We start from the raw sequence: 72,089 nt of genomic DNA, 5'->3' as shown, positions 1-72,089 counted from the left end.
AATGATTTTGGTTATATCACTGTTATGTGATCCAGATAATGTAATAACACAAGTAAAACATGCCTCTTTATCATCATAAAACATTGTATTTGTTTCTAAAATGAACATAAAACTGATAATTACCACCAGGCCTACCCCTTAGGACCTTAGCTACTGCTGGCAAATAATTGTGGTTAAACAAAGAAACAGCAATACTTACAAAACATTGCGGTTAGACAGTTATGCAATTACAGAACCTACTGTACAGCACATATGAAGCTACAGCCAGCAGCAGGTTAACATAGCTTAGCAAAGTGACTTTGGTAAACAACCCTACGTAAAATCCCAAATTCTTGGTTTTTACCCATGGTTGTTGTACAGATTAAACAACCAAGATATCAGATGAAAAGAAAAGATATAAATGTTGATTAGTGAGCTGTAGAGGTGCTGGTAGGCAGATTTTGTTTCCTTTGGACAGAGCAAGTCTAACGGTTTCCCCTTGTTTCCTGTCTTTGTGCTGAGCTAAGCTAACTGGCTCCTGGCTGTAGATTCATATTTAGCTAATGCACAGACATGAGAGTGGTATCAAACATCTTCAGGAAGTTAAGAAACTCATTATTAGTTTTCTTGCTGAGAGTTCGATGAGAAGATCAATACCACCCTCATGTTTATGCGTTAGCTAAATATGAAGCCATGCAGAAAGTTAGTTTAGCCTATTATAGGCTAAAGATAGGTAAAAAGCTAGCTTGACTCGGTCTAAAGTAATAAAATACACCTACCAGCAACTCTGAGGCAATGATTAACACTTTATATCTTGTTCTGCACAAAAACGGTGGTTTTACCGGTGGCTAAGCTAACTGGCTTCTGGCTGTAGCTTGATATTTAGCTAGCTAACACACAAACTCCAGGAAGATTAACTGTGAACAGCTAATGTTGATCATATAATAAACTAAACTAAACAAAGATATGAAAGCGGTAATAATGTTCTCATCCAACCACTCTGCAAGATAGTGAATAAGCGTATTGCCCAAAATGTCTATTTTTTTTAAATGATGCATTAGTCATTCAGGATATAGTATCTTTTTACTTCATGTATGTGGCCTAAAAATACATGGTTCTAATATTTGAATATTTTGGTTGTTGGTGTTGGAACAAGAAGTCATAGGATATGTAGATGTTTTTTTTTTAGGGATCTTAAGATACCAAACAGCATTGCCATGTTTCCTTTATAAAAACACATTCCTTAACCTTAACTGAATGAACTAATGATCTAAAAGTGTATTAACACCAAGGTTAGACAATTTTAGCCATGATGATTTAAGTAGCTTACAAGCATGTAAAATGTGTTTTTTAAGTGAACTTTGATCTCAACACACATCACGCTCTTTCTTCTTTCCATTCAAGGCCATTCAGGAAACAAAAATCACCACTATATCTGCAAGTTCAAAGGTGAATCCTTGCTCCATATCCACAAACAGTGAATGATAAAACCACTCTTCGGCACTTATTTCGGTTTTAGCTGGCATTAGTTCAGATTAAGGCAACATGGTAACCCTAATTTATCTTTATTTGGAGCCTTTTAAGGTCCTGAATGAGGCTTTTTGGGATATATGGATGGGGCCACATTTACATGCTCTACAATAGATGGAAACAGCCCAGTCAATCATGTCTACAAATGTTGGAAACCAAATTACTGGGCTGTGTTAAAACAGAAGTTAATGGTTAGACTGATTTCTATTAAAGTCTGTGCACTCTCATTTGAATAATGGTGCTTCCAACAATATATTTTTTTTCCAGTACTTGACCCAGGAGGGAAATAAATGGCATTCCGCTTTAACACCTCCATTAATATTCAAGTGGCTTTAATACTCCAGGTTTATTTCTGACTCACCATAATTAGCATGACAGTCTGGTGCTAGTTTATAATAAATCATGTTCTGATTGTGTGTTTGGATGTCGATGGAATAGACTATGGGTCTCATTACAAAAAATACATAGCTTTTGTGAGAAAAGAATAGCTATGTCAGTATTATGAAAAACAAAAATGATTTTGTCATCAAATACATAATAATTTTGTTCACTTCATTTCAGGATCATTGTAGCACAAAATTGGATTTTCTTGCATGTGAGTTGTCATTTTGAGTATGTTTCAATTTCGAAGTGTATCTCACTTTGGATGAAACTGTGTTGGTTTAATTTGACATTTGTTTTCTTCTTTTATGGCTATGACAAAAGACAACTACTCTGCAGCTGTAGCTTTATAGATCAGTGCAAAAAGACACTTACTTTGTCTTTTTAGCAATCTCTTTAACTCATAAAATAGACTAATTCGACAACTTTATACAGTATGTTCATATTAATAAGTTGTTAGTGGATTTTGGTTTAGATGTGGTCAAACAGTCCATTTGAGTGGACTTCCTGATGATAATTTTTTTTATATTACAGTAACTTTAATAATTACTTTTCTGCAGAGGTCCCCGCTCAGGAAATAGTAGGCAAAGGCCGAAGCAGCGTCTGGTGTAGTGGATAGGTAGGTATGTGCATGATCGTGGCTGTAAAGGTCAAAGCTGGTCCCTCGAGGGTGAGGATTTATATTTAACCTGATGGACCATGAGGAGATCCAGATCTGCCCCACCTCGGCCACTTCCCGGCGGGTACATTTAGATAACGTTAGCCTTTCAGAATTAGATAGTCGACCAGCCATGGTCTCACACAGGCCCTCTGGAATCTGTACCCAAAATAGTTGAAGTGCAAGGCAGGGTCACAAAAGCACAACATTTTCCTGCTGGGGTAAAGAGGTGGTCAGATGTGTGCAAGAACAGAAGCTTAAAATTCAGCTTATCTTGAAAGTAGCGTCGACTGTTGATGTGTAAAATGAGGAAATCATAGTTTTTAAATAAAGAAAAAAATAATAATAATAACTGGCATTTTTGTGCGTTTTGTGTATTACTGCCTCGCCCCTCCCTGCCAACCCCTTCCCGAGGAGGGAGGGGAGAAAGAGCGAGGAAGAGGAGACGATGCTGCAGATGATGAATCCCCCTCTGGATTGCATCCTTTTCGGCTGAGTGCGTCCAGTGGGCCAGAGCCAGGTCCTGGAATCTAGCTAATGAGACACACCCCCTCGGGGGCTCTGTGTCATCCTATTGGCTGAGTGGCTGAGTGGCTGGCGACGGCCAAAACGATCGGCTAATCAAGTCCTGTGCAAGCAGCTCTCAGAGTGTGTTACAAATCAAAACTCAGTGTTCTTATCTAGTACGGCACACAGCAAAGAAGCTAAATGAGCTGAGTGAAATGAATACTCAAACTAACGTTTCCAAAATTATAAAAAAAAATAATATTTAAAATAAATATGAAGATTTAATCTCTTTACCACATATTTGATATGATCACGTGCAGATTATTACATATTTATATTTCTGTGAATGTGGCTTATTTCCAAGTGCTGTTTTTAACTACTTTAAAACAAGACTTTTCAGTGGCTACATTTTTACTCATACTGTATCTAAAGCAATTTCATACACCACATTTAACTCTATCTAAAGCAGTTTTAATGTATTTTATTTTTTTTATATGTTAAGCTTCCGTTTTATAGCTGAATGAGTTACGATGCCTTCACAGTCAGTCTTTTTCAGGGTTGTAATTCATTCTGTTTTCAAGGTTCAATTGAACTGAAACACACCAAAGATCCTCCAGATATGATGGCTTATTTCCACCCACTGAAAGAAATAAATACATATAGATTTTATTTATTCAGTGAGATATCTGAGGGGCAATGAAAGCGACATGTCGTGTATCTTGCAGCATGAATAAAATATTGTATTTTTTACCCAGAGCAAAAGGCAGAACCTCTCATCTGTAATGTCCTACAAATATTTTCAGTTGCACTTTTGACTGTGATAAACACAATCTGGACATTTAGTGCAAAGAGGAACATCTTTATGAGCATTAACCAATGTTAAACATGTAAACATAAAAGGGAAACTATTTTGCCAATAAGAGGTGCAAGACAAGTTCAAGACATTAGAAAAGTACTACAGTCCAGCAAAGGATGTGAAAAAGTTGGACCTGCCGCCTTTTCACCTCATCTTTGACATTTTGTGTCTCAATGGCCTACTTGGAGCTGTGAGGCGAGTTCAGCTAAAGGTCAGGATGCAAGAGGAGAGGATGATGAACATTTCTGGTTATATGTAAGCATCCTCTGATTAGCTCATGGTGGCAGATGCCTCAAGGCTGAGAAATGGGAAAAAAGAGAGCAGCAGGAGGATGAAGAGGGAATGGCTACAATTAGGAGGGAAATCGAAGATGTGACTTTGGAAAGTGGCCACCCCTCCTATATAGGCGCAAGACACCCAGAGTGAAAACTCCCAGAGTGAAAGAGACCTAGTTGTTCTGCATCTCTTTAAATAATCCATCCATGGTAGAAAGTGGTAAATAACGAAAAGATTGACGCAGCAGACTGCAGGATAGATGTACAGACCAGGGGGCAGCTGTTAGAGATAGAAAGCTGCTGTGTATTTTAATCCACGCTGTCAGAGTCAGAGTGTCGTTGAGTGTCGAACTGCATTGAGCAGGACACATTTGTATCTATGACCACTCCTGTCAGCTCATCTCTTCCTTCTCCTCCCACATTCCCATCTCTCTCTTTCTCCTCGCTTTCATAGATTGTCAATTTGCATCACTTCACGCTCTCTGTTTGCTTTGCCCATTTAATTGTCCGGCGTTGGCTCTGTCCTCATTTGGACAGTCATAGAGTCAGTGTGTATCATCATATTTGCCTATTTAATCAAAGTGAGATCACGTTATAACAGATGTGCTATTGTCTGAATGCCCAGCAGCAGGGGTCATAGTTAACAGAAGATGAGCGCTCTTTGGTGAACACAGTGTCCCATCGGTACAGTAGGCCTATGTACTCTATGCTGTGTTTTGATCATTATTTAATGTATGCAGATGTAAACACTGTACAGATACAGGCATGCAAGAATTCACACCCTTGGGCAATGTTTATTTTTCTGTATTTGCATCATGCCTTGATGTTTTGTCCACGTAATTTGTTTTTCCTGCTCTCTACACAGTCTTATTCTGTGTGTACACACACACACACACACACACACACACACACACACACACACACACACACACACACACACACACACACACACACACACACACACACACACACACACACACACACACACACACACACACACACACACACACACACACTTAATGTCCGTGCAGCTTTGGGAGGACAAAGCTAATTCAGAGTCGTCTGGCACCTTGTAGCACCTTGAAAACATTTTCTTTTACCTTTCCTCTGGGACTATATGGAAGGAACGTTTATACCATTTCGGATTCATCTCAATTACACTTATGAAAGTTTGATGGGCCGTCCGAGAGCAGGAGTCACAGCTCTGGATGAAGGTGAGGAGCAGATTAAAGTTTAATTGCGTGAGTATGAGGAAGTCAACCTAGGAAGGACTATATTTCTTCTACTTAGGTCAAAAGCGTGTTGTGTGTGTACAAATGTTTGAAAGGGAATGTTTGCGGTCTGCATGCTGTCTGGAGAAATAAATACATACAAGGGGTAGCCAAAATAACCAGAACACAATATGATGTTGGACTTTAGGAAGGAAATAAGGAACGACGGAATAATAGAAAGAAAACAGGAAAGAAAGAAAAATAGGAGAAAGGAAGGAAGGAAGGCAAGAAATTAGGAAGGAAGGAAATAATGATGTAAGGAAAGCAGGAAGGAAAGAAGGAAAAGAATGAAAGAAAGAAAGAAAGAAAGAAGAAAAAAAGGGAGGAATGAAGGAAGAAAAGAAAGGATGAAAGATGGAAGGAAGGAAGGAAAGAGGAAAAAAGGGAGGAAATTAGGAAGGAAGGAAATACGGACATAAAGCAGGGAGGAAAGGGTGAGAGAAATAAGGTAGCTCTGTATTGGAAAAATGACTTACTTATTACTTACTGCAAAACAGGATCTGTACCAAACTAAGTGCATGAAACAACAATCACAAGTTGACACACCCATCCTACCTCCAACCACATGAATGCAGCATTTAAAACTTGCATATTAGCAATTCACTTAAAGTGATGGTTCGGAGTAATTCACCCTAGGGTCCTTTGCACCATGACCTCGAGCCAAACACCCCCCCAGAAGCTTTTTTCACCTGGGTCTAACATTGGGAGAGTTAGCTAGAGTAGCGTCATCAGCTTAGCTTAATAGAATAGCGCGCGCGACTAACCATCGTTTGTATCTTGTAAGTTACCCCACTAATAATGCCCGAAATGATACCAAACGTCTACAAAGTAGTACAAATAGGTTATGCTCTCATAAAACGATGGATTGGAAAGTTTGTAAGTACACCAGAAGTTTATGAACACTTGCCTGCTCTCCTCAGCTGTCTGTTGTTGTTGCTGCTGCTGCTGCTGCTGCTACATGCAGTTAGATGAGCTTAGGGCCGTCTACAAATTACTACACCGAAAAGAGTTACAACAAAAATATTTATTAATTCAATGATTAAATAAGGTAATGTCTCCAAACTTACCTCAATTATTAATTGTCTCCTGCTAGTTATACTACAGCACTTACTTTAAAAAAAAAAGTTAAATTAATAAATATATTTGTTGTATCTCTTTTCGGTGTTGTAATTTGTAGACGTCCCTAAGCACTCGTCTTACTGCAGCAGCAACAACAGCAGAGAGCAGAAGCCAGCAGGCAAGTGTTATTTACATAAACTTCTGGTGTACTTACAAACTTTCCAATCCATCGTTTTATGAGAGCATAACCTATTTGTACTACTTGTAGACGTTTGGTATCATTTCGGGCATTATTAGTGGGGTAATTTACGAGATACAAACGTGGGTCCGTTAGCCGCTATTCCGCTACTCTACGCTAACTCTCCCAATGTTAGACCCAGGTGAAAAAAGCTTCTGGGGGGTATTTGGCTCGAGGTCATGGTGCAAAGGACCCTAGGGTGAATTACTCCGAACCATCACTTTAAGCTCAGTTTAATTCTGGTCATATGAATCTTATACTTCTATATCTTACGTGTTTAAGTAGCTGTCAATATTCCACCGTTTGTTAATTACCCCTCTGTGGATGATTTATTATTAAAAGTGATGCTGCAAATTCAGCCACGCCTCTCTCAAAGAAGAGATTTCAACAATAGACCATCCTAGTTTAAGTAATAAAATATAAAAAACAACATGCTGGGTACCAAGGATAAAGTGCTACATGACAGAATACAATGTTGACATTCTGCAAAAACAGTGACATGCAGTAAACCACACTAGACAGTGGTGCAAGAACAGCTGGTCAAGTAGGTCTTATGTAAAGCTTTAAAGGTGATATCGATTATATAGCATGTTCAGGTTCATACTTGTATTTTGTGTTTGTACCAGAACATGTTTACATGCTTTAATGTTCAAAAAACACTTGATCTTTCTCATACTGCCCCTGGCTGCTAGGCAAGGCAAGGCAGCTTTATTTGTATAGCACATTTCAGCAACAGGGCAATTCAAAGTGCTTTACATAAAACATTAAAGAGCAGTTAAAAACAATTTAAAACAATTTAAAAACATTAATAAACAAATTAAAAACATTAAAAGACAAGAATAAAATTGATAGTGCAGTATAAGAATAAAAGTTACAGTGCAGTATAAGAAATTAAAGTTAATAGATTATTTAAAGAAAAGCAACATCAAAAGATAGGTCTTTAGCTTAGATTTAAAAGAACTGAGAGTTGCAGCGGACCTACAGTTTTCTGGAAGTTTGTTCCAAATATGTGGAGCATAAAAACTGAACGCTGCTTCCCCCTGTTTAGTTCTGACTCTGGGGACAACAAGTAGACCTGTCCCAGACAACCTGTGAGGTCTGGGTGGGTCATAATGTAGTAGCAGATCAGAAATGTATTTTGGCCCTAAACCGTTTAGTGATTTATAAACCAGTAAAAGTATTTTGAAATCAATTCTTTGAGGCACTGGAAGCCAGTGTAGAGACTTCAGTACTGGAGTGATGTGATCCAGTTTCTTGGTTTTAGTGAGGACTCGAGCAGCAGCGTTCTGAATCAGCTGCAGCTGTCTGATTGATTTTTTGGGGAGACCTGTAAAGACACCGTTACAGTAGTCAAGTCTACTGAAGATAAAAGCATGGACAAGTTTTTCCAGATCCTGCTGAGACATAAGTCCTTTAACCCTTGATATATTTTTAAGGTGATAATAGGCTGATTTTTTAATTATGTTAATGTGGCTTTTAAAATTCAGGTCTGAGTCCATGACTACACCAAGATTTCTGGCTTTGTCTGTTGTTTTTAACATTCGTTTGAAGCAGAGCGCTGACTTTCAATCGTTCCTCTTTTGCTCCAAAAACAACCACCTCCGTTTTTTCTTCATTTAATTTAAGAAAGTTCTGGCACATCCAATCATTAATCTTTTCAATGCACATATTTAATTGTTGTACCTGTATTCACCCTCTGTCTGAGATGCTCTGTAGGAATGCCTGTCTCAGATTGCTCAAATAAATCCCTTAAGACTCTCCAGTTGATCAAGAATGCTGCAGCGCGTGTTCTGACAAGAACTAAGAAAAGAGATCATATTTCTCCTGTATTAGCTTCTCTGCATTGGCTTCCTGTAAAATAAAGGATTGAATTTAAAATCCTTCTTCTGACGTACAAATGGTCAAGCACCATCATATGTAGAAGAGCTCTTAGTACCTTATTGCCCCACTAGAGCACTGCGCTCCCAGAATGCAGAGTTACTTGTGGTTCCTAGAGTCTCTAAAAGTAGACTGGGGGCCAGAGCCTTTAGATATCAGGCTCCTCTCCTGTGGAACCAGCTCCCAGTTTGGGTCCGGGAGGCAGACACCGTCACCACATTTAAAGGGGTGATAGAATGATTATATAGGGTATTTCACACTGTTCCTTATGGTCTCCTAATGGGGTATGTAACATTAGTTGGGGTGAAAATGGCCTGGTTGATATTTTATTGGCCCTTATGCATCCCTGTGTTTTGGCCCTATTTGTAACAAGAGCTTTTCTTCCAAATATGGTATGGTCATGAATATTTAGATGAGCTGCGCGCTGCTTGGTTGAGCCTTAGCCCCGTACACACACATAGAGACGCGCGCTGATTGGTTGAGCGACTCGCCATACACACGCATTAGAGGTTGTATGCTGATTGGTTGAGCGAATCCCCAATACACAGACATTAGAAACGCGACAGAATCTCATATTCCAGACACTGCAATGTTTCCTTACCAAATTCACTTCTGAGACTTTTTTATGCGAGAAATCAACTATATAAAGCTCAAATATGGGCCGTTTTACGAAAATGGATGGCTAATTGCAAATTTGGTAAAACTGTGTGTCGGAGTTCAGCTGCCTGTGTTGCTGCCTCGCCGCCCGGTCTGCCTTCCTCCACAGACCCCGGCCTGCTGTGAGCTCGATTGAGCTCCGGCAGCCCACAGCACCTCATACCCGCGCAAAGTCACCGTTTGGGCTAATTGACAACTACCAAACGCCGCTGCCCTGACAGAGCTCCAGGGCCTGTATCTCCTCTCTTCCTGCTAGCTAAATGGCCCGTGTGTGAGAACGCGGTCAGCGAGCTTGTTACACCAGCAATCTCTTACCACATGTTACACACATGTCACGCCACTTAGCTATACAACATACCTAAATGTCTTATAAAGCTAACAACGGTGTCCGATTTCAAGTTAATGAATATTTGTGAAGTTTAGGTGTTGTTAGCTGCGACTGTCCCTTCAAGCCTATGGGAGAGGGGAGTTGCAGGCCCTGGAGCTCTGTCAGAGCAGCGGCGTTTGGTAGTAGTCCAATAGCCCAAACGGTGACTCTGCGCGGGTATGAGGTGCTGTGGGCTGCAGCAGCCGTGCCGGAGCTCAATTGAGCTCACAGCAAGCCGGGGTCTGTGGAGGAAGGCAGGCCATGCGGCGAGGCAGCAACACAGGCAGCACCAGCCTCTGAAGTCCGACACACAGTCGGACAAAATTTGCAATTAGACATCAATTTTCGTAAAACGGCCCATATTTGACCTCTAAGTAGTTGATTTCTCGCATAAAAAAGTCTCAGAAGTGAATTTAATGGTAAAATAGCATATGAACAATGTATAAATTTTCTGAGATCTGCACGACCTAGATTCAGAAGACTAACTGATCTCAGGTCAGTTGTGTAGCCTATGTAAATGTTGGGGCGTGACCGTTCTCTTAATACACCCATGACAAAGGTTCCGGATTTTGAGATGCTTACGCAAGCAACTAGCTTTGTTGAGATTCGCCCGTTTTCAGCAGCAGTTTCAAAATATGAGATTTTCATAGTAAAGGGGTGTCAATGGGATTTTGAGCTTATATGTATGTCCTATTTACCCACCGAACTGTCGTTATTCAACTATGACAGGGTAAAATCGGTTTTGCATTCTATCACCCCTTTAAGAGTAAGCTTAAAACTTTCCTCTTCGATAAAGCTTATATTTAGGGAGTGAGGAGTTGCAGCGTTAAGCCAGACCGGCGGGGGAGGGTGTATGTCTGCAGCTGCGGCACCCCTTCTCTTCTCTGCTTCTCTTCATAGTCGTCAGACTCATCTACCATATAATCAATGATATAATCAAAGTAGAGGGAGACAGGCCAGTACAGCCCGATCTGGCTGGGGAGAGTTCTAGCCTGACCAGGCTCCTCTCCTTACCCTGTCTCTCTTAATTATGCTGTTATAGTTTTAGATTGCCGGGGGACATCCTTTGACACACTGAGCTCCTCTCTCGTCTCTCTTTCCATCTGTGTGCATCGTTGTCCCAGAAATGCTTGTTACTAACTCAGCTCTGGGGCGCTTATTCCCCGGAGTCCTTATGTTTTTTTTTTTGCCCAGCATGTTTTCTTGGATTAGGGTGGCACCTAAATCATAGTTGCAGCTGTCCTGGTGGTCCTTCCCCGCACCCTGATGTGCCCTGCTACGTCCTGCTATGTCCTGCTACGCCCTGCTGTGCCACGAACTACTACAACTACTATTTCTACTAATTGTTCCATTATCTTTATTGTGACTATTGTTGCCACTGTTCATCCTACCCCCAACCGGCACCGCCAGACACCGCCTACCAAGAGCCTGGGTTTGTCCGAGGTTTCTCCCTAAAAGGGAGTTTATCCTCGCCACTGTCGCACTAAATGCTACTCTTGGGGGAATTACTGGAATTGTTGGGTCTTTGTAAATTATAGAGTGTGGTCTAGACCTACTCTATCTGTAAAGTGTCTTGAGATAACTCTTGTTATGATTTGATACTATAAATAAAATTGAATTGAAAAGCCTAATAGTTCACCTTTAAAGCCTGCAAGTTGTAGCCTGTGGAAAGCATGCAGAAGTAGGCCCTTGTGGTTACTGTAGCATTGCTGTGACTTAAATTGTGCCTGAAGCCATTAATGCATATGTGTATCCTAGTCTGTCAAATTAGGTCTCCAGCTGGTTCAGCGGTGTGTGAGTCACATGTAGCAGATTAGGTCATTTTTTTACATTCACAGTAAGACTGCGCTGCAGTTTATTCTTTTCTAATAAACTTACATTTCTTCTATCAATCCCTGTCTGAGTGAGATTTGTTTTGGTTGTAGAACCTGTTGCTTATAAAAGATGCACTGCTGCCTTCGTCATCCCATGTATATACAGAGGAGGTAAAGATGCAGTTCATACTGTGTAGTTCCAACATACAATGTGTGTGTACTGCTGCAAAGCCCCTGGAGCCCGTGAACAAAGTAAATCGTTCAGACTCTGCTAGTAAGTAAGCCCACATCATAAAAAATTCAGACAGTGGCATATGGTGTGCCAAGCTGCGTGAAAGGCAATGTAGCTGCAGCTCATACCCTCATAAATCCATATCCATTACTGCCATTTCAATTTTTTTTAAAGACCGAGGTCAATAGTTCACATCCTATCACAGAGGAGAAACATCTGCTTCTGTTGCCATGGCAACTGGCTGCTGCTGCCACTGTTACCTCACAAGCCATGTTCCCATCTAATTGCCAAGCGAATTTTAAGCGACCTTTTAAAATGTCGTAAAAAAGAAAATGTGAATTAGAAGCATTTCCATCAAACGGTTTTGAGCGAATAAACTAGACACAAGTTGACGTTACGCATGGTTGTAGATTGCAAACCGGCTTGCTAAATCAAAGAGTTTTGAAGTTCTTTGGCTAAATGGAGAGAGATAGCAATGTACAAGTTGACCACTTGTGCAGAATACAGGGCTGCGGCAGAGACGTTTGGTGTCAACGAGACAATCGTTCAGCGCTGAGTATATGCGATGTGCAGGGCCATACAATTCAAACTGTTGAACCAATTCGTCAATTTACCCAATGTGGTTGAGGCACAGGCAATAGCGCACCACAACTCCACTATGCACCTTGTGCCACAAGTGTACAGCGCACTGAATGGGACCAAAATCCCGATCCTTCCCCCATCCGATGGATACCAGGACTATAGTCATGTGAGTTACATGTTCGCTACATCACAACTTATTCGGCAAAGCTGTTTCCATCTCCAATTTTGCGCATTAATTCTTTTGTAAGTGTAAAAACTTTTTTTGCGAATTTGAGGACGTTTTATTTCAGAATTTTGCCGTTTCCATCAACATTTTCTAATGCAATACTTCAAAGCTACAGATAGAGAGAGAAGGAAAAAGAGAAAGAGAGTTTTTTATTGCTGCAGGTGCATTTTAATGCATTTTGACGCAAACTGAAGAGCAGTGACGCCCGCTTTTTCAGGAGCCCTGCAGGTCTTGGTCCTCAATCCTCTCACACACCTGGACTATTACAAGTGTTTTTCCAACACATCGGAACACATTTTATTCACCTGTTCCTGAGGAACTGAGTCCAGAGGTGGCCTCTGTGCAGCACTGTACATAAAGGAACCACAGCAATGTAGAGTAGTCACGTATATCAAAGCTCGAGTAATGTATTAAATTAATTTGAATTCCCTAATTTGCTACAGTTTAAAGCTAAAATATATTATATATATATATATATATATATATATATATATATATATATATATATATATATATATAGTACTGCGCAAAAGTTTAGGCAGGTATGAAAAAATGCTTTAAACTAAGAATTCTTTCAAATATGGAATTGTTAATAGTTTATTTTCATCAACTAACAAAATACAGTGAATGAACAGAAGAGAAATCTAAATCAAATCAATATTTGGTGTGACCACCCTTTGCCTTCAAGACAGCATCAATTCTTCTAGGTACACTTGTTCAAAGTTTTTGGGCTGGTAGGGTGTTCCAAACATCTTGGAGAATTAACCACAGATCTTCTGTGGATGTAAGCTTCCTCAAATCCTTCTGTCTCTTCATGTGATCCCAGACAGATTTGATGATGCTGGGATCAGGGCTCTGTGGGGGCCATGCCATCACTTCCAGGACTTCTTGTTCTTCTTTACGCTGAAGATAGTTCTTAATGACCTTGGCTGTGTGTTTGGGGTCGTTGTCCTGCTGCAGAATAAATTTGGGGCCAATCATACGCCTCCCTGTTGGTACTGCATGATGGATAAGTATCTGCCTGTATTTCTCAGCATTGAGGACACCATTAATCCTGACCAAATCTCCAACTCCATTTGCAGAAATGCAGCCCCAAACTTGCAAGGAACCTCCACCATGCTTCACTGTTGCCTGCAGACACTCATTATTGTACCACTCTACAGCCCTTCAGCGAACAACCTGCCTTATGCTACAGCCAAATATTTCAACTGACTCCTCAGTCCAGAGTACCTGCTGCCATTTTTCTGCACCCCATTTCCTATGTTTTCGTGCATAGTTGAGTCGCTTGGCCTTGTTTCAGTGTCGGAAGTATGGCTTTTTGGCTGCAACTCTTCCATGAAGACCACTTCTGGCCAGACTTCTCTGGACAGTAGATGGGTGTACCTGGGTCCCACTGGTTTCTGCCAGTTCTGAGCTGATGGTACTGCTGGCCATCTTCCGATTTCGAAGGGAAATAAGCTTGATGTGTTGTTCATCTGCTGCACTAAGTTTCCTTGGCCGACCACTGCGTCTACGATCCTCAACGTTCCCTGACTTTTTGCAAGTGTACCTATAAGAATGGATGCTGGTTTGAAGGCAAAGGGTAGTAACACCAAATATTGATGTGATTTAGTTTTTTGGTCGCTCACTTTGCATTTTGTAAATTGATAAAAATAAACAATCATTATTTATATTTTTGAAAGCATTCTTAGTTTACAGCATTTTTTCCACACCTGCCTAAGACTTTTGCACAGTACTGTATATATATATATATATATATATATATATATATATATATATATATATATATATATATATATATATATATATATATATATGTATATATATATATATATGCTGCACAATTAATCGTTTATTAATCACGTTTAGGGTTTTGTCTTTCCACAATTTAAATGAACATGATCGACTGTGATATTGACGTTTAAAATGCGTGCTGCAATCATTAAAAACTATGCTACATATGAAGTCAAAATTATCGTGATTTTCATTTTGGCCATAATTATGCAGCCCTACCTTTGAGTTTACATTGATTTGTTACACAGAATATTCTAGAATATAATTGTCCAATTGATGAGTTCTGAGGTATGTTTGACATCTAATAACTTCTAAATGTGTATTTAGATGATGCAGTACAGGACCATTTATTTATTTATAATAAAAATAGAGGCTTCATTAATGAAAAATAAGAAACTCACAGCATATCTGTAACATACTAAGGGATTCATGTAGCAAGTGTGTAGCTTATCTGTGCATGCATGAGGAAAAGGTAGTAAACTAGTGGGCCTTTAGCATGACGTAGTAAGTGTAGTTGTTACATCAATTTTAAATGTAACTTCAAAGTGTATTTTTATTGCAACAACCTTGGCCTCGGGTCAAAGCTTGCACACCAAATGACATCTCAGAAATATAAAAGAAGGGGAAAACAGATTCCGGAAATATATTTACTCAGTCATGAACTTAATGCGACCTCATAATGTTTGTATTCTGCCTCAACACGTGTTAGCCTCCATTTAACTGATTTACTGTAAGGCACACACTCACCTTCTGGCTGTTTTAAAAGCGACACGCACGCGCACGCGCACACACACACACACACACACACACACACACACACACACACACACACACACACACACACACACACACACACACACTTAATGCAGCCAAAAGTGTACGCACCACTGGAAAGCCAATTTAAATAAAAAATAACCACTGGACATGAAATTTTAATAAGAATAAAGAGGGGATACAATGACAACACTGCTATAGGCCTGATGTGACTATTGTAGAAAAAACATCTCTGGCTTTTTTCTTTAACAGAGTAGTACACATCATGATGTGGATCTGTTTTCAATATTTAGTTTTATTCATGTTTTATTTAAACCTCTGCTCTTCTCCCCTCAGCTTGTTTGAAAAGAAATATTAGCATATCTCCACTGGCAAACAAATTGAGCTATTACACAAATGAATACTTAAATTAGCTGGAGTTTTTTTCCTTCACAAACTGCGTTCAAATTTAAAATTAATTCCCTAAATCTGTTTTCAAATTAACAAGAGGGTTAATGCAGGGCTATTAGAAAAATATTTTTCTCACCATCACATTAATTTAATTTCATGTTTAATTGTACGCACCGGATATTGGAATAATAACAATAATAATGATGATGATAAAAAAGGCACCCATTAGCGTGCTCATTTATGGTTCAGATTGTGTGATGAATTATTCATAAAATCACAGTTAACAAGAAGGAGAATGATGGGATCGGTTGCCCACTGAGGAGGGCTCGGTATAAAGACAGGAGTCACTGCTGCCTTTTCTTAGATGACACACAGTCAGTCTGCTGCTGCTTGGTGGATACAGCTGCACAAATCAGGTACTTTTTACTCTTACAAATATAGTAATTTATTCTGATACTATTACAATTGTGTATTTTTTGTTTTTTTAAATACAATTTTAATAATAGCCTATTTTTTCACAAATGACAATTTATAGTCCTATTATCCCATTTTTATATATCAAAATGGCATCTTGAAAAATACCTTATATTTACAAATACTACCTTTTGTGGTTAAACCCTATTTGCTTTGAAAGAAATTGTAGCAATTGAATAAAAAAAAATTGAAGATCAAATTAGTCAAATTCATGTATTTCATTGCAAGCTACAGTTTGTTAATATTTTATTAATTGCAAAAAAAACGTAGACCTTTTTAGAAGCTATTTAGTCAAGTGGGATTTCAAAGTTGATTGCATTAAATTTCCCTTCACATGCAAAAAAAGAAAGAAAGAAAATGCAAAGATAAAAACAAATACCTTCATTAGTCATACAGACAAACTTACTAAATTACTAACAACACCCTAAAGATGGGGATATCCTGCCTTAACCCGACAGACTCTAGGACCCAGAAGCCTCAGCTTGGCCGGGTCCCTGTGCGCGGTGCATTCACAGTTCACAGGCATCTCGACCTAAATGCGATGTGACGGGAGAACCTTTACTGAAACAAACGGGAACATAGTATCAGAGAAGGCTGACCGAGCTGTGAACCGAGGCCCTAACACAGAGCAAATTAACATCAGCAAAAATAGCTCAGAGTTTTCAGATCACTTATGTGCCAGGCAGCAAATGCATCAAGCACTGTCAGGTCATTTTAGCCCGCAGATGTCTCACAAAACAGGACAATTTTAGGGGGCTCCTTTAGTCGGGTGTCGTCCTTGAACTCTGACTACCGAGCTGGACCAGCTGCTGAGGAGCTGCTGTTTGGTGTCCTGCGGACAAACAAGCTTTCAGCCCTATCATCCATCATGAGATCTCTTTCGAGACTCTTCGTCTGAGCTGAGCAGTCTAATGATGCCACTCTGCCTAGCCAGCTGAAAACGTAGAGGGGAAAGGCTGCCTTCTATGAATGCAGTTTGATTTTAAGGCCACCCTGCAACCCTGTTAACCAGAAGCCAGTTTATGGATTCTGGTTGGTCGTGTAAGGTCAACTCCTCAAACCCATGACAGTGATGTACAGCTGTCGTATCAAAGCTTCTGTTTCTGACTTACTGACAGTCCATCATAGAGCACCAGTCTGGACAAGTTTAAGTCAGATGCCAGTGGTGGACTATACAGAAACTAGGCCTACATGTATAGCGGCAACATGGCTGAGCTGCGTAAGACCACATTAATAAGGTTAAAATAACTTTAAACACACACACAAACACACAATCTGGACTTTAAAGTGAAGTCAAAGCTTGAAGACCAGTGCAAATTGAGTCTTATTTAAGATTAAAGTAGTTAATAATCATTGTGTGTACGATCAACGGGGAGTTTGTAAGCATGAGCAGATACTGTATGTGGTTCTATGCAAGCCTGTTTTGAACCACACATCTGTCTTCCTAAAGTACCCCCTAATCAGCAGACAGAAAATAGCAAATCATTGCCTATAAGTTGCCAAAAACCATCATGCATGCAAACATGTTTGCTTGTTAGGCCATACAATCCTTTTTACAGCATAGAGAACAGTACTGCCGCCACCCAGTTGTGGGCAAGACTAAGACTGATCCAAGTCAGTGAGATGTCAAAAAACTAAAACAAAACTCTTGACTGAAATCGCGGTCTATGTGTGTATTACTACACCCACACAAAAATCAGAAAGGCAAATTCCTTATACACTCTGGATTCAGGAGTCAAACAATCTTTCCAAAGTCCAGTTACACCTAGTTTCAATTTCAGACATGCAGCGGAATAATTAAGTCCTGGGGATCAGTAGAAGGGCAGGGAATCAGATAAAAAAGAACTATTGAGACTGAAACTGTAGTTGATTAAGCCAATATTACCTCTAGGGTAGTATTAAAGAACAGGGACAAAATAACAAGTAGTGGATTAATGAAACAGGGTAACTGAATCCTTCTTCTACTCCCTTGTCTTTATAATCTTTCAGCTTTCTTCCTCTCTCGCTGCTCTCCCCAGCTCTCTCCCTCCATCACCCTTGGGCAGACCTCAGTCTGTTTTTGAGCACTTTTGAGCAAACAGCTGGATATGAGCTGCAAACATAAACCTTCACTCCAGTGTGTGTGTATGTGTAAATCTTGATTTAATCTGAAACTGGCTGCTGTAACATAGGTAGAAATTAAATCTCGATATTTCAAAATTGTATGCTCCCTGTGCCTACTATGATTTAGGGCCCAAAGCTCTAGAGCCCTGGAATAAGCATCTATATGTAAAGTCAGTTTCCAGGTTCTGTATTTAGACCAGCAAATTCAACAACAACAAAATACTGCAGAGGTAGAGCTAAATCCCAGATCTAGCACTAAAAGGGATACGTTTTTGGTGTTTTTAGAGAATGAACTACAGTAATCAAACGAAAAATAGGGAAAGACACACATGCGGAGGAAGAAAAGGACAGATAGAGGTGAGAGATAGTCACCCCCCTCCCTCCCTTCACTGCTTCACAGCCCATTAGGTCAGAGCAGAGCAGGGAGCGTGGCTCTTAGGCTGGTGGTGTATAATAGGTGAGGACACAGCTGAGGGAAGGACCGCAGAGGTTTTTAAAAGCCTGTGTTGGCTGTGTGGGTGAGGGGAGATGTCATTTCCTCTCACTGCCTAAGAGCACCATCGCAGTGATATAAAAGCATGCAGTTCCTCGGCAGCTGCTGACGGGTAGCAGGTAGACGATGAGGAGGAAGGTACTACCAGCTGTATGCATTATCCAAATGTGTGCATATAGAGCCATTATTGATGAGAACTTTATAGCACCAACAATATTTTAAATACCAGTTCTCAAGCAATTCATTACGTCTTTTTGTTGGCAATTAATAATGGCTTTAGGAATAAAGATTTGTGATTTTTCCTGTGACCCCTAAAACGAAACAATCGTCACCGATTGAATATGTTGTATTATAATCATAAAGAGCAACTGAAGAGGGATTGTTCTTTCCCTTGTTTTATCCGAATAAAAATTTTAACTCCTGAAAACATAAAAATTATCCAATAATTCACAAGTGAAAAAGAAAAGATTAGAGGAACTTTTTTTTTTTTTCTTAGCACCATAACTTTCAAGGACTGCTAGTTGTACAAATACAAACATGTAATATAAATAGTTACACATTAGACTCTTATCTTTGTGATTATTGTGGTCATTTTTTTAAATAAAAAAAAGAATCCAGGTGCAAGGCAGAGTAAAACTGAAAAACTTTAAAGAGCAATTTATTGGCAGCTAAAAGTGTTGTTTTTGCTAACCTGCAGTGGTTTGACTTCTCACCTTGCTGCAGAGATGTAGAAGTGTACTCCCCGGTTGTGTCAGTACAGTGACATTACTGTTGAGTGTGTTTACAGGTGCAGCAGAGAAGTTCGGCCAACAGAGTTGCTACATACTTAAAAAATTAAACCAGAGAAGGCAATAAAAACACTGCTTTTCAGCCTGGCGTAAAGTTACTCTTTACATTTTTAGCTTTTTCAGCACCTATGCTCAAATATGTGCACAGGAGATCAGAAACTAACAAGCAAACAGCTTTACAGACAACAAGTCCTTTTTCTTCACCTGAAAGAAATCTGCAGTCAGCATTATCCTCCATGAATCACACTAAGGGGCCATCCACACGGAAACGTTTTTTTGTGCAAACGCACATGTTTTGCATCGTTTGGGCCGACCGTCCAGACGAATCCTGCAAACGCACTGCCTGAAAACGCACTTTTTTGAAACCTGGTCTCAGGGTGAAAAAATCCGAAAACGGCTCTCGTTTGGCCCGTATGGATGGTGAATACGGATCCGATGGCCGATGATGTCATCGCCACACCCTTTTTTACACCCTCTCCACGGCCGCTGACGCGCACAACTACGCGGTGAAGCTAAGCGAGCATGTCCCATCTCCATGGTCAAACCAGCTCACTTCATCTAAATACTGTGTCTCTGCGCTCCTGACCCTTCCCTCTGGATTCTACACAAGATATATTGCTAACGTTATGTAGCTAACGTTAAACATCGCTAAAGTAGCTGACCGCTCCAGCGCGAAGTAACGTTAACGTTAGCTGCTATGGCTATCTGTTTATAAAGTGGAAGTAGACAATTTATCAACTAGCTAGCTAATCTGTCTGCTTATAAACTCCTTGAACGGGATTATAGTAACTTTTCACGGACACGCTTTATCGTGGAAAGGCTACTGCATGAAAAACGTATAGATTATTAAAAAGACATCATTCATGGATCATTGATGTTTGTTTGACTGCCGATGTTAGCGAGCTAACGTTAGCTCGCTACTAGCGCGCTGCAATCATGCAAAATAAAAAGCAATCCAACAGCACATTATACAATGTAAACAAAGACACGTTTTCTTGCGGCGGCCTTTATAAAATGAGCAGTGGTGAAAGGTATGATAGTCCACGGATGTCTTAAGAGAACGTTAGAATCTAGTCATGTCATGATGTGAAGTGGAAGTGACTATGCTCTTCTTCTCCGTTTTTGGTGAATTTCTGTAGCAGAAACAGCGCCGCCTGAAGGCCTGGAATATGAAGTAGCGTGTTGAGTCATTTACAAGTGGATTCGTTTGGACGCAACTTTTCTTGAAACGAATCCAGGGAAGACGGGTAAAAAAAAGATTGTTTTGGTACGTGTGGACAGGGCCTAAGACCCTTGTACATACCGTTGTTGTGCATGGGATGCACATTTCAGTATATGTCTACTTCCATGTTGTCATGCAGTATGTCAACCTCAATTGTCTGTGTATGTATTTATATTTGCATATGTGGAGGTGTTTCCTTCTGCATATTCATGCAGATGCTGTTACAGTTTATCCTATACTGTACCTCTGAATGTCTCTAGGGAATTTTACACTGCTTTTAAAACTCCTGGAGTCCTCTCAGGATCTGTTCTCCTCTCTGCACATTAGCATTATCTGAGGTGAGAGGACACCTGGTAACCAGAGGAGCCAGACTCTGGTCCGAAGTGTGATTTAACCCTCATTTCTTACGCTCGGATTTCTTTTCACACTTCGATCACAATAGTTAAGGCGACCCCAGGTCAAACATGTGGAGATACCCTAACCCAACTCGGAGATGCAACACTGAGCATGCTCACGACTTAGCTGTATGGGTCATATCTCCCTCCCTCAGGGCGTACGGACACAACCAAAGCACATGAAGGCCTACACACTCGAACGTCAACGCTCGATGAAGACAGACAGATCCAAACAGATACAAAAACTCACACACATTAGCTGTAAGAGCAGACTAACACAGCACAGTAGGTGTCTGGATGCAGACTTGACTGAAAATGCAGGGAGAGCCCCAACATGCCAGATGAGATCAAAATCTGCTGCTCTGTGCCCTGCTGACGTCATGACCCCGGGTAAGAGGAGCCGGACAGGAAGGGTGGCAGACCTTAGTGTCGGCACTGTGGGGGATGCCAGGGGAGGTGAGGATCACACACACAAAGCCGACAGACACACACATTCACAGACTTATATTATGTGCGATTGCGGATATAACAAATGGGACCGTTTCTTCTTACTGCATCTGAGTCACTGTCACCACTCTCATACAGCTAGTTTCCAGCAGCAGCAGGCAGCTGTTTACAGCAACAACAACAAACACTACACTACCTGCACAGCACCAAACAGCAGACAGACAAAGTTAGCGAATAGCTGGTAAACATAGTGGAGGATTCAGCAAATGAAGAGCCATAAAGTTCCCTCAGGAGTTGGTGGAGACCAAAACAGATATTAAAAGGAAAGGGGATATTGGACTAACACGGGTCTAAATAGATGTTAATGTTGGTCTGCTGGATGTAACAGTTTGCCAACACGATTGCCATATCTACTTTGCAATGAGGAAATGTGTCAGTGTTTTAATTACAGCTTGTTAATGCAGCATTAAATATATTTTAGTTGAGGTGTTGCACTATGGGTCATGCATAAAAAATTTACAAAATATCTGTATAAATCTAAAAGAGTCTTATTTTAATACAGATATATTTTTAGTACTGCATCAAAACAGCTTCCAGGTAAAAGGAGTGAAAACACCAGCATCACAAATAAACCTTTCACTGCATTCAAACTGAGTCAAATTGAGTCTGTAGAGGAACATTGGTTTGATAATTTGAATTTCCTCATGCTTTACATTTTTAAAAGGCTTCATTGAGTTCTATTTGAATGGGAGAACTTTGGTTGAACTTATGTCCTTTTTGTTCTGCAGCCCGAATCAGCATTTTAACCTCAACACTGGTGATTTTTACATCTTTTGAAAAGGTAATTCTTCTCCAACCTCTTGAACTAATGAACCCTTTTCATAATCAACTTGATAATAGAAAAGAAATGCTCGCTTTTCTCCCCAAAAAGTCAACATTTTGATGAACGATTTTTAACCTTTTAAAATACTGTAATAAATTGACTTATTTTCTTTTACCTAATTAGTGTTACACCAGGAAGTCTCAGAAAAACAAGACATTTTGAGCTTTTTATTTTGTTTTACTTATTACACACACACACCACACTTTTCAGATACAAACAACAGATATCAACAAATTTTGTGTTCTGATTCACATGGGAATTATGGCATTTTAAGTCTTTGGGGTTAAGTTTAGGTCTATTTCAGTTTCAGCTGAGCTTGATAAAACACTCAGCATATCCTGCATCAATAATACAGTGATCAACATGCTATACACAATGTATGAGGCTACATCCTTTCAGTCTTGTCGGTCCAAATGGATTTCAATGTTTCTGCATGTAGCTGCCATAATGCAGAATTATTTAAGGTGGTAATTAGGCGAGTGTGGCTGCTGTATGTCTCTGGAGAGCAAAGTAACTGTCAGCGCATTGTTAGTTTTTTAGGGGGAAGATCATCGGATCAGCTGTCCATTCATCTGTTTAAAAGACAAACCTTTCTCCACCCAAATCCCCACCCATCCCTCTGCTTATTGCGTTTATTTTGGTCTAAATCCAGGACCCCAGCTTCATAATAGGAGCAAAATACAAGCACTTAAATTGGAAAGATGGAAAAACCTCAGGCAAACACTATTTACACTTTGTGTGCAGGCCTGTGTGTGCATCTTTTACTTCCTGTCATATCATGTTTATCTAGGCACAGTGTACACATTATAAAGTGGCTGACTGTCCCGAAGCTGTTGTGGTATCGCTGTCCCATTTGCATTAGCATTTTTACCTTGTCTCTACTAACACCACATTTTATGAATATGAGCAGGATGCGTGTCACGAGAACAATGGCTTTTGTGGAACGTTGCCCTGCCGATGAACCGGGACGAGCCAATGCTCTGTGACCTGGATAGAAGAGGAGAGGCCGCCATATTAAAAAGGGTCACGGTGTCAGTTGTAACACACATGCGTGCAAGGGAAAGCAATCACACACACACACATGCAAACACATATTTGACATAAACTGCACACACACGCAGTGTTAGCACATACAGGACACCCTGGCTATAGCGCGTCATGGTGGTTGCGTTTCAGTTCGTCTCTCAAAGCTTTATGTTCATTTGCAGGTTAATGTGTGCAAAGCAGAGATGATAACTGCTGCTGTTCAAGTGCAATCTCCTGACAGAAAAGGATTGGATACATAAATTTGACCTTGTTAATGGTGTTGGGTGAGCGGGTGATCTTTGCAGCTTTACACACAACCATAGTGTGAGTTCACACAGCAGTTGAACCAGTCAACTCTGAGGTCACAGCAAAGTTCAGGAGGTTCACGCTAGGGCTGGGCAAAATGAAGAAAATCAGATATCACGATATTATTGACCAAATATTTCAATGTCGATATTGCTACTATATTGTAGGGTGGACAATTGGTGCTTTAAGAAAATATTTTCACAATAAGATTTTAGATAAATAATCATCAATAATGTGGATATAATGAAAAAATGGTTAAAGGCTAGAACAGCTTGATCAGTCTGGTAAGTTTAGAAAAATGACATCACTTTACTGTAATGTAGCCTTTAAAACCAGGAAAAGACTAAACTTAAGCCATATTACAATATTACAATATCCAAAATCTAAGACGATATCTGGACTCATGTCACGATATCGATATAATATCGTTATATTGCCTAATCCTAGTTCATGTGGGAAAAGAAGGAAAATAACTCATTTTCTAATGAACGCTGTAGTTCTGAAGTTCACTACTGAATGATCACATTACTTATTACATGCTTACAAATCAAAGTAGTGGAGGTGCTCTGATGGCCTGGTGGTGTAAGACAATACATTATACTGTGACTGAACACCCCTAGTACACGTCACTACGTTGCACATCATTCCCTTCCTCTATCTTACCTTATTTCCTGTCTCCTCTCGACTTACAAATAAAAGGCACAAAAGCCCAGAAAAAAACTAGAAAAAACTCAGTGTATCACATCATGTATTACACCTTTTGATGATATTACCCCTAAACATTGTAAATTAGGAAAGTGTTCATATCATCTTACAACAACGTTTTTGGGTATCTGAGTCTGGATTTGCCGTTTAATTTTAAAACCTGGGTAGCACTTTATAATTTAGGGTTAATAAGTTGTAACTAATGACTTAAATGTCAGTAAACCCTGTACACATTTATTTTTTTATAAAATAATCAGTCTGACATCAGTTTATTCTCTTCCAGCTTTGTCAAGTAGGCCACTCAAATGGACCATTTAACCTTCGACCTTCTGGACAATTGCTGCAGGAAATCTGGTTCAAGATCTATTTATTTACAAATTATTAAAATTTACAATTTAAGACGTGATGTGTTGGATTAACATGATGACATATAATGTTTGCTTCATAGAAATTGAGAAACCCCAAATCATCTCAAATTCTCTTGACAGGCCATGCTAATTTATATGATTAATCCTATAGATCTGGAGGCAGTAATATTGTATGTCAAGTTAAACTAGTTACCTTTTTAAGGATGCTCATAGCTGCTAAGCAAGTAACTAGCACTAAACAGACTTTTACTTGTAAGTATTTGGTTTATTCCAACAACTGTTAAAGATTACGGGACAAATTGCCGCTAAGTGGTGCTTAATGTTAGAGTACAGCCTATAGCAGGCTAGCTTGGAAGATGTGACAACTGCCAGGTGGACTAAATCCCCCTAAGGTTTGAGGAGACTTGCTGTGTTCTTGAGAGTAATCACAACCTAAAAAGAAATAAAACGGGACAGGTCAGCCATGAGCTAGTTTGAGCTTTGCTATCTCCTCCCATGCATAGGTAAACAATATCCACACATTTATGTCTCTTTCTCTTTCCCTCTACATTCGAAACGTTGACCTTTAAGGCCTCCCTCTTTCGTCTTCTCACTATCTCAGTCCTTTTACATGTTTCTCTCTCTTCTTCCCTCTGGTTGTTTCTGCTGAACGGTGAGGATTAAAGGATGTGGAAAAAAGCTCAGGATCATGGGAAGGTGTGAAGGCAGGATGTCTGTCAGGACCTCAGGGATGAAAAAGCATGGCATCGGGAAAGGATAGGAGAGAAAAAAACATTCCTTTCCTTCCTCTTCTCTCAGTAATGATTAAAGGAGTAACACCTTCAATAATCATTGAGATAATCTAGATGTCCAGTGGCAGCAGTGGCTCAGCTGTTCATAAATATGTGCTTTCTGCCATATAAGATACCACATACATGACTTACAGATTGATCTGGTCACAGAGGCGTTTGTCATGTTGCGTGCTCCACGTGCTAAGCTCCTACCTCATCTGGTTTGACACTTTGATAATTCACGCATGGCACAAAAATGGCCTTTACATAGAGAGCTCAGGGTGCTTCAGTCTTTCTCTGCTCGCATTTCATTAATCTCAATGTCATTTCTTCTGATCATACCTGTCAGTGGCAGAACCCTGCTTCTTCATCCTCTAACGGGTGGGGGGCCCATCCATCACCTCAGTCCTCGCACCTAAACAGGCCCTGGTACAGCACAGCATGTACATCACAGCGCCTGTGTGCGGCGCTACTGAGTGAGGTCGCTGTGCGGTCACTGCGCAAGGCCTGGTCGCATTGTGACTCAGAGCTGCAGAATGTGCTGTGGTGCATTAGCGCGCTGCCGCCTGGCTGAGCATGAGGCACAGAGAGAGAGAGAGAGAGAGAGAGAGAGAGAGAGAGAGAGAGAGAGAGAAGAAGAGGAGGAGGGAAAAGGAAAATAGATAGGAGGAGGAGCTAGGGGATGGAGTAAAAGGCAAAAGGATGGGGAAGCAAAAGAGGGAGGTGGACCAGAAGATAAGATAAGAGGAGAGTGGGAGGAAGTAGAAGGAGGAAAGTGAGGGCATCAGCGCACTTACACAAGCAGAGTTCAGAAGCCCCAGGGCACAGGGTCCCTGTAAGGTGGCTCATCAAATATGAAGGCATATCAAGGTTGTGTGTTCACTCTGGTATCAATCCTTATCTTCTCATTCTCTCTGTTTTCTCTCTCTTTTGCGCAGTCTCACTTCTTGTTTCTCTCCTGTATCACTTTCTTGCTCACTGCTTTTGCCCTCCAGCACTTTTGTCTCTTCTTGAAACTGTCACTCAATGATAACTTTTCCATAAAAATCCACTTGTTATGAACCAGTTTTCTGTCTCTAAAAAGGCAGTAGGAAATATGATGGACAAACTGTTTTAATTTTAACATTAAAGTCATATTTCGATAGGGCTTTATCAGACCAAGAGTTCACAGCATTTTCCAAACAGAACAGAACAGAACAGCAAAGAGCCCATAGAGTGAAGCTAAGTCCTGACAAAAACCTAAACGGAGTGTCTCTTAGTAGCCAATGTCCCTGGTTTACTACTGTCAATAATGGGAAAAATATCTTTAAAAAATAAATGAATAACCCAAAATGTAGGGATAAGATTTAAAAAAAAAAATTATAGAACACACAACACTGAATGGATTATTTCCATTGCATGTGCACTGAGACCTGTTAAACCAAAACAGAAGGGGGATTGATTGGATGACGGACCAATGGGAGTCCATCTATGGCTGCTGGGACGTGATCTCACTTTCATCATCGCCCTAAGCCGGTTTAGACAGCTCTGATCGGCCAGTAGCTAATCACGCTTGCACGTGTGCGCACACATACACGCACACACACACACACACGCGCACACGCGCACACACACACACACACACACACTTTTGTTTTAATGCAATGAGCATTTCAGAGTAGGACAGATACATTTAGAAGTTCAATCTTTGAACTTGGAGTCAAAACACATAAGCAGTTACTCTAAAAAAATTACTCTAATCTACATTTCTTGCAAACTGTGCTACAAACGTCATATGGCAGAAAGCTTTTAAGATTTTGAGGGGGATACACTATCATACTGACTGAATTTGGCAGTACATGGACAATCAAAGACACACACACATGCACACACACTCAACTGTTGGAAGTAAGAGGTTGTGTCGGGGGTCGTCGTCCAGGGACTTGTGCTGAAAGTCAAACATGAAAGAGCTCTACACCAAAGGCACCATACAACCTCCATGACATGTGACCGAGGTCAAAGGAAGTCGCTGAGGCCGCAGTGGGGCCGTGCTCTTACTATTTACCTGTATACACTCACATGCACACACAAGGACTGTATACACATGTGCACGCACACACACACGGTTTACTTGTACTCACTCTTTCTGCGCACACATGTGTGTTTGTCATCGAAGTAGCAGTGTGGCGGTGTTGTGATAAAGGCGAAGGCTCTGGGGGGAGTTTGGAGCAGAAAGCCAGGAGTTCATGGTCCGTCCTTGACCCTCTGCTGGACCTTGGCAGCTTTGAGTGACAGAGAATGACAAAATAAAAAGGGAAAGTCATAAATTAAACAGCTGGATGAAAATATACAGCTGCACAAAAGCTGCAGGATTGAATTTTAAGCCAGTTAAGGGAAATAGGGGCATTATGGTTTTGATAGCAAAGAGTGAACATTTATAAAAAAAAGCTAGAAAGTGGACATTGAGGTTAAAGATTTTGACAAACTAAAAATAAAGAAAACGAGGTCAGTCATTCATTGTGACAATGAGGAAGGTGATGATGGGGGTTGTTGTAACTAACTGTTTCCATCACAATTAGTAGTCGGATATCTTGTTTCTCATTTGTTCCTTTTTATTTTATTCCTTTTTCATGTTTTTGCTTTATTTTGGTGTAATAAAGTAATGTAATAATAGGTATTTTCAGTGAAAAGTATTAGAAGTGAAGGCAACTTTAAATAGTAAGAGGAATAATTTAATTTTATAATTTAAATTTGGGTTAAGGAAGTTTGACGCTGCATAGATAGAATGGGTAAAATTTAAAGTTTCATTTTAGCAACAGTGTGTGGCTAGACTTTCTGTTCTCTAGGATTTACCATCTCACAGACAATTGAACAAATTCATGAAAAATAAACAAGGACACCAACAAATTAGACAATCTTAACCTCTTGATAAATGATGAATCTTTTGAATCTCCTAAATTCTGACTAGTGTCATTTGTTAAAACGTCAATACTATAAACCCAAGCCATACCCAAACTATAGTATCTCTACCTTGACACACATTGTTCTCCACAGTGCATGTGGCCCACACTCAGTTAAGTCAGGGCCTGGGTCAAGTGGTCAATAGCAGTGATCAGAGAAGCCTGCAGCTCAATGAGGCCATCGACCCCTCAGCCCCACAGAGACATGGAGAATATAACTATTCCAATTCATATCGGCCTCACGCGTGGCAGTATGTCTGGGCTGCAGTGGAACATACAGAAACTCTGAGGCTTGCACAGCATTGATCTGTTTTACCCTTGCTTTACTCAGGCCAAGTGCCAGCTGCCAATCCTAATGCACTGTCAATACAAACACACTAGCGATGTATGAGGAGGGAGCTGTGGACTCTACATGGGAGGGTGGAAGTATCAATTTCTGCCATGCCTGCAGCCACTCTTCTGCCCATATCTGTCACAAGCTATTACATTGACTCAGACCCAACAGGTTATCGAATATATGCTGTAGGCTTTTATTTTCACTTTTATTCACGAGATGGAAAAACAGCTAAGAAGTACATGCTGATGAAGGCTGTCTCTATGAAACATGACTGTGGCTGCTGAATAAAAATGTTCTTATATGAAGTGGCTGTCACTGCAGTTTATGAGCTTTTTGCCACATTTTATTTTCTGACTTGAGCATCTGCTGCCCCACGTTTTGCTCAGGTAAGTCAAAAGTGATCGAGGTTAAAAAAGAAGGAGAAAATGTTTCAGTTACATTTTTAAAAAGAGATAGAAAAGGAAAAAAAGACAAATTGGACACCAAATAAACAGTACTGGAGGTGCTCTATCATGACAGTACAGAATTAAGAAATAAGAATGTAATACTATGCTTACAATTACTACTCAAACATATCTACCCAATATCTGCATTTTCATTGGCGTTTTTAGGTGGAAAACGTTGGAGCAATAACAAATGTTACTTTGGACAGATGCAAAACCAGAAAATTAACAAATTCTACAAAACGACATACTGTGCAATTTTACATTTCCCACACAGTTTAACACAGGTGCCAATTCAAACACATACCTGTACTCCTCAATAGTCAACTTGCTGTTTTATATGCCCTGTCAATTTGGGTAGCTAGCTAAACCCAATTTTACCACATTGTCCTGCTTCTTTCATGTTCTGGTCAGAAAAATGCTTGAGATCCTGAAAGTCTGTTGTTGACCAAATAAATTGAACGCAGACTTTTAAATGTGTGCTGTAGAAGATAATCCACATCATTTATACTTTAAACATTTTTGCCAAGCACATGACGTTATAACATTGACTGTTGATTTGTGTTTATCCTACTGTCTACTTTATTCACTTATAATGCCCGTATTTAATGCTTATAATGCCCATATTTAATGCTGTCTTTTTTTAACTTTATCCTTGCACTGCTATATAGTTTTTATATTACTATGTCTACATTATTCTCTTAGATTGTCCATATAATGCTGGTCTCTAGACTTTATCCTTGCACTATTGGACCTATTTGCACTACCACCATGACACACACTATCATAGAGCACCTTACCTGCCCTGTCACTGCAAAGCGTCTCATGCTTATACATCCCTTAGTACATTCATGTGGATTTTTTATTTTATTCAGTATTTTTTCTTTTATTGTCCATGCTGTTCATGTGGATTTGCTTTTTTATCATCCTGTTTGTGATGTATGTGAATGTTGTGTGTGATGTCTGTAAGCTACTGGGACCTTGAATTTCCAAGGCAATCAGCTTTGAGCATGCGTTGTTGTTTACCCACATTCAAGGCTAAAACTACTTTCAGCCACTGAACCTAAATTGTAGAATAATAACAAATAACAGCAGCAGCCGAGGATGTTTTATGTCATGCATTAATCCAAAATTATTTGAATTTCTAAATTACTCACTACAACGACTTGTTGCTGCTGCCAGCAGACAGCTAGCACTTCCGTCGCCTCAAGGTATTTTATTGAGATACCATAAAAGAAGAAAATGTGTGCCTCGCCTCAGATTAAATTAGTATATACTGTAGAGAGGGTCAGTATAGCATCTCACAGTTTTACTTTACCAAAAAACTGTTTCATTATTTTTCTTGTGACTGCAGTTGTCGTAAATCAGGGTTTGTTTCCTGGTTACCACGTTCCCACAGCAACCATGGAACCTGTCAACAAATCCGGAAAACGGAGACGTGGGAAATGTAAAAATAGGTAAATATGAAATAACGTCAAGAATATGTAAGTTTATAGGTTGTTTTTCTGCGCTTTAATATACACCTGAATACATTAGTTAAGCTAGCTGCTTAAGCGCTTTAGTCTGTTATATGGGCAATTGTAAACATTAGCTACATGACTGTATTTACTGGCTGGCCATGTTTCGTCATTTTCAAGTTCACTTAAATCTTTCTTGTGCCTTAATTGCCAAGCATATACATCCATAGTTTCTATATTGTTCTATATGGTTTCATTTTGCAGGAAACTTGTCCACAAAGCTCCCCCAGACGGGAACATGTTTCCAGCTGTTTCTGCTGGGAGCCCAGAGAAGCTGGATGCCAGTGTGAGCAGACAGGTAGTCTAATTAACAGTATGGTATACTGGAGAAGGTTGTCCACTCCTCTGGCATAAAGAGTATAGTGCAGAGGGGAGTGTAGTGTTGGAATAAACTATCCATACTCCAACCATTTACAAATACCACCACATAAATATACACCAATAAAGAAAAAAGAAGTCAGTATTCAAAAGTTGAGTATAAATGTCTCACTGAGGGAGAGAGTATTGATATGATGACTGATGTGTTATTCTGTAGGCCAGAATGGGATTTTACTGTTGCCGGTGTGGGTAAAAATTAAAATCCAATTAAATGAAGTAAACCTTAATCTGTAATAAGTAGCTCCTGCTTTCAAAGAAATGGTTGCCCTGTCAATATTCCCTCAAAAGTGTATTTTATTAAAAGCATACACTTTCACACAATGGAAATAATCAAAAACATTGCCAGTACGTTAAACAATAACTTGAACAGCACTGAATGTACTTAGTTTCCACATGTGCACCTTCGTTGCTTGTCATAGCAGGAAACACAGGTGTAAGAAATAATGATGGCCCCCACTCCATTTAAGTATCCCAGTAAGCCATGCCATTGAGAAACGCATACATACCTGAATATATACACTTGTGTTTCATCCTCCAGGGTCTGTCAGCGCTTCACATGGCCTGCCTTCACGGCCAGCTGGCTACTGTTCAGCTCCTGGTGGAGTCCAGGCAGGTGTGGATCAACAGCAGCGATCTCCAGGGTCGCCGGCCTGTTCACATGGTCCTGTCCTCCCGGAGCTCACCCAACACCTCCTTGTGCCTCAAATACCTGCTGGAGCAGGGGCTGACGTCAACGTGTAGATGCCTTATTTTGTGTATAATTGCTTTGTGCAGGTTTTCTCTTTCGGCAGCTTTATTTTCTAATATGGGTTTATTTATAAATTCTGTCAGCTGGATCCAGTGGCACTCAGCTGTTGCATGCTTCTTCTATCACCAAAGTAAAGCATTTTAAGAGAGAAGCTTAGAATGAAAGACACTGCAGAGCGCGAAACGTTAAATTATGATTACAATGAGATGATGGTGAAAGTTTAAAGCTGCTGTTGCAATGGATAATGAGTGTAATGATGATGATTATGATGACAAATGTTGGTGGTGGTGATGATGATGATGATAACAGCTACAATGATGATGACACCGAAGATAATGATGATAAAGCTGGGAAGTTTTTGAAATATTGTCTTCTGTTATTAGCAGTACCACAGATTCAGGGACGAGCCCGCTGCACCTGGCTGCCTCTGAAGGCCTCCTGGACTGCACAGAGATCCTCTTGCAGGCCGGAGCAGATGTCTCGGCCCAGGACAACATGGGACACACGCCTCTGGATTTGGCCCGCATTTGGTGTCACAGGAAGGTGGCAAGGTAACAAGCTAAAAGAACAATTCACACCGAAATGAAAGTTCCATTAAACCGTGTTGGATAAAATTGACTTATTGATTAACAGACTTCTTGTGTTTCTGTATAGGTGTCTGAAAAGCTACAAGTGGCAGTCGGATAAGACGAAAGAAATGCAGGAGAGGAAGCTAGTTCAAACGTTATACAGTGATCTTGTGGATATGGTCAAACTGAATAAGCTCAATAAAAAGGTTAGTTTGTGGGCGCCTGGATAACTCAGATGGTAGAGCGGGCATATATGTGTATATATATATATATATATATATATATATATATATATATATATATATATATACATATATATATATATATATATATAGAGGTTTACTCCTCGACATAGCAGCTGCAGGCTCGACTCCGACCTGCGGTCCTTTATTTGCTGCATGTCATTCCCCTTTCAAGTCTAAGCTGTCCTATACAAATAAAGGCCTAAAATGACCCCCAAAAAATAATCTAAAATAAAAAGGTTGGTTTGTATAGAGTTGGAAATCCAATCATCCAACATTTAGGGGCAAAGCATAAATAGCCTCCAAACTGTGGCAGACACAGAGAAACATGTCAGAACACTGGTTTTTGAATTTAGATAAGGAAAACACAAAGCTGAATGAAATGTTATAAAAAATTCTTGATCAATGTGCAGGTTACATTGTTCAGGTAGTACAAGAATCTTAACGTAAATGTACCCAGTAAGTTTAAAAATCAATATTTTATCATTATAGCAAGGTCAGTCAGTATTTATTGTTGCTATAATGACATAATGTGCAGCATATTTCTAACATATCTAAGAAACTAATCACACTTTCTCCCTGTCCATTTTCAGACACTTATAGATGAGAAGATGGCAGAATGGGCGAACAAAAAAGGTTTTCCTCTCCTGAAGGATTTCTCCCCCAGAGTCTGGGTGAGCCAGTACCACACTCAGTGCCTCCCATCAGATCAGAACAGTTCTAAACCAAAACATGCCAAGCACCCATTGAAGCACCAGCCAGAAGGTCCTCTGGAGGACAAGAGCCCCTCCACTAAGCAGCAGCCTCCAGCCTCATCCTCCTCCAGACCCTGGACCATCTTCCTGGGCCTCCAGCCAGAGAAACCCCTCAGAGAGCCGGACCTCCGAGACAATGTCATGGTGTGGAGGGACAGCAGCAGCGGGCAGCCTCAGTACACCACCAAGTGGGACAGGACACGTCGCCCCGCCCCTGACGTGCCTCTGGATATCCTAGAGAGGGTGTTGTTTCCCAGAGCATTCCCTTCCAGGATCGCCGCCCCACGGTACTTTGAGCCACAGAACATTGTGGAGGTCCAGCACAGAGGATACCCCCAGGGGCAGAGCACCTCCCCCTGGACAGAGGTGGCCATGCACCTGGCTGAGGTGCTGGAGCCTGGACATTACTGATCATCGCACTCTGTACTGGAAGAGCTCCCACAAGACCTGAAATTAGTAGATGTGTTTAAGAAATGTATTAAAACTCATCTGGTATTGAAATAGTTAATGTGTTTTTATATCCAAACTTGGTGGGTGGTTAAAAGAACAAATACATTGAACATGTCTTTATAGTTTTTATATGAAATGAAGAAATTAACATGTAAGACTTGTAATTAGAGAATTCTATTTTAGGAAAATATATATATTGTATAGACATCTCACAGTGTCCCCTGTGCAATCTCACATCATGAGTATTAACAGTCATAAAAGCAGACTAACAGAACATCCTGCCACCCCACGACTTCAGCTCAAAGTGACAAAATTAAAAATGCCACACACTCCAGACGCTGCAGCAGGGTGAATGGAGGGGTGAGTGAAAGGTGAGAAAACCTCAGTGAACTGGGTCACCTGTCTCAGATGTATCCCTGCACTCTCACTGCTCCCCCCCCAGGGAACTGACTCGGGATCCAGGAGAGGTGAGCTGTCAACAGCATGTGTGTTAACTGGGAGCTGTTGCCTGTCAGCTAAAGGTGTTTGTGTTGCGGGTTTCTCTTTTTCCTTTACTTAACATCTCAGTGGGGGTCAAAGTGCACACTAGCCACAACCTGGTGCACCCACTGTGACTGAGCCACATGGGACTTGGATAACATGCCATCCAGCTAGACAGTCATTCTCTCTCTCTCTCTCTCTCTCTCTCACACACACACACACTCACACACTCACACACACACACACACACACACACACACACACACACACACACACACACACACACACACACACACACACACACACACACACACACACACACACACACACACACACACACACACACACACACACACACACACACACACACACACACACACACACACACACACACACACACACACACAAATTGAGGGTGTGACAGTTGGGAAATCCATTGTACTGCTAATAAAATGTAACATTGAATAGGTGAATTAACCTGATTAAATTGATAATGACAAGGACATCTCTCTTTTATGTCCTTGAACACCAACCTGTGAAAAGAACCATTTAATCTGCAAGTTATTTCAACAAAATCTTTTATTATACATTTGCGTGTATACCAGCCTACAATGAATCGCACTCCGTAATTGGTAAAAAGAATTTCGGCCTCTTTAGCAGTATTTTAAATCAAACCACAGCTTTTGTCCCCGACACACTTAAGCTTACAAGAGTCATTGCACAGGCTCGATCTTCACGTGTTTTCATTAGTTGTCTGATGTCGGGTTAACTCAACGATGAATGTACAAAAATCTATTTGTTCTTACTGTGAACTTTTTTTTAAAACAGTCCAAAAAAGATACGCAGTTTGCAGACTACAGCACTGGTGATTAATGACACTGTAGATGCAAACAAGAAAACACTTTGGTGGCCACATGTAAATGATCTAGACTGGGAGATATCCATTGTTGTTCACTTTAATTTAAGGGGGTTTCAGTTATAAAAGTAATCCTTTCTAAGTGCCCTTTTAACCCCTTTTCATCGACGTGATGCAACAGGGCAGAGTATTAATATCATGTCCCATCTTGTTTCCTTACGCCATAACTTAAGACTGCGTTATCTCATTTGAAGAAAAACTTAATAAGCACTTCTGTGGCATTTTTCCTGCAGCTGATTTGCCACTTTAACACATTTATCCTTTCTAGGATCACTTCACATCAAAATCCAAGCTTGGACATCAGGATTTACCCAGAAAGTACCTTTTAAGTCGTTTCAGATCTCTTCAACCTTCTTCGTCTCAGGAGAAATAAAGTTTTCAATATTTTCATCATATTTTGCCTTCTAACCTGTCTTCAGTGCTACTTTGTGTATTGAATCAGATAAAGTGTGAGACTTTCAACACACAAATGATGCCAGATCTAATCTCAAGATGAAAAATTTGTCAAAATATACAGGTATTTGGTGGTTGTTAATTTCAGACCCTGCACATACATATGGAGGAGTCCAATATGACATTAAGAAAGCATCGTGCTACGTACAAGATCCCCACAATGAGGTCTCTAGTAGATGTTGTTGGCAGTCAGTACAGACAGACAGAAAACTATAAGAGAGACAAATACGGCCTGTGTGAACGCGTAGGCTCGTCCAGCAGGAAGCTCTGTTCTGTTCGTTGGTCCGTCCTCTTCGTGTGCTCTTCCACCTTGGCCACGGTTTCATTTTAGTCCCATCCAGAAACAAATTTCCAAAGTTCTTTCCTGCTTACCCTTAATCTTCAACACATACACTCACTCACACACCCCCTGACCCCCGAGTTTGAGCTCCTCAGTACATTTTCTGTCGGCTGGGCAGCACTGCCTCCTTGAGGAACGAGAACACGAGGAGGATTCCAGACCTCTTCCCCCTCTTGCCCTTGGTGAAGTAATTAGACACCACATCATCTAAAAGAAGAAGAAGGGCAACTGTTATACTGTTGTTGTTTTTATACTAGAGAAATGTACAGACACCTGGAAGGTCAGAAAAGTATCCAAAAAAAAGGTATCCAAATAAGGAAAGGCTGGCGGTAATGTGAAATATATATATATATATATATATATATATATATATAATATATATATATATATATATATATATATGATGAAATAAATTATACTGATCCCCACAGCGACCAAAAAAAAGCAACATGTCCAATGTGGGGCTAGAACCCTCAACCACGAAATAAAGAGTCTTGTGAAAAAAGAGGAATGCGCAGTACGAGTTTCAGATAGCCGGGCTAATATTAGATTAGAGGCTAGTATTAGTCCATGGGCTAAACTTGACATGTTCTTTTAAAAGACAGACATGGCTTTTCCTAAATTATAATGTACTTTTGACATTATAAAATAGGCTTTGAAGATGGGTTTTTAATAAGCATAAGAGATCTCCTTGATTCCTCAATATAAAGATAATCCAATAAAAACATACTGAACCCTCAACTGCTACCAATGCACCAATCAATAACAACATAGCTGAAGAGGCAAAAAAAAAAAAGCTTACCTCCTTGTTGCATGGTGGACGGAAGCACATTTTCACCCGCCGACAGTGACACAAAGAAGGCGAAGGGGATCACCCACAGGCAGATGGTGAAGTATGCCAGCACCTTGGTGCCAAATGGAAGATTATAAGACAAGTATAGGAGAAATTATAATGGCAGAAAATCTTTCCTCAATTCTTAAAAAAAAAAAGAAGCACTTTATCAAAGACAGTACATGGTTTCATAAATCTGAGATGAAATTACCTCTGAGAATGGATAATACTCTTGTGCAAAGTACTGGAAGGCCATATAATGGTTCACCACCACCAACACTGGAGAGTGAAGACAAAGAAAAGAAGCAATGTTGTAAAAAGTAAAACAGGACAAGAAAAAGGAAGACATTGATGTACCAACCTGTTCTCTCTCCGAACTTGTAAAATACGGACGCTTGGGCAGTGGCTGTCAGCGTCAGATACGACGCAAAAAGCACCCTTTAGCGTGTGGGTTGAACGCACCGGGCAGAGCAGCAGCTACGCGGCGCTTGAAGATGACGTAGTATTAAGAGTGACAACGGTAGCGAGTAGTATGAAAGCCCAAAATTCAGTGTAGGGAGGGTGGTTGGGGTGGTGGATGGGTCAAACAACACAGGACTTTCACCACGGAGACCGGAGTTTGTGTCCCGCATGTCATGTTTCCTAAACCCAACTGTCGCATTCTTCTTTTCCTAAACCCAACTGTCCCGTTCTTCTTTTCCTAAACCCAACTGTCGCATTCTTCTTTTCCTAAACCCAACTGTCGCATTCTTCTTTTCCTAAACCCAACTGTCCCGTTCTTCTTTTCCTAAACCCAACTGTCGCATTCTTCTTTTCCTAAACCCAACTGTCGCATTCTTCTTTTCCTAAACCCAACGTCCCGTTCTTCTTTTCCTAAACCCAACTGTCGCATTCTTCTTTTCCTAAACCCAACTGTCCCGTTCTTCTTTTCCTAAACCCAACGGTCCCGTTCTTCTTTTCCTAAACCCAACGGTCCCGTTCTTCTTTTCCTAAACCCAACGGTCCCGTTCTTCTTTTCCTAAACCCAACTGTCCCGTTCTTCTTTTCCTAAACCCAACTGTCGCATTCTTCTTTTCCTAAACCCAACTGTCGCATTCTTCTTTTCCTAAACCCAACTGTCCCGTTCTTCTTTTCCTAAACCCAACGGTCCCGTTCTTCTTTACCTAAACCCAACTGTCCCGTTCTTCTTTACCTAAACCCAACTGTCCCGTTCTTCTTTTCCTAAACCCAATTGTCCCGTTCTTCTTTTCCTAAACCCAACTGTCGCATTCTTCTTTTCCTAAACCCAACTGTCCCGTTCTTCTTTTCCTAAACCCAATTGTCCCGTTCTTCTTTTCCTAAACCCAACTGTCGCATTCTTCTTTTCCTAAACCCAACTGTCGCATTCTTCTTTTCCTAAACCCAATTGTCCCGTTCTTCTTTTCCTAAACCCAACTGTCGCATTCTTCTTTACCTAAACCCAACTGTCCCGTTCTTCTTTTCCTAAACCCAATTGTCCCGTTCTTCTTTTCCTAAACCCAACTGTCGCATTCTTCTTTTCCTAAACCCAACTGTCCCGTTCTTGTCCCGTTCTTCTTTTCCTAAACCCAACTGTCCCGTTCTTCTTTTCCTAAACCCAACTGTCCCGTTCTTCTTTTCCTAAACTCAACTGTCGCATTCTTCTTTTCCTAAACCCAACTGTCGCATTCTTCTTTTCCTAAACCCAACTGTCCCGTTCTGGTCCCATTCTTCTTTTCCTAAACTCAACTGTCCCGTTCTTCTTTTCCTAAACCCAACTGTCGCATTCTTCTTTTCCTAAACCCAACTGTCCCGTTCTGGTCCCATTCTTCTTTTCCTAAACCCAACTGTCCCGTTCTTGTCCCATTCTTCTTTTCCTAAACCCAACTGTCCCGTTCTTGTCCCATTCTTCTTTTCCTAAACCCAACTGTCCCGTTCTTCTTTTCCTAAACCCAACTGTCCCGTTCTTCTTTTCCTAAACTCAACTGTCCCATTCTTGTCCCGTGTGTCACGGAAATGTACGTTTCATAAGCCCATCCACGATCTTTTCCTTAACCTAACTGCGTCAAATGTGATGCCAATAGTCCCGACCAAGCATGTTTAGGTAGAGCGTGTTTAGATATGACACTAAAGGAGACTTTTAGCCTCAATAAGAACGCCAAAGGCACCTGACCAAGCGTCCGTATTTTACGCGACGGGAGTGAGAATGTGTTGGACGTACAGTACATGTCACTAACAGATAATGTGTGTTATACTTACCACAGGAGAGGATGAAGTTTGGGGAGCTCAGCAGTATGTAGGGGAAAGTCTGCAGGAGGCCGAAGTACACCAGGTTGGTGAAGAGGCCGACTCCCACCATCAACACTGGGAAGCCTTCAAAAAGATAGAGACCTGCCAGCATACCTGTCGAGAACTGGGCACATTCACACAAACAGTGAAACAGAACACAGGCGTTGTTAACTACATACTTTACTACAGTATGTGGTTAAAAACAAATGCATAAAGAAAATGCAGATCACTCTATAGCCGCTTACTCACCATTATCATGTACTTTATTATTCGACTGGTGGCTACTGTGTATTCTTCTATTAGTTCCGCCAAGTAGTAGAGGCCAGCAGCTGGGTGAAGATAAAGATAAGGTGATGTAGGGCTGCAAGTAACGATTATTTTTCATTATCGACTAATCTGCCGATTATTTTCTAGATAAATCGATTAATTCTTTGGTCTTAAAAATGTCAGAATAATGTGGAAAAAAAGTCCATCCAAGTTTCTCAAAGTCCAAGGTGATGTCTTTCAAACATCAGTGCTGGAAATCAATAAAAACACAACAGGTTAAAACTACTAAAGAAAATGTACAGACACTGGTCAATGTATTAACTTAATATTCCACTTTTGCTGAAAATCAACAATATTTAAGGTTCCAAACAAATAAAAGGCAATTTGTTCATTTCAATAGTGTGGTAGAGACAACTTCATAATATGCTTTACATTGCTTCGTTATGCTTATTACCAGGATAGTGTTATCTACACGACAGTCAACAGTAATGCTTGGTATGGTTTGGGATTTTTTTTTTTTTTAAACTGGTTACGATACAATACCTGAGTTTTGGTATCTCTACCAAAATGACACTTGTTGACAAATGATCATTCACTACCTTTCCTCGAGGAATATTAACACACGTTTCTACAAATCTATTGGTAGTTCTCAAAAGCTCTTAAATGTTAACTGTTACTGATTTGTATTTAAAAGACTTTAAATAAAAGATAAACTGAATAAAGAAGAGTATGCAAAATATGACCTGAGATTCAAGGCCAACTTGTTTTAATACCTTCTCTAGTGAACCGTCAAGGCAAAGCAAGAAAGACAGGCCAAATAATATCAGTTCAGTCAAGTGAGTTAATAAAAACACATCAGAAACACAACATGACCCACACTTACTGAGCCCATGTTGAATGAAGGCCAAACACGGCAAAAAAAGACTGTATGAGAGTCCGAGAGCTTCATCACACAAAGGCAATCTGCACTTTCCAAAAGATATGAAGTCAAAAGAAAAAGAGAGCCAAGAATAGCGACAGCAAATCACATTGCTCTTTTGAACTCCATATTTGTCTGTCAGACACTCACCATAAACTTTGTTCATCCTCCCAGCATTGGACAACTCACCACAATAAATAAAATATGAACAAGACATTTTCTAAACCATCACTGTTTGCTGGATTTACCAGAGGAAAAGACGGATAAGATACTGCCTAAATGAAATATGGTACATAATAAACATAGTTAGGATTCAAATGAAGCAATATTGAATAAGAAAAAGTAAACAAACTCTGAATCTGATGAAGCATGTGATGCCAATCCTATCCTTAACTGTATTAGTTGATAAGAGGTGGGATTATACTGCATTATTATATTAACTTAAGAGAGTAGGGGTGAAGGCATGCACTCATGGGTTACACATGCTCTTTCACCTAGTTTTGGTTACGGTATCACACTGTGGCCTGCTGCCTGTTGTTACAAAGCAGCTTATGAGTGGCGACAAAGTGCCAGAAGGTCATTGGTAATAAATCATGTCTGTACCACTTTCTAATAAGGCATCATTTACAAGAGGATTATAAATGTATCTGATGTCTTTATTAATAAATCATTTCCAAATCAGTTATAAGCCATTAATTTGTTGACAAGATGTGAGAAATCCTTTTGGCTTTTCTTGATGCTTTCTATTCTGTAATTATGTAGTAATGATTCCATTGATTAAATGCTCAAGAGTATCTCACTTTCTGAGAAGCTAAATGTGCCATAATGCTGTTAATATGTTGGTAATAAACAGATGCTATTATAGAAGATTATAGAAGTTGTTTTTATTAATTCATTTTAACTGACCTATATAGCATTAAACATTGCTAAATAAAGGTTGCCTTAAAGTGGTACCATCATTAAATTTAATATGATTTGTGGAAACATGGAAATCACTGTTCCTAATCCAGCCTCTTGTTAATGCAGAGTAAACAGCAACACAAAAAAGAGCTGACAGATACGACGGAGTGTGACACTAACTGAGTTTGACAGTCAGCAGCCACACCTGACAGGTGCAGTTGTTACGTGGCAAGGTAACTAACTGGCAACGTGGACACACAGACACGCAAGCTATTCACCTCAAGTTTCATATACAAGTTTTGGAGCAAACTCAATATCTTGTTCGCACTGCGTGTGACAGGCACGTGGACCGCATGCCAGGTAGCCAGCTTGTCAACTAACCTGCTAGATTTATTGTAAACAAACGATGCTAATGTTAGTTAGAGTTGATGCAATACCGACCAGCATAATAGCTTATCCTTTCCCCTAAAGACTGATGCTGGATGCTACTTCATCTTACTCATTACTGCATGCCAGACACTTACGTTATATGCTGTGGAATCACCTGATTGATTAGCTAGTTGGAATCGATAAACGCGAGAGGGCTGACGAGAGAAACGCAAAATGCTAGCTAACTATTAGCAAACATTAACTTACATCCAGAAGTGCTTCCCCATGTCCCAATTTTTTTTTTACCATATTACAACATGGCCATAATACATTATTGTACTTTTACTTAATTGTAGGCATTCTAAAAACATGTGCCGTTATCGTTGTTCGTGCAACTTCTCCTGCTGTCTTGGTTCGCTAGCATTAGCAAGCGAATATTAGCCAGCACTTGCAGGGATTTCTCAGCATGCACTTACCTATTGCTAGAGTGACGAAGGATATCTGGATGACTAACGACAGCCAGCTGAGTAAATAAATAAACCACATCTCTCTGCATATGAAACAACACACAAATATATGAAAATAACACAGAAAACAGCTAGCTGATTGCTAACTAGCGCTGGAGCACTGGTCAAAGTTCCTGCCTCAGTGTGTTTTCAGTACAGGCCGAGGAGAGGAGAGAAGAAGGGCCCTGTCTCAAGGAGGGACAGGTTTGTTTTGGTTGTAGCGCCATCTGTGGTTGGAGAAGAAGTGCAGTAGTCTGACGGATAACGCAAATACTTTGGTTCCAGAGAAATAAATGGTAAATGGCTGTATTTATCCGAAGCAATACATTATCAACAAATAATTAGCTCTTCAAATTTGCCAAAACAAAAAAAACATTGTCCACATGTTTTGTGGACGGGAGGGTTGCACTTACAACCCTATGATTGGTGGATGAAGTGGGCTACCTCCTGACCATAGGCTGTAAATATTAACAGACTATGCTCCTGACTCACAGCCACCCCCCAAAATATAAAACAAAATAGTTTTGAGTGTTTGAGAGTATGGGAGCCCAGAAAACAAAACACTAAAGAAAACTATAACTGAAGTTTGATTTACTAAATCCAAATATGGTACTTAAAACAGAATTATGCATATTAAGTACATTTATGACGATTCAAAAAGTCAAAATTTCGATGACAGAAAAATAATCGCCAACTATTTTGATAATCGTTTTATCATTAATGTTTTCAGCCTTTTAAATATGGAGATTTCCCACTTTTCTGTTTCATATAATGTTAAACTGACTATTGTGTTTTGGACTGACAAAACAAGACATTTAAAGACATCACATTGGGCTTCGAGAAACTGGGATCGACATTTTTCTCAATTTTCTGACATTTTATTGCCCAAACGAGTATGAGCAGATTATTTAGCCTAATAATGAAAATAATCAGTGGTTGCAGCCCTATTCCTTAAACATCAGTTTTTGAAATGTTCATATTTCTTTCAGGCAAGCAAACCTTTTACATAAATAGTGTGTTCCTTCTCCACAGCTTATATGTTGTATGGCTGTATATCAGTTAAACCAAGAGGTTGGCTGAGAGGAACACTGTTGCCTGAAATGCAGAGTGAAATAGTTTGCACTTGCTGTGTAAAAAAAAAACCTTCTTGTTGTAGGCCTATACATTTGCCACATACAGTATGTCTTCATTATATGAAATTAGGTGGTTTCTATGGGCCTTCAATATAGTCACATTTGTTTCAGGAATTGTACATTTGATACAGGTCAGAGAAACAAACATGCTTCCTTTCTTCTGTTCTTTAACCTGGGAAACATACTGTCAGAGTACTATTTTTGAAAGGAAAGGGGACACACGGCCTGCCCAGTGCAATATTTTAAAGATGCACAGTTTGGTTGTTAATGCAAAAGTTCACTCAGTATCTCTATTGTCTCTCATTAACACATCCTTTATCTATCAGTATAGTCAAATATAGAGTATCAGTTTCAGAACCTCCTCTCGCTTTCATTACCTGTATATCTAAATCTCCTGCTCTCTCTTACACACACACACACACACACACACACACACACACACACACACACACACACACACACACACACACACACACACACACACACACACACACACACACACACACACACACACACACACACACACACACAGTGCATTGATTCAATAACACTGAGGGGGCAGAATACATTACTGCCTCCCAAAAGCTAACACCTTTGAGACTGAGGAGCTAAACAATAAAAAATGTATGCTGGAGAGTGAAAAGGCAGTGCCTCTAGTAAAAAGATCTAAATGAAGTAAATATATAATGTGAAACAGTGTGAAGACACTAAAATGGCGTCAGAGTCAAAGGTGAGAGTAACTTCATCTTTTCAGATGCTTTTAACAAAGGAAGCTATATAGTGTGATTTGAGGGTGTAGTGTATTCATGCATGCATTCACACACATAGATAGACTATCTGTGTGGAGGTGAGAAAACAAAAGGCGACTTTCTGCATTTAAAGATACTTTCAGGAGGAAGCACCCAGATCACCTGAGGCTCTTATCTCAACAACACCTCTGGGCTCTGGGTGTGAGAGCTTTAATGTGCTGAAATAAATGGCAGCCTCCATCCTTCTGCTGGTTCGAGCTTTAAAAGACAGACACCTCAGGAGTGAAGTGGGTAACAGTATAAATATAATAAAGGTTTTTTAATGCTCAGGCTATTTTTTTCCATTTTCTGTAGCATAAAAAATCCTGTAACTTGCACTTAGATCAGATGAAACCCAGTAACCCAAAAAGAATGATGTTGGGGATTAAACATGGCTGAATGAATTTCATTTTCTTTGACATGCAACAAGTACTGACTATTTGAAGCAGATCTGGGTTAAAAGGCATTTGATAAAATTTCACCAAATGTGTGGTTTGTTTGTTTGCAATGTACACCTCCTGTCTGGTACTCCCAGGAGAATAAAACTGACATTAAGAACTGTTTTACATTACATGTCATTTAGCTGACGCTTTTATCCAAAGCAACTTACAATTGCTATATACATCAGAGGCTGCACGCCTCTGGAGCAAGTAAGGGGTGAAGTGTCTTGCTCAGGGACACATTGGTTGATGTATTGCAGTGGGAATTGAACCCAGATCTCTGAAGAATAATGTTCTTACTATTTTCAAAAAAATATAATAAGAATGTAAAAGGTTTCCATAAGAGACCAAGTGTGTTTTGGTGTATGCTTATTGCACAAAGTTGTGTGCTATCATAGAGAAGGACAGGTGGTTCCCTGAACAAAGGAAACTCTGACGCACGGGTTTAGCTTAAGCCATAACTATAGAGTATTTAAAGGTCATGAGTCTCAAGCAAAGTACATTGAGTAAAAATAACAAGTGAAACAGGAACAGAATGTACCGGTTCGTGTGAAAACATATGAGGATGAGACATAACACAGTGGCCCCCACCCTGGCGTGTTATGAAAAGATAACTGTCCCTGTGCTGGAGAAGAGGGGGCCCAAGAAAGAAAGTATAAGAGATGAGGGGAAGAACAGATCGGGGCTCACCAGGTCAGTCTAGAGATACGTGGACCGACTCCGGCTTTTTGTCTGTTGCTAGGGAAACTTAAGTCCCTGCGTGCTTTGTGATTCCACAGATCTGTGTATTGTAACTCTGATGCTTGACTGATTAAATAAATGTATTTTACTTTATCTTATTGTCTTATTTGGCTCTTGTTTAGGATCAATGTAATACCAAATTAACGAACACGCAGGGATATATATATATATATATATATAGTTCTTTTATTGGAGTGAGACACATTGTCCCAAAAGGGGAGACACAGAGGAGGTAATCCCCATGTCCCACACCAAAGGCATGTGCCATATCCACTGCACCATCACCACCCACTGATCTTATTTGATCCAGAGGTGCTTACAACACAAGTCTTTATTTTAACTTTTCAATAGAGACCAAGATCAACATTTAATTTTATTTTAAATGATCACAAAAGTAATGCATTCATGTATTAATTCAATACATATGCAAATGTATAATTGGTTCCTTTGATAGATACTTTATATATAGATACTTTATTGATCCCCAAGAGGAAATTCAACAAGTCAAAACAAACAAAAAAACATTAAGGAAATCACTTTATCACTAAATTATTAATTTTTTTATTGCAGGTGCAGTTTACTCCACAAACTCATCATCGTATAAAACGGCAATGACAATAAGACTTCCTGTAACTGCTTTCAGTTTTCTTGGCTGTTGAGCAGTGCCGATGCTCTGACGCGAGAGTCTCTCTTCTCTCTATTCTGTTTCAGCCTCCGGAGCACAGGGGCGCTGCCGCTCTCGCCTGCCCAGGGACCATCTCCTGCTGCTGGGACGCACTGTGAACCTGGCCGGGGGTCTGATCAAAAGATTACCTCAGGTTAAGCACAAATACAGACAATGAGAAGTGAAGGATGCAGCTGACCACAGTTATATGACAGAGCACTTTGTTCTGAATATATATATATATATATATATATATATATATATATATATATATATAGCAGAGGCAAAAATACTCATTACGTGCAGTTCAGATGTTGAGCCTGGAAGTGATCTGATGGTTACTTTTCACTCCTTATCTTTCCCTTTTAAGACATTAGTGCATTTGCTTTTTACTTTTTAAATGCCAGATGTCACAGTGCATTACTGTAGCGTAATACTATATATAAATAGCATCAGTAAATATTAATGCAATTACAAAAAAAGCAAAAAGTCATTAAAAATATAAAACAATGAAAATAAAAGACAGGGTTTGACAGCATGTTAGGACCTAGTCACATTTGTATCAGTACCTTTAGAGAATCACTATCAAAGAGACTGAATTTGTTGTCCACATATCTGTCATATGTAACTTCTCCTTTTTTCAACCCAGATCTAACTAAAATGTCTCTCATCATTTCTAACCTCACCAATAGCTTTAATACTGAGAAACTTATCACCGTGCTTCTGCTTCTCACATAGGCTCAAATACAGTCTAAAGGGAATTATTAGGCCTTTAGTTTACTACAGTCCAGCTATCTGTGATGTCCAGCATACCTCTGCCCCTAAATAGATCACTTATATGGACACAAAAGAGACTAGACAATACATAAACAATAGTAACAATAACCAAAAACCCATTTAACGAAAGACAAAACATAAAGCATCATCATTCTTAACACAGAGGAGTGAGAGGACAGCGTGACAGGACAGCGTACCCTGTGTTTGGTCCCTGTTCTCCCCCATGACTCTCCTCCTCCTCTGGAGCACCTGCAGGAGCTCTGCTTCCCCAACATTTCGGCCCCGTCTGGAAGGCACTCTGCGGAGGTGCTGTCGCTTCATGTTGTCCTGGTGTTTAGAATGGTGAAAAGGTGTTTTAAAACACAGTGGCTTGAGTTGCCGTTTATCGCTCTAGGTTTAGGCCAAGTGTTTTGCCTTCACGACACCAATGTGAGTTTAATTACCAGCATTCCTTTCAACTCCACGATAGCTGACTTTCTGTTTTCACTCCTCTGGTCCTGCGAGAAGATTTAAATGTTTTGGAACTGTCACAACTTCTTTATAATAAAAACAAAAAGGAACTATGAGCTTAACTGACCTTCCATGAGTTGTCATCCTCCTGTGAGCAGAGAAGGCCGATGTTAATTATCAGTTAATTATTGTTTACTTTGGATTTTTATACAAGTTCCTCTGGTCATATAAATGTCTAAAATGCGAACACATTACATTCAATGGTAAACAAACAAATGTGAATTACAATTGAATACAATTTGTCCACCTGTATTCTCTTCATGGGCCTCAGGACGATGCCTCTCTTTATTCTCTCCATCATTTCATCCACCGCTTTCGTCTTCAGGTCCAACGAGGGTGCTGCTTCTTAAAGATTAGAGATGGATAACATATTTAAACCTCTAGGACTGAGAGCTCATTGTTGTGGTGTTTGTTAAGTAAGTACTGCATTTAATATGTATTCAAATTAAAGAAATACTTCACCCGCATGCGAGAAAAAACGATTTCTTCAAGAATCCAAGATAAAATGGGCAGATTAATTCATATACAAATGACCATTTTGAGGGTAAAGTATTCCTTTAAGTAGAATATTAAGTGTTGTGTTTGAGAAACCAGAAAGAAAATATCATAAAAATCCAAGATTATTTTAGATTTATCCTGAATTTTAAGGGACATTGTTGCAGTTGAATGAAAGTGTGAGACTCACTGTTTTCAGCTTTACTGGCTCTTTCTTTTCTCCTGCTTCTCAGGAAATCAAGTGAACTTGGCACAGAAAGAGAGAGCGAGAGAGAGAGAGAGAGAGAGAGAGAGAGAGAGAGAGAGAGAGAGAGAGAGATTGATTTCTGGGGTCAAATTGTCATACATAGGGGACCTGGTGTTTTATAATTCATAACTTCTAAAACGTGCAGTCACTAGGGTGTAAAAAGCCTCTGAAACAGTATTCAAACAGTCATGTGAAACTAAGACTGTCCACTGCAACTCCCCATCGCCTGGCTTTAATGAAACATACTTGGTGACAGCAGGGGGAGGAGGAGGAAGAGGGGGAGGAGGCGGCGGTGGAGGTGGAGCAGGAGCGGCTTTCTCCTCTGTTTCATCAATTTCATCCTCCCGGTTCAGTGCATCCCGTAACTGTTTCACTACGAAGGAAGATATCAAAACATTTCCATCATCATCTGTTTCATAAGTTAGCAGAACATTTGCCCATTAAATACAAAATGATTATGATCCATGTTAAATGAAACAAGTGCTCATTCAGAGAGAAAGACACAAGCTGTCTTTTTAGACCTGAGACAAGTACAGTATTAACGACAAGATGAATCAGCGTGGAAGCATTTAAATACACAGCTTGTAGAAACTAGTGCCTGCGAGTGCCTGCGATAGTCATTCATAGATTTCAGTAAGGATATTTTGAAGCACAGATATGCTTACATTATCTTGTGAGGAGGGGGCTGTGAGAAGTCAGGATATCCAAATCTGTGCAGTGAGATGGAGCTGAGGTGGGGTAGGCGAGCGTCAGCCACTACTTATTAATGATGCCTCCAATTAAGCTTTAATATCTTCTTAATTGAACAATATTTTTCAAGATCACGACCAAACACACATTAGAAGAAGTGACATAAGCTACTGAAACCCAAAAGGGGGGTAGAGGAGATTTCACTTCAGTTTCAACATTCAGCCATTGCATTTGACCCATTACACGTGCTACGAAATGTTTTTCCCACTAGTAGCTACCTTCCACCTGGAGCTCCGTGACAGTGCTGTTAGCTTCAGACAGCTGAGTCTTCAAGGCCTTCCTCTCCTCCTCACTCTTCTCCAGCTGTTCTCTCAGGTTCTGCCGCTCAGAGAGGAAGCTGCTCTCTTCCACAGCGCTCGGACTCAGTTTCACCTGAACTCAGGGATGAAAGAAAAAGGGGACATGATGAAGAACATGAACAGACAAACTTTGCTCTAGTATCATGACACTCTCTTTCACCACACCTGGTTCTGGTAATAGCGTTGTATGTCACACAGGGCCGTGCTGATGTTGGAAATTTGTTCCAGCGCCTGCTGCAGCTGCAGGCCGGTCTCTGAGCTCTGCGTCAGCATCACGCTCTCTCTGTGGGCAGCATTCTGCTGCACCAATATCTGACAAGACAAACCAAAATTCACCTTTTGACATCTTTTTGATTATCTGCTTCTATGAAAAAAAAACTAAAAAAAGAAAAGAAATCCATTATTGACAATGAGCCACAATTAGAGCAAGGATAAAGTGAGATCTGAATGGCTGGCTGTTCATTTTCTCCCCCAGGAGGTTGTCACAATTCACGAGTGTTTTCAAACTGGTGATTGACTGAACAATGAATTAGAATTACTCATCGGCTTCATTGAAGAATAGTAACATTGCAAACGGGACGATTTAGCTGTGAGACAAAGCATAATCTTTCCCACATTATGATAAGTGGCTTGTAAGAAAAAAAAAGAAAAATGTCAAGCTTTGCCTTGATTCACTGAGAAAATTGGATACTTACTTCTACGGTGTGACAAATAAATAAGCCAGCTACAGTTGATAATTGTGGTTTAGAGCTAATAAATAATCAGAGTGCTATAAACATACATTTTGTTCTTTTCCTTGTGTGAAGTTTAATATTGTATATACAGGTAAACATGTGGGTATTGATCAGTTAGATCAGATAAAGTTATTAATCCACAAAGGGAAACTAGTTTGGTCTCCCATGCACATCAAGTCACAGCAGACAACAGAAGAAAGATACTGCCACAACCTTACACTTACACAAATTAACACATATTCAAAGAGGACATTCAGTATCTCAGGAGACGGTCTCGCCTCTAAATAAAAAAAACAAGGTATTTAATACCAGTCAAATCATGAAAGGCAGACCAAAAGTAATGTGCCTGAAAACGTGACAAATAAAAGAGGTTTTAATTGGATTTATTTATTTATTTATTTTATCGCCAGAAACGGACCCATTTTAAATATATTGACTCCCCACAAATATCTGAATCAGCCTTGAAACCTATCGTGTGTAATCTAATTGTAATTGTGTCTTCAGCAGAATACAAAAAAACATGATCTCAGCGTATTCTGGTCACATTGGGTTCATTGTTGTATGGACACTTTATGAGAGCAGATCAGAGAACAGTAAGTGTGAGAAAAAGTGTTTTTCATTTCTGTGTTTTTACTGGTAGGACAAACTGAAGCAGCAGGTTTGGTGAGCTCTGTTCTGGCACATGCAGCACGAGGCTCCACGCTGCAAATTACACCGCTCTAATCCCAGGTCTCCCTTCAGCAGAGAGCAATTTTCACACAGCAATTAGCACAATTATTTCATACATACAAACACACAGACACAACCACACAAAGAGAGACAAAGACACACACACACACACACACACACACACACAAAAAAACTCCAAATTGTTTCCTGTTTTGAGGCAATCATTATACCACCATGCATCACAGAGGAGAGGTGTGAATGGTTGGTGTTGTCAAAACACATGAAAACAGACAAATAGTAGTGCATACAAGAGGCATTCAGCGCAGGGGGGTCTTTTACCATGAATTGAGAGTAAAGGGGAGGAATTGTGTGAGCAGTTGGGGGTCCTTTTCACAGGTAAGGACCCCTGCGAGGCGGCCCATTGTGTGCCTGTCCGGTAAATGGAGGACGCTGTGCACAAAGGCGACAATTGCTATATGCTCGGCAAAACATAAAGGTGTCAGGCACAGACAGGTTGTGCTTAAAGACCACTATTCTCCTTTAACGGCAGTGATGACCACTAATTATGGGAAAGGGAGGGGCCAAATGGGAAGAGAAGGAAAGAGAGAGATGTTTCTGAAAGAAAAGGCCTTCATTATAGGAGCAGCTGGGGCAGCAAAAACACATGTGTGTACGTGTGTGTGTGTGTGTGTGTATGTTTTTTGGTAGGTGGATTTTAAGTGAATTGGGTTTTTTTACAACTTGTGTACAAGTGTGTTTCTGCTTTTGTCTTGTGTGAACACTTTGCCTCACACAGAGAGCCTGGATTTGACCAAAGTGTCATCGGTGTGAAAACAGAGAATGGAGACCCCTTCTTCTGTCCCGCCACCTCAACTAAAAGGGTTTGTGTGTGTGTGTGTGTGTGTGTGTGTGTGTGTGTGTGTGTGTGTGTGTGTGTGTGTGTGTGTGTGTGTGTGTGTGTGTGTGCACATCTCGCCCTCCCGCCCTCCCGTCCGACGTCTGTTCACCGTAGCTGCCCGAAGGTCAACGTTCTAACACTCCTGTTCCCTTTCTGTAGCACGACCTGTCACCCTCAGTATCTATAGGTGTGAATGTATGACAAAATGTTTTGTGCTGTGCAGAAAACACACACAAACACACACACAGGCATGCCACGCGCTCACACCTGGTGGGCGAAGACTTCAGCGTGCTGCCGTAGGCCCTGCTCCACCTCCAGCTTCTGAGACATTTCTGTGAACTCCTCTGTGACAAGCTGGGAGACTGTGCGCGCACACACACACACACACACACACACACACACACACACACACACACACACACACAGAAAACACACAAAATTAAGTGGCATTTATGATGGTTTTGACTAAGAAATTAAAAATGAACCTTTGAATGAATGATTTACTGCTTAATAAATTAGTCAATCTCTATCTACTCTACTGTTATTTGGGGGGGAAATATAGATGGATTCATCAAAGAAAATAATTATTAGTTGCAGTCCAAATGTAATGAGGACTCACCGCGTTTGATTTTATTCATGGTCTTGTTCTGTTTGCTCACTTTCCTCAGTATGGCCTCTTTCTCCTTGACCTCCAGAGCTAGCTGAGAGAAAAGGTCTGTGATCAGAGTCCACACACACACAAACACACACACACACACACACACACACACACACACACACACCTGCTCTCTGAGTTGGACCTGCTCTTTGGTCAGATCCTCCACTTGTTGCTCCAGTTGCAGCTTCTCAGCCAGCAGACCGTCCACTGATGCCTGCAGCGCTGACAAACACGTTTTTATATTTTTTATTTTTCACCTATAAGGTTTGCCAAATCAAAGTAAGAGTAACAGCAAAGTATGTCAATACTAACTGATCTGATAATAAATACAATATACTGCAATTCATTAGCTTGGTTTCTTCAACTAATTGGCTAAACTGGAACTCGTTAATTTTTGGCAATTTTTTTGAATTTGGTTTATCGGGCAGAGAAAAAAAATGCCAGTTATCCCAGTTTGATTTCTAAATTTGTTGAGCAGTGTTGTCTAACCTGCTATCTTGGCTTGACTCTCCAGCAGCAGCGTCTCCTCACCGAGATCAACCACATCATCACCGTTAACCGGGGGGTCAGTCTCTGGGTCAAAGGTCAGGGCAGCCAAGTCTTCAGGCAGCTCGGGGATGAACGGCATCAGCATCTGGCTCTTCCTCTTCAGGACTTTGTTCTCTTTGGTCACCTAGGCAACAGGGTAGATGATGGTGAGTCTGGAGGTTTGTTATTTTGATTTTGATCTATTAGTATGAAAGGTAAGGTTTGGGTATATCATCGGATGTACAGTACGTAAAGTGGTATCAGTTTCTTAATATGTCAGGAGAAGAAAAGGAAACAAATGGAAACAAAAGAAAACAAAAAGGATAGGGAAAGGAAACGAATGAAAATGAAATGAAAGCAAAGGAAAATGAAAGAAAAGGAAACCAAACCAAAGGGACTAAAAGGAATAATAAGGAAACAAAAAAAAGCAAAGGAAAGGACAAAGAGATATAGTGAATAAGATAAGAGTGCAGAAAAGATGATAGCAAAGAAGAGGACAGGCCAGGGAAGTAAAGGAATGAAAAGGCATAGGGAAGGATTAGAAAGGAAATACAATAAAAAAAGGAAATGAGAGTAAATAAATAATATCAGGAAAGGACATAGGAAAGGACCAACACTCCAGTAGTAAAAAAACCAAAAAAAAAACATACCTTGACAGCCAGCGCCTCAGCACTCTCCCTGCAGGAGCGCTCAATCTGGAACTGCATCTCCAGCACGTTTATCTCTTTCAACAGCTGATTGGAGACTGGGGATGAAAAGAGGAGAGTTGTTAGTCATCATGGTCATGGTCATAGAAATATAGATTTGATCACACACCTAAAACTGAGTCAGATTATTTTAAGCCCTTTCTGTGTGAAATGTGCATGTCTACATTTGTTTTATCGTCCTTATTTTTGTCCACGCACTGGAGACTTTACATTGCCGATAGATGTGAATTTGAGTGTATGCATACTGGGATAGTTTCCGCCCCCCTTATGGTCCTGAATGGGAACAGAAAAGGAATACATTATTCTTACCTTCCTCCAATTCAGACAGCCTCTGATTGGCTTCATCCCTCTGAATTTCCAGGATCTCACACTAAAAATCAAACAAGCAAAACAGAAGAGATCAATCGCATAACAACAAATTCATGCATCTGATTTTATTCACATCTTATTCTATTATCAGATGGTTGAGGGACAATTGCATTTGTCCCTGTTAATGTAATCAGGTTTGTTTTAAAGCTTTTCTTTCTGTAATCAAATTTATATTGTAATGTTTTTACTTAACAAATGTGGGATGTGAAGGCAAAATAATGCTTTCTCTAACTAAAAATGTAAGACTTTTTAACCAAAGGAAGGCCCTCCAAATCGTGTGGAAAAAAAAGAAACATAACACTGGATGTGCTTGAGCAGGATAATCAGCGTTTCCTTCCATGTTTATTGGCTCCATTGCACATTAGAAAGAGGCATTAATTAACCAGTAATTTACTGCCTGTCACTAACAGTGATACCTGAATGTCTCCCTCATCTTCGGAAGATAAACCACTCTCTCCGTCAGACTCTGTGGGGAAAAGAAAATCATCTCATCTTCATACAACAGACAGATTGTTATACAGGCAGTGGCAACAGAGACCAGAGAAGACGCTGAGCTGGGAGGCGAGATGATCAAACATCCTCACATCCTGTCAACGTGACTGCAAGTGGAATGTTGTAAGGCCGTCTGAAGGAGGTTGGTGAGAGAAATACAGGAAGTGAAATCACAGAAGGATCCTAAAAACATGTTTCACTTTCTGTGGCCTCTGACTCACAGGAGTTTCCGTCTTTTGCTTCACTTTGTCCAACAGACAGAGCTTTGGGTTGGTAAAGCAATAGTTTGGAAAAATTTACTTTCTTGCTGAGTTAGATGAGAACATTGAAACCATTCTCAAATCCAGCCTAAAATAGTCCAGTACATAAAAATTTATATAAAAACACAATGCATTGTTCTTACACCAATTAAACAAATTGGATATAACCATAGACTCTATAAAATAGGATTTAATGTGTTAATTAGTGAGCTTTAGAGGCGCTGGTAGGTGTACAAAATTGAAGCATTTTATTGTTCGTGAAAAGGGAATTTTGAACTATTTCATGCACCGAATCTCCAATGTTTAAAGAAATATTTTTGAAAAATATATTTGCAACTGCTAAAGTCACGATGCAATTAAGACAAGTATCTCAGCACCAGTTTATATCCAAATGGTCAAGTCTTACCTGCCGCTGCACTGTCCTCACCTTGCAACCACATCCTGCCGTCTGCACAGTTTTCAAGTTTTTAGCTCCTTGGTGCAATACACTAGATTAAGCTGCACATTCCAGCACAAACAAAGAACAGCTTTCTGTCTGAGCAGCAATCAACGTATTATGAAGGAAGCAAGTGGGAATTTCTGGTTAAACCCTCCCCCATCGCCTCGATTTCAAAAAGAGGAACTTTCTCCTTACTCTGGCCAAAAAACATTTTAATCATCACAGTCTAATGTGGATTTACTTCTTGTTATCAAATGCATTTTTGATAACAAGAAGTAATGTAATTTCTATGTAAATATTTACTTATATATATATAAAAATTTACTTTTCCCCCCTTTTCATGCAGTGAAAAGAGGAAAATGTAGCCTCTGTCCATGCATGTGGTCTCTAAGGGACGACACTGTCTCTCTACTGCAAGATCAATGTCACTCAAGCAGCTGGAGCAAAGGCAAAGCTGCTTTTATTTCTCTATAAGCATCTGTGTTCAGAGTTCATGACCTCTGAAACATCAGACCTGCCATGGGAACCAAATTCTGGGTGACACATTCCTCCGTAAATTGTTGTGATTTAATTATTCACCTGCCTTCCAGGATATCAAATATTTAATTTTAAAATAAAAATATTACATTTTTAAAACAAGCTCAGTAATTTCCTAAAACAGCTGGGCACTGTAGTTTTTATTAAAAACATTACTCGAACAGGAAAAAATGGTGCATTTGTTGGGACTATTTTCAGCTGCGGATTAATACACATTTGGCTCTCTAGTAGTATTTACAGCATTAGGACTGTACATGTGAGTTCAACTCCGAATAAACAGTGCCTCTATTCATTGTAATGAATTAACATTAATGTGCACATGGTTATTCATAAAATTTAGAAATGAAATTGAAACATGCCAATGTTTGATGGCGACCTTGAATACCTGATTTTTAGATCTTAAATCAAAATTTTGAATAATGATATTGGCAGCAAGATGTCTTTATCTGCAATAGAAACATTGGACAACAACCACTTTTAATCATCTTAAATAATCGTTTTTTAAATCACCTTCAACATGCACATGGACCCGCACAGCTGAAGGATAAAAAGCTGCTGTGATTCATGCCAGTGACGTCCTTGTGATTTAATGAGTCTTTTCTCTCTCAGTGTGTTGCTCTCTTTACAGTCACCACCTGAGCACCACAACCTTCTCCAGCCTGTCATCCCGACCTTTACTAATGATTCTTCACCATGTTAATAAAGGTGAAATTGTCACTTAACATTAGCCGTTGTCTGGTGTTTCATGCAGCGAGCTGCTTTGTCAGCAAACTCCTCATTAAAACTGGGTCTTTAAATTCTGCTTAAGTAAAGATGGATAGATTAGAGAGCTAGCAGGATTTGTTTATGAAACAACACAAAGGGCCCTATTTTAACGATCTGAAACGTATCAAACGTGAAACGCAAGTAGCTTTGTGGGCGGGTCTCTTGCGCCCGACGCAAATCTAAAATGGGTTGGTCTGAAGTAGCTAGGTGTGGTTTGGGCGTAACGTGCAATAAACCAATCAGAGCGTCATCTCACGTTCCCTTTAAGAGCAGGCGCGCTTATTCCATGGCGGATTGCTATTATGACGGCGGATTTGCCTGGCGCACGCCAGAGGGACCTGTCGGGGTGTGGGGGGGCAAAGTAATAAGTTGTCGCGGGGCGCGGTATGGCGTGTTGCGCCTCGCGGCGTACTGTCCTCAAGTCTGGAGAGGATTGCTGCAGCCATGGAGCGTGGGCCTCCAAACGCACCACCTGCACCTGTTGTGCCCCTTCCTCCTCCCCCCACTCCATCTCCGTCCACCCGCTCCACCAGGAGCGCATTGCCACTCCCGGACCAGATCCCGCTGGAGTGTCCATTCCCTCCGTAGTTCAACATCACGTCTCCTTAAGTCCTCTAATATTTCCTCATTTATGTCATGAACACATCCATGATTCATGGAAATGTGTAAAACACAACAAGACACAAAGAATGCTGCGACTTTTTGAGGACTGTACTGTAAAGTGCCTCCTGACCTATCCAAACACATGAAGTGCATTTTCAGTAATATTTTTCCTCATAATTATGTATGGTTTGCAAAAATGGGAACTGCTGCATCCGTATAGATGAGAGAAGCAAAGTGTATGCGCGTTGTGCACACGCTACATTATGGCCAAGCATGCGCCCCTAAAATAGCATCTGAATAACGCGCTACTAACTTTAGACCAGGTTTTTCCTGGTCAGTGGCGGAATTGTTTTCTGAAACTGCAAAATAGCACCAGGGAACGTTTGCGCCGGAACACGCCTCCTCTTTTCGTTGAACCGCCCCCGGGAGCGTAAACACATTCCCTAATTTACCGACGTGCGTCTGTGGAGGGAAAAGTCCGCTGTGCGTCGGGTGCAAAATAGGAATGATACATGCGTCGGTGTACAAAGGCAATTGCACTGAGTGCAAGATAGGGCCCAAAGACTAATTATAGTGACATTTAGCCTACTGAAGGAAGACTGACTAAGTTACCACCCTATATGCATTTAGGACATGGGAAAGGAAGGAATCATGGCGACAGGGAAACTTTGTCCAATAATAGCCTGCTTTAATTAATAAAATCACAACAGGTGGTCAAAGTGGGGATTTGAACATTAAATACCAAAGAATAGGCCTATGCCAGATAGGCCGTTATCTAGCTATCTGGGCAAAGATGCTGCAGGCAATGCAATGTCATGAGCGGCATGGAGCGAATTCAATCAGTCTGATAGACTGATTTAATTCTACATCCTGAATACCCTACATCCTCTAAAGGTTCACGTTCTCATGCACAGAACAACAGACCATATGTGTCTCAATTATATAAAAATTTCTTTCTAAATACAAATGTGGTGTTTTAAACAGGAAACTGTGATTCCTAATCAACATGAAAAGAGAAATGTTAAATTCTATTTTTTCTTTTTATATATTAATAGTCAAACTAATTCTCAAAAAATGTCACCATTAATAACAATAAGTTTACTTTGAAATCTATGACTTTTAAACACCAAATTCTTTCTTTTCCCCCAAAACTACTCAAAGTTCAACAGGTTGCAATTTGTGCTCGACTGGCATCTAGTGGCCACTACAGGTCCAAATGTTCAAAATCAATGTATTGGTCCAATCCGTGCTCCACATCTCAGACAAGACAGTGATAGACAAGACAGTTATTGTCTTTTCAAAAGTTTTCTATCAGAAGTGGGATTCGAACCCACGCCTCGGACACCAGCAGCCGCCCGAGCGGCTGTCTAATGTTGAAAAATGCTGTCGTAGTTTTAACATTCGCAACCAATGACGTTCACGGCTTCAACATTCTACAACCAATCACATTCGTGGCTTCAACATTGCTTCATCATCCAGCGACGAATCGTCTTCCCAGCTCCAAGCAAGCTACGATATTTGTTTTTCCGGAGGAGGCCGCCATCGTTCGTATCTACTCAAGCGAAATGGTGAGTGTTTATTACAGTGCTGTATGTATATATCATATATTTAAGTATAGAAGTAATTTAGCATTGTCATTTTGTCATATCAATTTAGTTATCAAACGTAACGTTATCAAACTCTCTGTCTCGTCTGCCGAAGTTTGATAATGTAAAGGTGGATTTTAGGTAACGTTAGGTTATGAGTGTTTTGACAACAAAAAACATTGACTGTGAAGGAGAATATTTAAACCCAATTTGTAAATGTAGATGTATAAACGAATAGGACGTAACATGGTTGTCACGTGAATATACAACTTGACGTTAATGTGAACGTTAATATTAGTTAACGTTGCACTGTTAGTGCACAGTTAGCTGGTGTCTAACTTCTGTTTAATGCCACTATTTTACCATGCCAGTATTTTTCACGTTAACACTTTTATGGTGGGTATACGTGCAGTTTAGTGTCCCAAATTCCCCATACAATGTCCGTAATTATAAACCTACTAAACCACCTGTTTAACAGGTGTTTGGGGTTAGGGCAATCTGTCTCAAAGAAGACCCTCATCATTTGGGACACTCAGTTTTTGGAAAATAATTTGGGACACTAAACTGCACATATACCTTTATGGTGATCATTTACCATTAGTGTTAATTATTATAACATTACTGTTAATCACTGTGATTGTGTGACGTTAACACTAATGGTTAATGATCACCATAAAAGTGTTAATGTCACACAATCACAGTATTAATAGTATGTACACTGTTCAAGTTGTGTTATTATTTACAATATTGTGGCCTTTCTAACTCTTCTGAGAAGAAATGACATAAATGTAGGCCTAGTATGACAAGTTAATGACAACGTAGATATTATATCCATTATATGTAATGCCAGATTATTCATTAGATTATTAATATTATGGCTATGCTATTAACTCTGTCTTGTCTTGTCTTCTGACTATCTGCCTAAAAAAATATACAACTAGCTTTCTAATTAATGATATTTATCAGCACACACTAAGAATACATATTTATAATGGGAATCTGGTTAATTCATGAGCTGTGTTTCAAACACAGACATAATATAGCCTATGTAGCTTATGCCACCCATTGTGTTTTTCATATGGTTATTACAATATAACAATATTTTTTTTTGTATTGATGTCACCAAACTAGGCAAAATCACACAAAGCGATGGGAGACTCTGGAGTGGATGACACGCCTGAGAAAGTTTGCCAGCACAGGGGCCCGGCCTGCAGGTGAGGGAAACAGGCCTCACAAAGGGAGGTGCGTGGTTGCCCGAGTTCAGATGTGCCAGAGGCTCAACATCGTTATGAGTCTTTCCATCTACACCTCAACCGCTTCATACCAGGTTTTTGTCTATCAGACATGTTGACTCATCTGTGGCATAGTCCATGAATATTTCATAATTTAATATTTAATAATGTATTTCTAGGGACCAGTGCCAACAGCCTGAATTTCCAGGTGTACCTGCCGGAAGGACTGCACAGGTGGAACCAAGACCGCGGTAGTGCTGCCCTGTCTACTGGACCATCTGCTTTACGCAGCTACTCAGGTGACCTGCTTCACTGCGTCAACCAAAATTTCGAGAAGCTGTTCAGCAGGAAGATGGTCCCAGATTTCTGTCCACCTTCCTGTTACACTGGTAAATATGTCTGAAATGTTTGTATTTATTTTATTATTTATTAACTGATTTGGACACGTGTCAGAAATTAAGTTTAAACTTCTGACAATAATGCACTTTACCTCTATTGTTTCAAGAGAGCTTATTGGGATACAGTATCTCTTCCGGCAGACTGGTCAGGCCCATGCACCCTGATTCAGAGGAGACTGCTCAGTTAGTCGAGGAGCACAACATGGAGGACAACCTGGAGGAGGATGAGGGCTTCTCTGATATCACAGATGACCCCACAATGCTGTACTGGAGGCTCAGACTTCAGCCTCTTCCTCCTCCACCCAGGCTTCTTCTTCCTCCACCACATCCATCCAGATACTTACGCAGCGCCTTAGACCGCTCGGCCATCCTGACATAAGAGACATAATACAATACAATCACACAGTACTTTAATAGACCTCAATCATGGATGTATTAAGAGATGCGCGCAGGAATAATTTCGCTGGGTACACAGTGGGTACACAGTGCAAATGTGCGCGCATGCCTGTGTATCTGCTGTGTACGCGCTTACACACTTTCCTCCGCTACCTGCCGGCTGCCGCTAATCTCTCTCTCCTTTCCTTTGCACGTTATTAATAGTAACGTTAAGCTACTTTCACATCCTGTCGACAACCTTTTAGTGACATAATAAAATAAAATATCTTTAAAATGAAGCAAACGATGCAAGACGGAAAATGACTAGCTAGAACCACACTTTAATATAAGTTATATAAAAAAAAGCAGATCCCGTCATTGATCAGCATAGGAAAAGAAATAGGCCTACCACGACGGACTTACTGATGCCGGGGAAAAAAACGCTTTCATCCGATACATGGTGCAGCCACTGCCACTTCGAAAACCAGCCTGGCTGAAATGGTCGTTTTAAATGTTTACCGTCCCAAATTATCTATTCCTTGAAAAGCCGGAGTTTGGCCGACATGACTTCTCAAATCCACCAGCAGCGGCGGGCGATAACGTCACAGATGTGGTTAACGTTAGCTCAAGCCGATGCTCCCCTGGCTCTTAAAACTGTGTCACAGACACGCTCGGCTCGTGCTACAACTAGGCACTGTATTCTCATTTTTCTCTAGATATTTTAGGTCCTTTTGAGATTTTATAAGTGAAAAAAATCCAATATTCTTTACTGCGCCATTGATTAGCTCCAGCTAACGCCAAAACCCTCCACAGGTTAGCTAGCTGGCTGAACTTTGACCTGAAGTGATGACGCTGTCATTTCAAATTGGTAATTAAAGAGGTAATTAAATTTGCACATTTTAAACATGTAAAAGGTATATATATATATATATATATATATATATATATATACCTTTTACATGTACATATATATAGATAGTAAAAGTTACTATCTGTAGTTTTAAAACTGTAACCCCATTAACATTCAGTTTCATCAAATATTTAATGTGATTGATAGGTTCAAACCCTATTTTTTTAAAGTCTATGAATCTATGATTCGAACCCAGCGCTCCATGTTTTTATGGCTGCATCAGTCCATTAAATAAAAATATTTTTGATGTTTTCTGCTGCATTTTATAAAGATTTTTCTTTTTGGTCTGTATTTCACTCTAAGTAAAATGGTTGGTAAAATATATGTAGTTATTTTTCAATTTTCTAAATGGGTTGCCTCCCCAGAACACCTGCCAGTGTATGATGCACTCTATTTAGGAGCAGTCTAATCTAAAAAAAAATTCTGCATGTGGTCATAAGATAAAACAAATAATAATAATAATAATAATAATAATAATAATAATAATAATAATAATAATAAAGACATGAATAGGGAGAATAAACTGAAGAGGTGAAAAGTTACAGTGTAGTTGCAAGTATGAACAATTTAAAAAAAAGTATAAATGCAATGTCTTTTGCAGGTCATACTGTAGCATTGGGGCTAAAATAATTATTGTCTTTATTTGTAATTAATCAAGTTGGTTCAACAAACAATTAAAAGGCAGATATTGCCATGGTAACAGACAGACAGACAGGACAGCATGAAACAATAATAAAGGCATGGGCACCATCTTACTAAAACAATTTTTTAACCTTTAATTTTAATTGGTCTTTAAAATCATTAAGAGTCAAGTTTTTTTCTACATAGAGGCAGAAACTGTGACGGGTTTCCTCCCAAACTCTGCTGCACCTCTGGTTGAGGAGCGTCAAAAAAAGCAAAGGCAATGCAGCTTGTCTTCTTTACATCTCTGCCATGATTGGCTCAGACATCACACATGCCTTTCATCCTGAAAATCTCAAACCTGGCAACGCCTCCTTCATCTGCATCCACACACAGTGGTGTAGCACAGAATCCTGGATCCTGTACATACACATTCTCTATGAGCCCCTCCCAGCAGCCATTGGTGTTTATTCTAGTCTCTTTGTGGGCCCTCTTCACATGAGGACCCTGTGGACTCAATCCCCATTTTGAAACCCCCAGTCCGACGCCCCTGTCCACACATGTCGAGGTTTAATAAAGCTACAGCGTCTGGTTAGTGCAGCAGCATCTGGTTGTTTGATAGACATTTGATTGACAGATCGTAGGGTTTCAACGCCATTGATCTTATGTATTTTTGGGCATTTGGCAAATAGGAGACACTCGTTATTATGTGCTAAAATGTGTGAAATGAGCAAAACAATCTAGTAAAAGATTAATAGAGAGCGACACAAACACACACTCACACAAACACACACTCACCTGCTCAGGCTCTGGCCTACTCAGCACTAATGACTGTGTGATTGGATTATCCGGCTTTTAGCAGCACCACAGTTGCAGCTGAAAGAGATGCTAACCTGCAAAGGCCAAGCTGGGGTGAACGAGAGGTCAGTGGGGTCGCAACCTTTGCATATGAGGGTGCCTTGGGCGGGACGGAAGAAGAAGAGAGGCGGGGAATGAAAGACTAGTGATAAGAGGATTTTTTTTTTTAATAGAAGAATGGTGACAGACAGGATCCATGTTTCTGGGAATTCAGAGAGGAGGATGCTGAAAAGAGAGGGGGAGGGAGGTTTGAAACAGTGAGACAGGATGCATTGTGACAGAAGAGCCTCACAGACACTGCTGGCCTCCTGTTGACTCCACTGTACACTGGAAACACAAACAAACAGAGCCGCCAGCTCCATTCACTCTCCTTTTTCTCTCTCGCACTTTCTCCCCTGTATATCAATAAAAAAAACTGTGTCCGAGCCATTACATTTTGTCCAAACAAACCTCAAAAATGAGGCTATCATTCCCCATGACCCCAAACTATCCTTTAACCATCTGCTAGGAGGAAGCAGGGATTTTTAAAAGAGCTTAATGGGATATTTAATATGTGGGTCACCCGTTTACCACTTCATATTACCTCACCATGTAGTCACAGATTTAAAGTGCGCTCACGTTACTGTATTTTATGAGTCACTACTACGCTGATGTAGGCTCGGAGAATAATTGAGGCTGCAGGTGTAAATGAATGAGTCCAGTCCAAAGCTGCATGTGAGTCAATTCCCTGCTGGGGATTTGTCTCTGCATTAGTTTAGACCAGAGGATGATGATTTAGTAGAGTCAGTAAATGACAATATTCTCATCACACCCAAACAGATTCACACACTGATCCACTGAACTGAGGGAGGACATCTACAAATGTGTGCTGGCTACTGCTGTTATTGATCATCCTGCAAACTATACAGACTCCACAGGTCTAAGTTGAAGTTCAGGTTGAAGTTCTTACCTGCAAACTTTATCGTAGATGTAATCATTAGTGGATTTTATGTCATTTAATTGTACATTTATTGCAATATTATATTTAATTCATTTTCTAACTAATTTATCCTGTAATGGGCCATGGTTTGTATGAATACAAAGGTATTGTATATTAATCTCCTTTTGTTTTACTGTGCCTCTATACTCTTCTCCAAAAATGTTTGAAAATGTGTGAAGTCCCTAAAGCTAGTACTGATCTTGTTTATTTAGTCTTAGATCAAATATTGCTTGTAATAAATCATACGTTTTATTAATTATGTTGGTGGTGTGCTGCTCCTGTTGCAACCTGTGGCTTGCAGAAAGACTGTAATGTGCCTCTGTGGTGTTGAACACTGTTGTGTCCTTTAATGTTTTTACCCTTTACTTTCATCTTTCAACCACTACTAAATTTAGTATGTGTGATAGAGTGTTTTGTGTTTATTATATTTGCAAACCCATTTGTCTCAAATCCCCTCTTGACAGATGAATAAAGCATTTTCAATTTTAATTGAGTTGAATCATGTGTCATTCTATTTTCTTGTTCTTGTGTTGTTGAACAGTAGATTTAAGAAGTTTCTCTTATTTAAAAAAATAAATAAATGAAAAAGCATGCTCACCACTGATGTCCATTATGTCTCACTATAAACGTTTTATAATGGGTGAATGCATTAAAAGTGCTACATGGAGTTTAGTTGATTGATGTATTCTTGTCAGCTAAGCTATAAAACACCATTATTTATAAACACCATGATTATCATGGTATGTCACCACCATTATTATATATACATATATATATATATCCCTGCAGACAAAATAATAATCTAAACTTGTCAAGGCCATATTTGCTGTAATTTCCTCCAACATTAAACACTCTTAAAAATGTTAACTATAAGACCAATATTCACTCTCACAGGCTGTATGAGTGTATTAATAACTGGAGCTGGTGGTTTTTCCACCCTGAGCTCTGTAGGTGTCACTCTAACTCTGTGATCGGCCACTTGTTGCTCTGCCAAATCTCTTCAACAGGTTCCTCGTTCAGTACTCAGCTCTAAATCTTCAGAACTGCAGGGGAAGACAGTTACATTTGTAATTTGAATAGAAAAATAATACTAACAAATGTAAAATGTATATGTAAAAACATACAGTATATCAAAAGTTTTGTATGTAATGAAAAATAATCTGCACAGCACAGTGCATCTTTGCTTTTTTTACTATTGCTTTGGGAGCTACAGTAAGAACCAGTATGGGAATTCTATGATTTTCTATTTGATATTTCCTGTTTTGTTTATAATGAAAAAAAAACGTATTTAATTTCTGCACACATGCCAGACTGAACTCTAAACGTCTGTAAGTAAAGAACACAACACTATAGCCTCTGTGCTGCCAACAAAATACCAGACACACTGTCAGTGTCCTCCGTTGTTGGCTTTTGCCCCGTCTACTGTAACGTCAGCTACATCACCGTCATCACAGTGATGATGTCAGATGGGAAGCCGTCTGCTGAACCCGGCACAAAGTGGCACAGACGGGCCCGATCACCGTCTCCGGGTCATGACAGGAGAGGAAGCAGGGTGTCTGGTCATGGTGGGCACACAGCGGCACCGTCTGCAGCTGAACACACAGACACACACACACACACACACACACACACACACACACACACACACACACACACACACACACACACACACACACACACACACACACACACACACACACACACACACACAGAAATTCACAGTTACATGTATTCACACACTGCAGCTGATAGATGCTGACAGAGACATCTGTCTGTCTGGGAATTAACAGCAGAAATTATCATTTTCTTTGTTACACAAAAATATTCCATTACCTTTCGCCCTTAAAATCATAACGTGCTGTACGTTTAGTCACCTCACCTTGATTGCTGCTTATTTTCTCTTCAACAAGCGTCAGAGCGAATTTGTTGTTATCAGTGTGGAAAATCATTTGACATCAATTACCTGATTGCTCTAAACACACTCTTATTTCTTCCGAATACTGGTTTGAAATCCAATAATTTCTGTTTCAATGACAATGATCTTAAATTTATTTCCTGATATATTTCACTGCAAATGGACATATTTGAATGAACAACACAATTCTAAATTAATCGGGATGTTTCTCAGAGTAGAGTTGTCATTTGATAATTAATATACTGTACACACATACCGATAAGCATAAACATGACTTGCTTCAAGTTCAACCAGTAGGGAGATTATAAATATGCTGCTCTGTAAAAGTCTCAGGGGGCAAAGGTCAAGACCAGACTGTCCACACACTGTAAAAAAGTACAGACCCATTTAGTTATGTCCACTTATTTCTTATTTTTAACTGAACACGCTTATACAAGTTTTGGATTTTGAACTCAACTTTATGAGTTTTTGAAAGTTAAACTTGCATTTATTCATTGGGTCCACTATTTAAATTTTTTATCAGATATGTATGTTTTGATTGAACATGGGTATGTAAGTTATCAGTTGAAAAAAAAGTGTATGTGTTGCAACAAAAAATGGTTGCCTTTCGATTTTAAAATAACCTGTCTTCACAGCATAGTTAAAGCTGCGGACAGAATAAATTGATTATACAACGCAGATAAGTGATGTAGCCTATGCAAATTTCTACTAAAATACAACAAGTGTTGTGGCAAACAACAAAGCACTAGTGGGAGGAGGGAGTACCTGTCAAAGGCTTGTGAATTGTGAATTTGGCATTTCACTCTTCTCTTATTGAAATGTACTTGAAAAGTACTTTTCAAAGTCAAACAGCCTACCACATTTAGCCCAACCCCAATCTACATACTGCAGTCAGGTGCAATTGGTTCATTGGCTGGTCAATTCCCATGATGCAAGGCGGTAAATAGAGTTGTGTTAAAATTTGCTGAAAAGTTTGCAATTTGTTCGGAATTGTTTGTTTGAATTCCGTTTATTAAACGTGTGCTTGAATGTAGTGTTTTGTTGCCTGGTAATTGTCATTGTTGTGCTGGTTTACATTTGTAACCATGAGTTAAGTGACTGTTATGTTTGATAAGAAGAGCTGGAGTATTGCAGCATTAGACTTTGAGCAGTAATAGGCTTCCTTCAGCTATTCATCTGTGGTGTGTCACTTCATTAGCCCAAGTGACACAAGATCAGAGGCTTTAGAGGGACCCCTATTTTGCATGGGGCCCTGGGGCGGCTGCACCCAAGCACCCACACTATCTCCACTATAAATGTGGTTATGTTATTGTAACTTTAAACCGTGAGTTGTAATAGAGCAGAAAAGTATGTCTGTTATACTAGGCAAGGAAGGTTTCTTGCATTATTAAAGAAAGTAATTTATTTGTTTTAACTTAAAGTATGAAGTTAAACTAAGTAATTAAAAGTTAAATCAACTAAAATAACAACTTTAACAAAACTAGAACACTGTAGTTACATCACCCTCATTAACTTTAATTTCTAAGTTGAAACAAAAGCAGTCTTCAAGTTGAGTGAACTTCGATTTTCAAGGCTGAAGGTGAACTTTCATTTCCAAGTTAAACTACCATGAAATTTATTACAGTGTGTGATCTTTTAGTAAAAACATTAGTCTGCTTAAGTTGAAAGTATAAGTTCAATTGCTGCCTTAAAAACATGAGTACACCTAACTTGAAAAGACAATTGGTATGAATACAGTTAGTTGAAATTAAATGTAAAATTGTATGTTTGTTTAACAAAAGGAAGCAAGTTTCCTTGAATATACAATGTAAGATAGATGGTTGTTTTAACTCACAGTATCAAGTTCTAACAATAAATTATTATTAATTAAACATCTTCTCTAACTTACCTTCGTGAGTTGAAATAGCATACAATTGTATTTTTGCTTGACAAGAGGAAGCAAGTTTCCTTGAGTGGACAATGTAGTATTGATAGTTGTTTTAAATCACAGTATCAAGTTCAAACAATAAATGATCATTAATTAAACATATTCTATAATCTAACTTTGTGGGTTGAAACAACACTATTCTTAATGTTGGCTTTACTCACATTTTTAAGGCAGCAATTGAACTTAAATTTTTAAGTAGAACCCCCCTGATAATTTTTACAGTGCATATACATGCAGGCTGGATTGAGAACCTTATTTGGTATTTGTTGAACAAATAAAACTATGAATTGCTATTGTTTTTAATACTGAGATTAAGGTGGTCACAACTCCTGACTTGCTCTCATTCAGCTGAAACTGTGCATTGGTCTCACAGCATTACTCGGTCTCTTCTCACAAGGTTACACTCTCAGTCCACACCACACTACAAGTGTTCGGTTGAAAGGTCTATGAGAAGTAAAAGTCCAGTATCAAAACAATTTACAAACACAATGTTAAAAGAGAAGATGGGAAGACACCAGACATGAAAAATGTTTGTATTCATCACCAAGGCCACACCCATTTCCCCTCCTCAGTTTCTCTCTCCTTCCCGCCATCATACCATCACTACTCCTCCCTATAACCTTGCCCGACACTCTTTTTTATCCTTACCTTGCATTGTTGCTCATCCTCTCTGTCTTTCCCTCCTTCTATCCAATATTTCCATCCTCCTTTTCCCTCCCACTCCAGACATGTTCTTCTCCTCTTCCTCTGAATTTCTCCTCCCACTCCAAATTTTCCTCTCCATCCCTTTTTTCCCACTCAGTCTTTTTATTCACTCTTCATCTTTTTTCCCCCTCCTCCTCCTCCTCCTCCTCCTCCTCCTCCTCCTCCTCCTTCTCCTCTTCCTCCTCCTCCTCCTCCTCCTCCTCTCCTCTCTGTGCAGCTGGTGGGGCCCTTCCATTAGTCCTGACATGCAGAGACACTGATTCTGTAAAGGTCCTGACCCCTCGCAGTGGGCTTTGCCAGGGCTTAGTCCTACACACACACACACACACACACACACACACACACACACACACACACACACACACACACACACACACACACACACACACACACACACACACACACATCTGCGTGCCCCGGGATGCCCACTGCATGCATAACTCACCCTTTACACAGCACACACTCGTGCAAACTGAGCTTTGCAGACACACTCATTTCTGCAGATGTTGCCATACAGTAGTACACACATATTTGCGTGCACGCTCAGATTCACACACACACACAACACACACATAAGCACACACTCTGGCCGGCTTTCATCATGCTGACAAGACTTAACCCCTCCCTCAATAGCACCAACTGACTGCACAGCTGTGGTTGTGTGTGTGTGTGTGTGTGTGTGTGTGTGTGTGTGTGTGTGTGTGTGTGTGTGTGTGTGTGGTGTGTGAGTCAGATGTGGAGTGGGAGAAATCCTGCTTAATTGGACTGCTGCAGGCTTGGGAAAGACCCACAGTCACACTCTTTTTCTCACCCCCCTCCCTCCTCCCCCCCCTCTTTCTCTCTCTCTCTTTTTGTCTTTTCTTGTCATAGACCTGTACTCTTTATAATCGTTTTTTTACGATCAACAGCAGCGGTTGTACAGTATTCTGCACAGCTGCAGTGATTGCAGGTGTGCTTTGGGAATCCACACAAACATGTAGCTTTTCACAAGCACAGTCAGGATCAGATGAAACAAAATCAAGGAAACACTGCAGTTAAGCTTTAGAATCAGTCTTTCAGTTTTTACAATACTAGAACTGATTGACTGACCAGAGGTACAAGAAACTTTTTTTCAGTTTGATGACAGCTGGTAGCAGCTAAAACGGACAACATAAGGCCTTAAAATAAAGTAATAATGCTAATAAAGTTGATCCTCCATGATGTGTCTTTCCCAGGAGTTTCAACATAATTTTACTTAAATGTTAAAATAATATGCATTCAAATTGTTGAAGCCTAACTTTCATATTTTGCATTACTTTTCATTACTGCATTAGGGTATTTAATGTAATGTAATAACTTTTTTAATTTAAATAACTGTGTATTGTCTCTACATAAGGTTACAGGTTCTACTGGACATGTAAAGAATAAAAATACATTACAATGATATAAAAGCAATACTATTAAACCTAAAAACATAATGTTATTTATCATAATTAATGCTGTGACTTTGTTGATAATTGTGACTTTTTTAAGAATAAATGCATTCATACCTGATGTATTTAAAAACAAAAAAATAACGTTTCTATTACTGCATTGTAACTTTTGGTGGATTAGTTTGGATTATATTATTATTACATTTCATAACTGCATATTTATTCCCTAAAGTAACCTTTAACAAGTTAGAATCTCTTAGTGAGTTACTGTAACTGAACCCAAACCTAACCTAATGCTACGACATTAACCCCACCAGATATACCTGTAGACTTCACAGTTCTGTATTACCTTTAGCTCTTTCACTGGCACACTAATTGCTTGTAAGTTGATGCTCAGCAGCAAAAACTCAAAACTCGCTTTTTGGCAAGTACCAACAGTTCTTTTTATTCTTTTTATGTATTCATAATTAACCACAACAATGCTATTAAATGCTGTTCTTCTATAAGTCTTGCAAAAGAGGGTCTCTGGGTGTCTAACATATGTGGACCCAGTGGTCCATCTGAGTTATAACACACAAAGCTCCTGCTGCGAATAAAACCTGCACACTGCAGATTTCCACACTGAAAATAAATTTCCATCCACAGTCTCGCCCCCCCCCAACCCATTTACCAGTTTATGTCTTCATCTCATTTTACCACTGTTTTCATCCAATAACATCTCTTTCCTTCCTCAGTTTTCTTCTTTCATCTCAGTCACCTCTCCCCTCCTTGTTTCCTCCTCTTCCACCCTTCACCTTTTTCTTCCTCACTCCATGACTCCTTCCTCCTGCTCTGAGCCCATCGTTGCTCACTGTAACTGGCAACTTTGCTTTTCTCCCCTTTTGTGGTGGTGACAAAGGGGGCCGGTGCCCTCTTGCAGGCTATGTTACAGGCTGTCACATGAGGCGGACACTCTGGGACGGCCCAGCGTTATCTGCTGTGACAACTCAGATTACTTCCACAGCCTCCCATCTGATCAGCACATCCAATTCAATTAGTAGCAATTAGTCCTGGTCCTCCCCCCCTCTTCTTCTTCCTCCTCTACCCACCGCTGCCACCCCCATCCTCACCCACCCGCTGTGTCTTAACAAAAAAGCAAAGCTGCCGAGCAGGCTGGCTGGTGAACAACTTTGGAGCGACTTGTAGCTCCCCCTTCATCCCCCAATTACCCTCAGACACACACACACACACAAAGACTCATTCACACATTCATACTCATATTCACCACCAGAGCACATATTCAAAGTGACACATCACATAGAAACCACAGTTTTCTGCACATAAACTCCCACACATCCAATTCAGCAGCAACACAGAGGGACGTGCATGAATGCAATGCACAATCTGCACCTAAAGAACTAAAGAAAATTAAAGCATCTATAATCAATATTTTATGATAAAAGAGGATCAAATGAGTAGGCTACATGTAATGTATGTTCGTAAAGGTGTTGCTAGCGACAAAAACAAAGATTGATCACCTAATTTTGCAGTTCCTCTCAGCTTTATGGAACGTTTTAGCATCTTTCAGCTAATTTTTGGGGTTTTCTGGCACGCAACTTTACTGTTCTGGTTCACTCTCACTGCTGGCTTAGCATCGCCAACAGCAGGCAGCTACTTGTAGTGAGAAAGCTCTATCCACTGTATACCATACCTGCCATGCACCAAATGGCAGTTTGTTTTGGTCTCCACCAAAACACAGCTAAAAGAGAGTGAATATTGGACTCATATTCATCACGTGAGCAGAAACTCTACTTCAAATAAATGCTGATGTTGCTCTGTATCTGCTGGATGTGGAAATCTGTAACTGTTTGCAAACGATTTTGGCATGTCAACTTAAAGGTCCCATGGCATGACAATTTCACTTTATGAGGTTTTTTAACATTAATATGAGTTCCCCCAGCCTGTCTATGGTCCCCCAGTGGCTAGAAATGGTGATAGGTGTAAACCGAGCCCTGGGTATCCTGCTCTGCCTTTGAGAAAATGAAAGCTCAGATGAGCCGTTTTGGAATTTGGCCAACCCATGAGAGAGAGACATCATGGCTTTCAAACGAGAAAAGTGGCAGTTGGTCAAGGCCACACCCCCACCATCCACCTTGCCACTCCCACTCTCCTCCTCAATAGCTTCAGACACAGAAATGGCACATACTAAGGAAAGCTCATTGTAGGACTGCCTCTAGTGGCTGTAGTTCTGCACCAAAGCTGAATTTCGGGAAAGAGACTTCAGATACAGTATTAGGGGACCAATAAGGTCTATATAAAAGCATCCAAAGAGCACCATGTCATGGGACCTTTAAAAGGTGCTAATATGTGTTATTCTTGTTGCCCCTGAGTGGCCAAAACAATCTGTTATTGCAGGTTTAAGTCCAAAAATGTGAACCTTTATACACAAAGCCACTTGCAACCCCTCATCATTAAAAATGTCTACTGTGTTTTTTTTTCTTGTTTTATTTCAATGATTTTTAGGCATTAAGAGGTGAAATTATCACAGATTTGTGCACCAGAAATATGTTGCTTTTCTGCTTTCATCTCCTACTT

General features: G+C 40.0%; 3 protein-coding genes across 6 annotated transcripts; 1 reads left to right on the top strand and 2 right to left on the bottom strand.

Moving 5' to 3' along the window:
- The first annotated feature begins 30,432 nt into the window (after positions 1-30,432).
- ankrd53 (ankyrin repeat domain 53) lies at positions 30,433-33,877 on the top strand. Its single transcript, XM_039823086.1, is given in 7 exon segments — positions 30,433-30,624; positions 30,889-30,982; positions 31,601-31,778; positions 31,781-31,799; positions 32,194-32,361; positions 32,465-32,585; positions 33,215-33,877. Coding segments are annotated over 7 exon segments (1,206 nt in total). The 5' UTR covers positions 30,433-30,571; the 3' UTR covers positions 33,788-33,877.
- A 990-nt stretch (positions 33,878-34,867) lies between these two features.
- tex261 (testis expressed 261) lies at positions 34,868-42,284 on the bottom strand. Its single transcript, XM_039823085.1, has 6 exons — positions 42,065-42,284; positions 39,383-39,462; positions 39,104-39,257; positions 37,059-37,126; positions 36,818-36,920; positions 34,868-36,222 (listed from the first exon to the last, which is right to left on the bottom strand). Exons 1-6 carry the CDS (start codon positions 42,132-42,134, stop codon positions 36,107-36,109), a joined length of 591 nt encoding a protein of 196 aa, XP_039679019.1. The 5' UTR covers positions 42,135-42,284; the 3' UTR covers positions 34,868-36,106.
- A 3,449-nt stretch (positions 42,285-45,733) lies between these two features.
- shtn2 (shootin 2) lies at positions 45,734-61,066 on the bottom strand. 4 transcript variants are annotated; one of them, XM_039823241.1, is made up of 18 exons: positions 60,612-61,066; positions 59,906-60,183; positions 53,918-53,967; positions 53,442-53,502; positions 53,076-53,170; positions 52,387-52,570; positions 52,022-52,119; positions 51,859-51,940; positions 51,507-51,601; positions 49,104-49,250; positions 48,858-49,011; positions 48,136-48,262; positions 47,833-47,888; positions 47,395-47,492; positions 47,215-47,235; positions 47,081-47,134; positions 46,835-46,964; positions 45,836-45,993 (listed from the first exon to the last, which is right to left on the bottom strand). In XM_039823241.1, the coding sequence occupies exons 5-18, from the start codon at positions 53,130-53,132 to the stop codon at positions 45,836-45,838; spliced, it is 1,461 nt and encodes a 486-aa protein (XP_039679175.1). In that variant the 5' UTR covers positions 53,133-53,170; positions 53,442-53,502; positions 53,918-53,967; positions 59,906-60,183; positions 60,612-61,066. The 4 variants fall into 4 exon arrangements, with proteins under 4 accessions (XP_039679172.1, XP_039679175.1, XP_039679174.1 ...); XM_039823238.1 differs by lacking the exons at positions 59,906-60,183; positions 60,612-61,066 and adding an exon at positions 54,660-56,135 and having other exon boundaries at positions 45,734-45,993; XM_039823240.1 differs by lacking the exon at positions 60,612-61,066 and having other exon boundaries at positions 59,906-60,513.
- Positions 61,067-72,089: the final 11,023 nt, after the last annotated feature.

The sequence above is a fragment of the Perca fluviatilis genome, chromosome 14 (genome assembly GCF_010015445.1).
Source record: "Perca fluviatilis chromosome 14, GENO_Pfluv_1.0, whole genome shotgun sequence".
In the NCBI taxonomy this organism is placed as follows: Eukaryota; Metazoa; Chordata; class Actinopteri; order Perciformes; family Percidae; genus Perca; species Perca fluviatilis.
This window is presented reverse-complemented; position numbering and strand designations above follow the sequence as displayed.

Bases quoted from the DNA above. Each gene is read 5' to 3' on its own strand.
- tex261 (XM_039823085.1), bottom strand. From the start codon at position 42,134: ATGTGGTTTATTTATTTACTCAGCTGGCTGTCGTTAGTCATCCAGATA. The intron at 36,921-37,058 runs GTAATTTCATCT...TTTGGCACCAAG, and splicing joins AGTATTATCCATTCTCAGAG to GTGCTGGCATACTTCACCAT. The intron at 36,223-36,817 runs GTAAGCTTTTTT...TTCTTCTTTTAG, and splicing joins GTCCACCATGCAACAAGGAG to ATGATGTGGTGTCTAATTAC.
- shtn2 (XM_039823238.1), bottom strand. From the start codon at position 54,693: ATGTGGTTGCAAGGTGAGGACAGTGCAGCGGCAG. The intron at 53,171-53,441 runs GTAAGAATAATG...TTTCATCCCCAG, and splicing joins GCTGTCTGAATTGGAGGAAG to TCTCCAATCAGCTGTTGAAA. The intron at 48,263-48,857 runs GTAGCTACTAGT...CTTCCTTCGTAG, and splicing joins CACGGAGCTCCAGGTGGAAG to TGAAACAGTTACGGGATGCA.